The 60,948-nt window shown below is 34.0% G+C and overlaps 1 protein-coding gene across 1 annotated transcript; it reads right to left on the bottom strand.

Moving 5' to 3' along the window:
* Positions 1–6,959: 6,959 nt before the first annotated feature.
* Positions 6,960–41,588, bottom strand: Tsp42El (Tetraspanin 42El). The gene is made up of 5 exons (XM_075310928.1): positions 41,226–41,588; positions 7,918–8,076; positions 7,697–7,852; positions 7,415–7,612; positions 6,960–7,347 (listed from the first exon to the last, which is right to left on the bottom strand). Exons 1-5 carry the CDS (start codon positions 41,283–41,285, stop codon positions 7,276–7,278), a joined length of 645 nt encoding a protein of 214 aa, XP_075167043.1. The 5' UTR covers positions 41,286–41,588; the 3' UTR covers positions 6,960–7,275.
* Between the last annotated feature and the right edge of the window lie 19,360 nt (positions 41,589–60,948).

Here is a 60,948-nt window from a genome sequence, read left to right as displayed (position 1 = left end):
TACCGAAAGTGGTGAGTATCGGTCCATGTTTTGATATAGTCCCCATATAGATCGATCTCCCGATTTTATTTCTTGGGCTTCTTGAATCCGTAGTTTTTATCCAAATTGCCTGAAATTTAAAATCTAGAGGTATTTTTGGGACCATAAAGAAGGATGCCAAAAATGATGAGTATCGGTCCATGTTTTGATATAGCCCCCATATAAACCAATCTCCCGAGTTTACTTCTTGGGCTTCTAGAATCCGTAGTTTTTATCCAATTTGCCCCAAATTTGAAATCTAGAATTATTTTACGAAGAGGTGCACCGAAAATGGAGAGTATCGGTCAATGTTTTATTATAGCCCCCATATAGACCGATCTCCCGATTTTACTTTATTGTTATTGTTTGGAATTTTAGAAACCGTAGTTTTTATCCGATTATCCTGAAATTTGAAATCTAAAAATATTTAAGGATCGTAAAGAGGTGTGCCGAAAACGGTGAGTATCGGTCCATGTTTTAGTATAGCCCCCTTAAGACCGATCTATCGATTTAACTCCTTGGGTTTCTAGAAACCGTAGTTTTTATCCGATTTGCCTGAAATTGTATTTTAGACTCACAAAAACGTGTATCGGATTTAGTTTTTATCGGTCCATATGGTAAGGCCTCCATATAGACCAATTTCACATCTTGAGTGTATAGAAGGCGTACTGGTCATAAAACTTGCTTTAAACTGAATGTAAAATTTCCAGATTTTACTTTTCGTAATCATTTAAATAATGGAGGTGAAAATCTACTGATTTTAGATCTCCAATCAAGACGTTATTTCATCATTTTCTTGCACACTTACAAGAGATGTTAATGATTCCTCTAAAACTCAAACAAAAATGGTTCTTATAAATCCAAAATCTGATATAGTCCTCATAGGTAAAAACTTTAAATTTATCTTCGGGAAGTGTTCTAGTTGAACGGTTCTGCTTGGGAGAATATCTGTCATCAAACCCCGCTGAAATTTTAAAGGAAACTATAATATTTGATTCATGGTGGTGGGTATTTAAGATTCGGCCCGGCCGAACTTACTACTGTATAACTTGTTTACATTGTTATTGCCATATAGGAATAGTAAATATATTAGTTTTAGTTCGAATTGTTGGTAATTTGTAGTAAATTTACATATAATGAACATATTTTGAATATTTAGGACTAATGCAAATCCAATAAAAGTTAAACAAAAATTGGTCATAGTCGAGTTCGGGAGCGCGCATCCTAGCTTGGCAAAGAACCATATATAAAGTGCACATGCTAGATCGATATCGAAGAGATTGTGATCAACCAATTACCGTACCATTCCGTGACAACATAACGCTTCTGGACTACCTTTTAAGACGGCAGACAATTGTAAAGCGATAGAATTGACGTTGACATGCCACCAAAATTTTTTTTCCATTTGAACGCCTCCTTCGTCAGCCGAAAAAAAAAACTTCCAATCAAAGGTTGGAGGATCTGGGTAACTTTCCTTTAGTCTGTTTAATATGGACTCAGGAGCTTAAATCATCTTTGATACTACACGCACATAAAAACCATGTTTGGACATGGTTGCCGCATCCATTTAATGCTTATCTAGAGCATGTAATTGCCCCGAAAACCATGTATTTTGTCTTTGTAAAAATAGTTTTCGAAAGGAGAAAAATGTATGGTGGAATTAAGCATTTGAATGGTTCTCAAATACCGCAAACATGTTCCATCATTTAAATGATAGAATTTGAGACCATTAAATGGTCGGGAAAATCATGTACCTGACCATTCATTTTTTTATACCCTCCATCATACACGCTCACAAAAAATCGCTTCTGTAACATATACTCCCAAACATATTTTGCTTCAAGCATATACATTTTTGGGTATTGCCCAAACGTTTCTATGTTTGATCTCTTCCAATATATAATATGTTTGAAAGCAAATTGGTCTAAACAATATATGTTTGGGTAGTCAATTTCCAAACATTTTGTATTTTTGCATCCAAATTCAATAATGTTGTCTTCCAAAAAACAATATGTTATTATGTGAACATATAATATGTTTGGAAGCATTTTGCACCCAAAAATATTATGTGCTTAAAAAAAATTCTCCCAAACAATATTGTGCTCAAAATTTTATTTATTTATTTATATATTTACAATCATAATGAATTATGAAAATAAACAGGTGATATAGGTGCTAACAACATAGGTTTTCGACCTGAATGCTCAAAATTTTGTTTCTGCCTAATTGTATATTCCCTCACATCTTTCTCACTTCCACGAGATTTTTTAGTTCTTAGCAAACATTCTAGAAGAAATTATTCAATTTTATGATTTTTTTTATTTTAATTTTACCTTTTGCCGGACGGGGATTCGAACAGCGGACCACACAGTTTGTAAGGATCAAAGAAGTAGCTGATCAATTGCCCAAGGGAAAATAAAATGTTAATTTTGTAATAACAAGCAACAACCACCAACTTAATTCAATATCGCTCCCTGTTAAATAGCGCTCCAAGCTACTAAACACATATATGTTTATAGGCTATTTCTAAATTAATATATGTTTGCATCCAAGCATATTATATTTACAAACATTTTATGTCCCAAACATAATATGTTCTAACATATTAACATATATGTCCCAAACATGTTATGCTAGTTTATGAACATTATATGCTTGCACTCAAAAATATTGTGTTTAAAAATTTGTGTTCCAAACATATAATGTTTATAGCCAAACATATGAAAAACAGTCTTTTTCATACGTGTAGGATGGGGGTATATTAACTTTGTCATTCCGTTTGTAACACATCGAAATATTGCTCTAAGACCCCATAAAATATATATATATATATATATATTCTGGGTCGTGGTGAAATTCTGAGCATGTCCGTCTGTTGAAATCACGCTAACTTCCGAACGAAACAAGCTATCGACTTGAAACTTGGCACAAGTAGTTGCTATTGATGTAGGTCGGATTGTATTGCAAATGGGCTATATCGGTCCACTTTTACGCATAGCCCCCATATAAACGGACCCCCAAATTTGGCTTGCGATTGCTCTAAGAGAAGCAAATTTCATCCGATCTGGCTGAAATTTGGTACATGGTGTTAATATATGGTCTCTAAAAACCATGCAAAAATTGGTCCATATCCGTCCACTTTTACGTATAGCCCCCATATAAACGGACCCCTAAATTTGGCTTGCGATTGCTCTAAAAGAAGCAAATTTCATCCGATCAGGCTGAAATTTGGTACATGGTGTTAGTATATGGTCTCTAACAACCATGCAAAAATTGGTCTACATCGGTCCATAATTATATAAAGCCCCCATATAAACTGATCACCCGATTTGGTTTTCGGAGCCCCTAAGAGAAGCAAATTTCATCCGATCCGGTTGAAATTTGGTACGTGGTGTTACTATATGGTCTCTAACAACCATGCAAAAATTGGTCTACATCGGTCCATAATTATATATAGCCCCCATATATACCGATCCCCAGATTTGTCCTCCGGAGCCTCTTGGAGGAGTAAAATTCATCCGATCCGGTTGAAATTTGGAACATGGTGTTAGAATGTGGTCTCTAACAAACACGCAAGAATTGGTCCCTATCGGTCCATAATTATATATAGCCCCCATATAAATTGGCTTGCGATTGCTCTAAGAGAAGCAAATTTCATCCAATCCGGCTGAAATTTGGTACATGGTGTAGTATATGGTCTCTAACAACCATGCAAAAATTGGTCTACATCGGTCCATAATTATATATAGCCCCCATATAAACCGATCCCCCGATTTGGCTTCCGGAGCCTCTAAGAGACGCAAATTTCATCCGATCCGGTTGAAATGTGATACATGGTGTTTGTATATGATCTCTAACAACCATGCAAAAATTGGTCCACATCGGTCCATAATTATGTATAGCCCCCATATAAACCGATCCCCCGATTTGGCTTTCGGAGCCTCTAAGAGAAGCAAATTTCATCCAATCCGGCTGAAATTTGGTACATGGTGTTGGTATATGTTCTCTAATGACCATGCAAAAATTGGTCCACATCGACGCATAATTATATATAGCCCCCATATAAGCCGATCCCCAGATTTGAACTCCGGAACCTCTTAGAGGAGCAAAATTCATCCGATCCAGTTGAAATTTGGTACGTGGTGTTAGTATATGGTCTCTAACAACCATGCAAGAATTGGTCCATATCGGTCCACAATTATATATAGCCCCCATATAAACCGATCAAGATTTTATTTCTATAGAAAATTTTGTCAAAATTTTATTTCTATAGAAAATTTTGTCAAAATTTTATTTCTATAGAAAATTTTTTCCAAATTTTATTTCTATAGAAAATTTTGTCAAAATTTTACTTCTATAGAAAATGTTGTCAAAATTTTATTTTCGGAGGGTTCAAGTGTGGTTTTTGTTGGGTTTAATAAACTGCCTGAATTTATTCTGATAATTGGTTGATAGTTTTGCTGCAAGTAGAGGATGCTGATGAGGAATGTGGTAATTCCGAAACGTGCGTCCATCCAACCATCTTGCAGTCTATAGGGCTTTGCCCAAATAAATTTGACAAACATTCTTTTCCTCTGTTGGTTAAGCTACTCTTGTAGTTTAGTCAATGTATGGTTTTAAGCTGAAATAAAAAACAACAACAATGCTTAAAGAAAAAAACCAACAATAACAAAACAAAACAAATTCTGTCAAAATTTTATTTCTATAGAAACTTTAAACTGAATTAAATACGTATTTAATCGGCCTTTTTTAGTTTAATATATACCACGTATGGACTATGTGGTATATATTACGGTGTTAGGAAGTTTTAAGATACCTTGGCATCGGCTTCAGTAGAAGTTTCTACGCAATCAATGGTGGAGGGTACATAAGCTTCGGTCTGGCCGAACTTACGGCCGTATATACTTGTTTTAATTAAATTGCTAACTGGAAAAATTAATTGTTCAATTAAAATCGAGAAAATGGTTACCCATTTTCTTAACTAACTGTGTTGTTCTTAGTTTGTTTAAACAATTATTGTATCAATCAATTTTTTTATTAAAAATTAAAAAATTCAATAATTTTTTAACTGATTCAGTCTTCCGAGTTTGATTAAAGAATTAATCGTATCAATTAATTTTTTAATTGAAATGGGTTTCAGCTTCAATTAACTATTTAATTGGAAATATTTTGGTGATATTTCTTTCTGTGCGATGTGGACCATGGGCATATACTAACATCACGTACCAAATTCCAACCAGCTCTGATGAAATTTACTCCACCAAGAGATTCAGAGGACAAATATGGCGACCGGATTATACGGGGGCTATATATAATTAAAACAAGTAAGGAAAGTCTAAAGTCGGGCGGTGCCGACTATATTATACCCTGCACCACTTTGTAGATCTAAATTTTCGATACCATATCACATCCGTCAAATGTGTTGGGTGCTATATATAAAAGGTTTGTCCCAAATACATACATTTAAATATCACTCGATTTGGATTTGGAATTTGATAGACTTTTACAAAATCTATAGACTCAAAATTTAAGTTGGCTAATGCACAAGGGTGGAACACAAAGTTAGTAAAAAAAATATGGGAAACATTTAAATCTGAAGCAATTTTAAGGAAACTTCGCAAAAGTTTATTTATGATTTATCGCTCGATATATATGTATTAGAAGTTTAGGAAAATGAGAGTCATTTTTACAACTTTTCGACTAATCAGTGGCGATTTAATAAGGAAAATTTTGGTATTTTGAACATTTTTGTCGAAATCAGAAAAACATATATATGGGAGCTATATCTAAATCTGAACCGATGTCAACCAAATTTGGCACGCATAGCTACAATGCTAATTCTACTCCCTGTGCAAAATTTCAACTAAATCGGAGTTAAAAATTGGCTTCTGTGGTCATATGAGTGTAAATCTGGCGAAAGCTTTATATGGGAGATATATCTATATCTGAACCGATTTCAATCAAATTTGGCACGCATAGCTACAATGCTAATTCTACTCCCTGTGCAAAATTTCAACTAAATCGGAGCCAAAAATTGGCCTCAGTGATCACTTGAGTGTAAATCGGACGAAAGCTATATATGGGAGCTATATCTAAATCTGAACCGATTTCAACCAAATTTGACACGCATAGCTATAATGCTAATTCTACTCCCTGTGCAAAATTACAACAATCGGAGCAAAAAATTGGCCTCTGTGGGCAAATGAGTGTAAATCGGGCGAATACTATATATGGGAGCTATATCTAAATCTGAACCGATTTGGCTGATATTTTGCAAGTTTTTCGAGACTCATAATATATTCGAATGTACGAAATTTGAGGAAGATCAGTTGATATACACGCCAATTATGGCCAGATCGGTGAAATATATATATATGGCAGCAATATCTAAATCTGAACCGATTTTTTCCAAAATCAATAGGGATCAGCTTTGAGCCGAAACAGGACCCTATACCAAATTTTGGGACAATCGAGCTGTACTTTTCACACAAAAATACACCAACAGGCAGACAGACAGATGGACATCGCTAAATCGACTCAGAATTTAATTCTAAGACGATCGGTATACTAAACGATGGGTCTCAGACTTTTCCTTCTTGGCGTTACATACAAATGCACAAACTTATTATACCCTGTACCATAGTAGTGGTGAAGGGTATAAAAACTGATATGGACCAATTTTTGCATGGTTGTTCGGTAAATCAATAACAACTAACTGTGCTAAGTTTCAAGTGGATAGCGGACATCGTTAGATCGACTTTCACCACGAGCCAGAATATATTTACATTATGGGGTCTAAGACTAATATTTCGATATGAAATGACATAGTTAGTATACCCCTCAACCTATGGTGTAGGGTATAAAAAGGTTTGATATGCTTTAAGTATACTAACTTTCCAAAACATTCCTTCAGAGTTACTATACCAAAGATACAACTAGGATTTACAGACAGTTATTTTTTCTCAATATTTTACAATTTTGTTTAAACAATATATATTCGAATTACACTTACAAAAGTACATTGATATAATAATTAAATAATCTTAGAGTACTAATAAAAAAAAAACATAATAATAAAATACAAAATATGATGTTGCCTATCAATCTTATAGAATTGTAAGTAGTTTTTATTTCTCTTTTTGTTTTTGTTTTTTTAGGTACGCGTGACTTCAATATTTGCTCAGAGGTAGTGGCAAGTTTTGTTTTGTTCTTTGCTATAGATTTTTGGAAGAAATCGGTTGGTGGTAATACCGCTCTCTAATAATTGAAACGGCGTCTTTGGTTAGTATAATGAATGGCCAGTAGTAGGGACATGGCCAATACAACAATCTGTGGAAACAAATAGGAAATTCGATTAAAATATCGTTTTTGAGTAAGAAACCGCTCCGTTACTCACATTCAGGCCCAAGAGAACCCATTCGGATATTTGTGTCGTTAGGGATTCATTGGAGAAAGCCTGTTCTATTTTTGCCAAACATCCATCCATATAAATATTCAGAGGATTTATGCAATTGCTGTCCTTACAACAACTGGGTGGAGTTATACGACCCATAAGTAAATAATCATCAGGACCCTTGCGGCCACAGCATTCATACTGGAATGACAAATCGAAAAAGCGAGAGAGAGAGAGAGGGTTAGAAATATTTAAAGATTACAATTAACCGTATGTCATACATACCACAATTTGCTTTTGATCCATGGCTCCAGGACTTATCTTTTCCTTTTCCCATAATCCATTAACTTCTTCAATGGCATAATTTTTGAAGACATCTCGGGTGTTCATGCATATGAAGACAATTGTGAGAACCAAAATGACTATCAACATAACAGCATACTGGAAATTTGGAAAATTTTCTTTTTATTTCATTTGGATTTTATAAAATCTGGAATTGACTTTACCGTCCATAGGCTGCGTGCTGATTCCCTAACTGATCCAAAACATCCAAATAAGGCTGTCAGTAGTATGACACATCCCAATGCTATAAATCCTATGGCATAATGTTGGGGCATGGCATCCCATCCGAATCCAGCTAATAGGAGTAACAAAACTCCAAAGATCTGTAATTAAAAAAATGAAAACAATATTACATCTTTGTTCAATGCGATACGAATATGAAAAGGAACCGAATATTTTGCCAACAAACGAATATTCGCGGATGTGAAGTTACTGGAAAAGTTTCGTACATGCCGCTAAAGTTCTTTTAAAACAAATATTGGAAATTGCAGTACTTTATAAATATGCATTAATAATGGTTTACAATTCGAAGAAAAATATTTCATAACAAAATATGAATTGACGGCAATGGCCCCGTCAATTCAGGACACCACAACAATATAACAACTGTTGTCCATTGATGTTTGGGATAGTCCGAGAGTTCTTAAATGTTACACTCGTATCGAATGGTATAAGTTCTCAAAATTTTATTTTTATTTATTTTTTTATTTTGTTTCTTAAACTACCCAGCAAAAAAAAAAAATTGGAAGTTGTTCCACAAACATTTCTTTTAAAGCCCATCCCAGAATCCCCCATCGAGTTTTTCAACTTCCGATGCAGTCCTTTTGGACAAGTGCACAAACATTTCTTCTAAAGGGCATCTTGGGATCCCCCAATGCTTTTTTTCTACTTCCGATGCAGTCCTTGTGGACAAGTATTAGAAAGAACGCAATCAGGCTATTTTAAGTGCAAATTTTTGACAATTAAATTTTACAAAAAAATAGAAAACTAATAAAAAATAAAAACAATAGAAAATTAATAAAAAAGTAAAAAATAATAATAAAAAAATTAATTTCATCCCCGCTGGGATTTGAACCTGTGCCGTTTTGACTTTTTCGCTTCCTTGGAAGTTCTTTTGAGAAGGTTTTGCAAATTTTTAATTTTTTGTTGACTTTTAATGGAAAAAAATATATTTATACGAAAATATATGCCGAAAATATAAAATAAAAACGATGCATGACATAAAAAAAAATAATTTTTTAAAAAAATATTTGAAATTGCCGCTGGTGAGATTTGAACCTTCGTTTCTTATTTTTTCGTTCATACTAATAAAGAACATCTCGAGAAGCAATTAGAATGTTATTCCTTGGTGTCGTATTACGATCATATGACAAACATTTAAATTGAACTTCCGACGCTTTATGTTCAATGGCGTTAGTGGCTGAGTGTGCTAAGGCGTTCTGTTATGGTGCCAGCAAACCCAGGTTCAACCCCTGGTCGGAGCGAAAAAGTTTCAAATTGTAAAAATTAGATAATAAATAATTAGATAATAATAATAAAATAATTGTGTAATAAAACCAAAAACAATGGAAGATGAAGACGGGAAAATGGGCGACGTCATACCAAAAGTTGCATTTACGGTGTTCGATACATACACGTTCGTTCATTTTTAATTTGCAATATTTTTTGTTAAAAACTCACAAATGATGTTAAATTTTGTGTAAATAATAATGAGAAACTTTTGACCGATTGTTCTACGTCATTCCCTGATATAAATTTCTTTTTATTCTTAGTTTAATTTGTGGAACAAAAAATCATAAACGACACGTTTGCATCGAACGCCGTCAATGGTTTGATACCCTCTGCTGCCATTTTCCCATCTTCATCTTCCATTGTTTTTGAATAAAACATATGGATGAAAAAAAAGTGAAATTGGTTGAATTTTTTTTTTTCTTTTTAAATTTCTTCATTCAAATTAACTTCCAGGGCACAACTTCTAAAGCAATGCAAAGGATCCAAAAAGGGAGTACTTCCGTCCTATGACAAGCCCATGTAAAATTCATTGGAGATGATCCAAGTTTGCACTACTTCCGGATCATAGATTGGGGATCCAAACTACTTTTTTGGAAGCTTTTTTTTGCTGGGTAGTCTATTACATTGAGACTAACTAGTAGTTATTTTATGTTAAAATAATTATTCTAAGTCCTAAGATCAGAAGGTTTGTATCTATGAATCATCCTCCATGTTAATTCTTGCAGTAGTGTTGGAACCTCTGCACTTTTGTGACAGATCAGTCTTTTTTCGTGAGCTTCTCCTATTATCTGGATTTCTTCCCGTACAGTTTTTATGTTCTAATCTCTATGAAGATCTTTATTTATTATATACCATGGAGCGTTTACTATTTACCTCAGAACTTTGTTTTGAAATTGTTGGATCATATCAATGGTACTGTCCTTGGGGCAGCCCCACAGCTGTATCCCATAGGTCCACATGGGCTTTAAAATTTGTTTATATATCATAACCTTATTTTGGATTGACAGTGAAGAGTTTTTGCCAATAAGCCATTTCATCTCGCGATATTTCATTTCCAGTGCCTTTTTTTTGAGTTTGACATGTTCTTTCCACATCAACTTTTCATCATGCCGAGAAATTTCGCCGATTCAGCCTTTAGGACGTCGATGCTTTTACTATATATAGGTATATGAGTTATTTTGCTATGTGTAAAGTAGACGTGTACTGACTTTGTACTGTTTAATTTTAAACCCCATTTGTCCATCCATCCATCGATTTCTATAAGTGAACTCTGCAGTTTTCTTGTTGAAGTGTCGTTATTTACTGCTGTTGTCATTATTACCCTGTCGTCGGCGAAAGTACCTAATTTACATTCTCCACTTGACGGGATGGCATATGTATATAACAAATAAAGTACCGGGCCCAATATGCTGCCCTGTGAAAGCCCTGATTTGGTAGGGAAGATGGCAGAGTATTCTGATCCTTGTTTGACTCGGAAAAAGCGATCATATAGGTATGATTTTAATAATATACAGTAATTAATCGGCAATATATTTTTCAATTTTTGTATTAGTGAAGAGTGTACTACTCCATCAAATCCAAAAACACTGCAGAGCATATCTCTTTCTTCTCAAAAGCTTATTCTATAGAATAAAAAAATTTATGAGATTATATTCATTTTTAAGATCGCAATATTGGATTGAGTTTGGATTATATTTTTAAACATGATTTAATGAGAAATTATCTCGCTAATGATGATTTTTCTTTAGCTTTAGGGGAATTGCGAAATGTTTATACTATGTTAATTACAATCGCATCGTGAATGCTATAATGCTCTGCAGTTGAATTCAGAGGTGATTGAATGAATGAGTGCATCTCGAAAAAATCTAATGATGCCCCATGGTATTTGAATGACTAATTTCAAAGTAAAACGAGGGAAAGTCATTAGAACTTAATGATGCAATCGCAATGACATGCTTGCCGTATGATTTTCGTTTTATTTTTGTAATTTACTTCCATCCTCAAACCAAATGACCACTTTTACGCTTACAATGAAGATCCTATTAAATATAGCTTTAGCAGATATTTAAGAATAATTATGATTCTTGACAGGTTCGAATTGTATTTTTGAATTTTTTGACAATTAATTTTATGACAACAGTATTGAATGTAGTAAAAAAGGAAACGATTAAAAATGGTCTCTAGGAAAGAGAAAATAAATGTTATTATAAAATTTTTCTTCGAAAAAGAAAAACAGTATTTTTCTAGTCATGACACTTCAACAGCAAAGCATTTATAAATTTTGTTTTGGCGATTCCGTTCCGACTAAAAAGTTAATTGAATCTGAAAACTTTTTCAACTTTTTAAAAAGATTGAATTTTTTACTCTTTAATTGAAAAAGTAATTGATGCAATATTATTTTAATCAAACTACAAACACAAAGTCAGTTACGAAAGTGGGTAAATATTTTAAAACAAATAATTGAAAATCTTAACCGATGTCGATTGCAAAACTCATTGGAATTTGGATTGAAGTTTAACTAAATAATTAATTGAATCAATTAAAACACTGATTGTGTTTTCCAATCGACATAAATTAAATTTTCGATTGAATCAATTAAAAAAGTTGTTGATTTTTGCAATCAATATCAATTAAATTTTTAATTGAATCAATTAAAAAATTAATAGCAAATTTCAAAACAAATCAATTAATTTTTTAATCAAATATTTATTTCATGCCCAATTAAAACTGTGATTTAGGCTATCATTTTCGTGATTGAAGACATTTCAATTAAAAAATTAATTGGATCAATTAATTTCGTGATTGTATCATAGATTTTTTTATGTTCTCTAAGTGATTTCAGTGCAATGTGAAACTCCGTTTGGACTCGTCTTTAAAATGATGGCCTTGTAATTCAGCTAAAAATGGAATCGGGCAGCACTCAGTGACAACAGAAAAGTTTACCAGTTGTGGCATCACAACCTAGCAAAAAAAATTAGAAAGTTCTTCTAAAGTCACAACTTTAAAAGCACTTTCAAAAATGTCCTCCCAAATATGTTCTTTATTTTTACTACACTGGAAGTTCATTTAATTAAAATTTTTGTAACTCCCTTTTTTCATATTTGTAACTTTTTTATTTTAAATAAGTTAAAAAAAGAGTAAAGGTTGAATTACATACCATGGGTTAATCCGTGCGTTGATGGAAAGGTTGATTTTTTTCTGTTTGAAGCACTCTAACCGGGCTGTTGCCTTAAAGGAGAAAATTCAGTTCTTCAATCAACGAACGCATTATCGCATGTTATGTAAGTCAACCTTAAGAATTAATAAAACTGTACAAATTATTAACTTTTTTATCGAAAAAAAATATTAAAACCATTCTAGACAATTTGCGAATTTTTGAAAATATTTGAAGCCAAAAATTTCAGACAAGCGTCAGGATGCACTAAAAATCATAAACAATTAAAAAACCTATTTTATTGACAAATTATCACAAACTTTTTTAATTTACATGCAAAACACTGACACCTTAGGAAGTGATGCAAATTAAGTTCAACGGTTGTTGAATTGGTGGACATCCGTCATATGACAAGCCCATATTAAATTCATCGCTTCTGCGACAATTTACACCAATTCCGGGTCCAAGGAGAATATTATCACTACTTTTTTGGCGATGTTTTTTTTTTGGTTGGGAATGGACTGAAGTCTATGTGAGCCTGAAATAACGGGCCTCCTAACCTAACTTAGCCAATGATGGGCAACGGCTTTGTTGAGTCTGAGAATCATGTAGGGACGTTTCTATTGTCAATGAACCAGTGTTGGGCGTTATTCAATAAATTTTTATCTAAATAACAAATAATTTTTTATTCGTTATTTTTCATTTGGAATTTTTTGAAATCAAATTTCAACTGTTATCTGTTTATTTGTGTCACAAATAATTATTCGTCATTCGTTAGTTGTTATTTGTCATACAAATAATAATTTTTTGAATCGAAAAAAATAAATTGAATTTATTGAATTCTTCTGATAAAATAATCTTTTTCAGAGGAGTGATAATTGTCTTTATAACTAGGAATGGAACCGGAAGGTACAACATCCAAAAATAGTGATCCAAGTGAATCTGGTTTTTCAATTTTTGATGGAAAATTCTACAGAATTTTAGAAGACGAGTAAAGAATATCAGTGCTGTGTATGTGAAATGTGAGCCTGATTTTGTTAAGATAAAAGGAGAGAACAATTCAACATCAAACTTCATATCTCACCTTAAGAGGCGACATGGTAAGGATACGTTTGAAGAGTACCAGAGCTATAAACGCCTAAAACGTTCTCAAGCGAAGGAGGTAATGAGAAAAAAATTTTTCACATACGTGTATTATTTTAAACTTTCGAATAACAAATAAAAAGATAACAAATAAATTGAAGTTATTTGTTTTCACAATTAAACGTATAAAAAAATTATTTGTTATTCCAAATAAAAACTAAATAAATAAAGATCGCCTGAAAACCCGTTTGGAACAATTTTAATAAGTCAGGGTGCAACATTACTTTACGCATAACAATCATATGGGCCAACGTTTTATCTGCCGAATCGCTATAAACTCGACCAATTTCAGAAGCAACTGGTGGCTGTCGATGAAACGTGGATCACTTATAACAACGTCAAGTGAAAACGGTGTTGGTCGAAACGCTGTAAAACCTCGGAAAAGGTAAACATTCCAGGATGGATGGCCAGGAAGGTTTCGCTGTGTGTTTGGTGGAATTGAGAGGGAATTATTTTTGTAGTGGCCCTCATTACGGAACAACAATTAGACCATCTGAAAGAGACAATAGCCTAGAAGTGGCCAATAGGAGAGGTATTGTGTTCCATCAGAAAAACGCCAGGCCATACAGATCAATAATAACTCAATTGAAGCTTGATTGGTTAGAATTGATTAACTTCTGTTCCTCTCCGAACAGAATCCTCTTATTAACCTAACCTAAAATAAATTTCAAAAGTAACCTACAATTATTTTGTCTTAGTTAATTTTTAATTTTTTGTTAAGAATTTTTCCTCTGTCTAATGAAATTTTCTTTATTTCAAGCATGTCTCAAAAATGTTATAAACTAAACATTGGTATAAATTACATTGACCGTTCAACTAAGTTCAATGCTTACTAAAGCAGAAGAAAATTTTCGTACACTTCTCAAAAATAGAAAGAATGAAAAAATCTCAAAAAATGGAATACAATTTAATTCAATTTTCGCACGAGTTAGCTCTTTTTTCTCATAAAAAAAGTTCACTCTTTTTTCTGTGTAGTTGAAAGTATTTCTATATTTGGCTATCACTAGCCATCTTCTCTATTCACGCATGATATCATTGTTCAACAATGCAGTGTAATGCCTCAATGAAATACTTATTAGCTTAGATTTTAGTAAACTACTATCTATGGAACTTTACATTGAGGGTAGCTCATTACCAATTCCAGACGAGTCATATTGCAAATGTCAATGTGTTTGGCAAAAATGCCAAATGGCACAAAAAAAAAAATTACATAGGCTTTATGTTTTCAAAAAAAGGGGGCAGATCTCAATATGGAGACGATTAATTGCATTCCAATAACTTTTTATCAATAGAATTTTTTATTGCAACGAATGCCAATACATACGAATATCAATGTACTACTTTGAAAATAAAATCAATCGTATTTACTGGATAATATTGAAGACCATAAGTTAAAATAAGTAAAAATCAAGCGATACATAAGTATAGAAAATACAAATATGTATGTGTACATCAGAATGAATATGGTTATAGTTTCCCTGTAGGAATGTCTCGAACTCACTCAAAATCAAACTAATTTTTAACTAACTCATTTGAGGCGACTTTAAGCTAACTCATTATTGATGCAGTCTTGAGTCAGTTGAATTTTTCCCAAACTCACTTTTTCTCGATCAGCAATGAGTTATCTTTTTACTCACTCTAAGCTGATGCATATTTAAGTGAAGTAAAGTTATGGAAACAATTCAAATAAACAAACAAAAAATATGTATTGACTTCTATAACTGTCAATTTGGATTTGGCTTTTTATATTTGTTTCAATTTAGCTTTTATTTTCAGAGAACTTTTGTAATTTTTTGTCACGGTTAGCGGTAAGTAGCATAGAAATGCATAATTCAAACGCAATTTAATAATTAAACTTTCCTTATTTCCACTAGAACCCATCATTATCAGTGAAGGAATAAATGGAAACTTCGAATAAAAGTGTTAAATGGCTGTTTGAGGACGAAGATATTGGGAAATACACTTAAGCCTTTTGGACTTCCCTGACGAATGCCACTTCCATTCATTCCTCTGAGTTAAACGAGAAAATTAACACAACACTCAAACTCAAGACAAGATGAACTCAACTAATATTATCCGAATTTTTACTTACGTTATATTTTATTTATTGTAAAATAATTTTAAAAAAATCTGAATTGTTATTATTTTTTAATTAATTCAAAATAAAATGAATCAAAAAATAAAATAATAAAACAAAAACAAAATATTTTATTATCCACAAAGAGCTCACCATAAACTAATCAGTTAAGAGCTAACTCATAGTATGCTCATATATTATCAGCCTAGAGCTAACTCACTTTGAGCTAACTTTTGGTTAGCTGAAGCTTATGCAGGTTTGTGTGAGGACTGACTCGTTCCAATGACAACACGTGTTAAAACTGAATAGGATTTTACATAGGAAATGAGTTAGGATTTGAGTCACCTGTGACTCAGTTATGACTAACAATTTATTAACTTAAAGTCACCTCAATTTCCTACAGGGTTGTTTTAGAAATATACCAACACTAATATCGAAGTAGAGAAAAAAATGTTCGCATTAATATGTGGTTATCAAGTTGTAGCTATCTCACTAAAATTACTATAGAATCATAAAAATCCCTATATGGAACCCGGTTTCAAGAAATTCTTGTGTTAGGTTAGGTCAAAGTGCCAGCCGGATTAAGTTTCAGGACCACTTAGACTATTCAGTCCATTGTGATACCATATTAACTAAAACTACCTATTACATATGAACACTTCTAGTTTTAACCGCTGGACGTCCTTGTGTTGGATTTCAACATTTACGGGAGTCTGTTTCCGATAGGATGAGTTGTGTTTTACAAGATTGTTTTCTAATGAAAGTTAAAAATTGTACATACAATACAAACAATTTCCAAAAGTATTTAATTATTTTGAATAAAAAACAAACGTCTGATGATATTAAAGGACAATACGAAGGTAAATCTAAGTAAAATCAAAGGTTTGTTAAGTTGATATGACAAACATGTATATAGAGGCGAAAGTTCGGCCTGCCTGAGTCTTAAATCCCTCCACCATGAATCAAATATAATATACTGAAAAGAAAAAGATTTCGATTTGTTGTTGCAATAATGTAGTAACAAACCAAAAATCGAAAAAGAAGATTAAGGGATTGTAGCTATATGAGAAGATGATGCACATGGTGGTGAACAAATTGTTCAACTTGGGAGAAATGTTTCTCGTATGTAATTTTCATAGGAAATTAACACATAAGACCCCAATTGAATCATCTCACCCAGTCAGATCTTTCTACACTGAAAAAAAGCATACCCGGTTCCAAAGATTTTGTCTTTACTTTAAAAAATTTGGTATTGATTCCGAGCCAAAGAAGCGGAGAATACAAGTAAGGATACTTTTAAGACACAATTCTCTTTTAAAATCGGGTTTTGTGTACTTGCTTCTAGGAAGCAAATTTTAATTTTTCGCTTTTTCAGCTTTTTTTCTTCATATGCTATCAAAGTTCTTTAAAAACAAGTTAACGACGACTTTATTTTCCAAATTAAGACTCGACTTCTTGTAGAAATTATGTTCTGTTTCAAGTAAAAACGTCTTTAAAATAAACTTTTGAAAAACATGTCCTATATTTGAACGATTTTTTGCTTTGTAGTCAAGACGCACATTTAAAGACAATTTCATTAAATTTAAAGATTTTTTCTAAATTATTAAAGTCAATTTGACCTTAGCCCAAACATTTTTTCTTTCATGTTATGATATCCATTTTTAAATCAAATCAATTAATTATAAGGACAATACGACTTCATTGAAAAGTTTATCGTCCTTTGGTCAAGGAAAAAAACTTTATACTAGAGAAATGCGTCTTCTATGCTAAGCAAAATTTGCATTCGTATTTTAAAGACATGAAATCTTTGACCTCACGACAATATTATTTTCAGTGTAGAGACTACCGAAATGTGGATTGGCCGACACTGAAACATATGTATAGTCAGGCATGTAAGATGGGTATCTGGCATTTTCTTTGCAATACACACAAAGAAAAAAATGTTTGGAAAACGTTTTTCTTTTGTTAGAGTTTTTTGAATTTCTTCGAAAATTTTAAACTTTTGTCACCAAAAAAATTCGTTTGTTAAAAAATTATTTTTGAACCGAAAACACATTTCGTTTATATCAAACGCTATTCTTTTCTGACTTTAAGTCTTTAATAAGACACATTTTACATTTTCATAGTAAAAATTTAATATAGTAGTATGTAATGCAGAACATATTTTCGGCATCTACCGAACATATCTGGAATATATGTAAAAAAAAAAATTTCGGTGTTCGGTCGAAGCATCGTGGAATCGAACCCACGACCCTTGGTATGTAAGGCGGACGTACTAACCACGGTAACCAACTAAATGTATGTTTCTGTTAAATTAAATTTATTTAATCGGCTCGTGGACGCGGAAAACTATGCTATATAAATATAACTGGTTGACTGTTTGCGTTGCTTATGCGAAATTTTGGACATACGAACTAATATATTTCCTTTACACACAACTACTATATTTTCTTTGCACACAACTAAAAAGATTAGAAACAACCTTTGCATCACTTTTTATACATTAGGTTTTATCAGTGTTTGAACTTTGCTGAAAAAAACATAAAAAACCTGTGTGCCGGAGCACACATGAAGCTGGGCACTTTTTAAAAAGAGGGGACCGACATGACAGCACCGCTCACAAGTGCCAATGAAATGAGCAGTCCTTTTCAAAAACTCGCAGATCTGGCCTTTAAAATGAGAGTTGTTTTGAATACATAACTGAGATGCCACATTGTAAATTTTAAAAATTTTTCTAGGGAAACAATTGGAAATAAAAATATGCAAATGTATGGATACCAAAAGAAGTATATAAAGCAGTAAGTTCGGCCGGGCCGAATCTTAAATATCCACCACCATGAATCAAATATAATAATTTCCTTTTAAAAGTCTTCGTCGTAGCGAGTTACTCGACAATAACAGGTTGGCAGATAAGTCCCCGGTCTGACACATAGATGGCGTCGCTAGTATTAAATATTATATTATTACATATTATTTTTATATAGTACCAACCTTCAAATGATTAGTGTCAAAATTTGACGTCTGTAAGTCAATTAGTTGTGAGATAGAGAGAGTCTTTTGTGAAGCAACTTTTGTTATTGCGAAAAAAATGGAAAAAAGGAATTTCGTGTTTTGATAAAATACTGTTTTCTGAAGGGAAAAAATACGCTGGAAGCAAAAACTTGGCTTGATAATGAGTTTCCGGACTCTGCCCAGGGAAATCAATAATAATTCATTGGTATGCAAAATTCAAGCGTGGTGAAATGAGCACGTGAACGCAGTGGAAGCCCGAAAGAGGTGGTTACCGACGAAAACATAAAAAAATCCACAAAATGATTTTGAATGACCGTAAAATGAAGTTGATCGAGATAGCAAAAGCCTTAAAGATTTCAAAGGAACGTGTTGGTCATATCATTCATCAATATTTGGATATGCGGAAGCTCTGTGCAAAATGGGTGCCGCGCGAGCTCACATTTGACCAAAAACAACAACGTGTTGATGATTCTGAGCGGTGTTTGCAGCTGTTAACTCGTAATAAACCCGAGTTTTTCCATCGATATGTGACAATGGATGAAACATGACTCCATCACTAAACTCCTGAGTCCAATCGACAGTCGGCTGAGTGGACAGCGACCGGTGAACCGTCTCCGAAGCGTGGAAAGACTCAAAAGTCCACTAGCAAAGTAATGGCCTCTGTTTTTTTGGGATGCGCATGGAATCATTTTGATCGATTATCTTGAGAAGGGAAAACGCATCAACAGTGACTACTATATGGCGTTATTGCAGCGTTTGAAGGTCGAAATCGCGGACAAACGGCCCCATATGAAGAAGAAAACAGTGTTGTTCCACCAAGACAACGCACCGTGTCACAAGTCATTGAGAACGATGGCAAAAATTCATGAATTGGGCTTCGAATTGCTCCCCACCCACCGTATTCTCCAGATCTGGCCCCCCAGCGACTTTTTCTTGTTCTCAGACCTCAAAAGAATGCTCGCAGGGAAAAAATTTGGCTACAATGAAGAGGTGATCGCCGAAACTGAGGCCTATTTTGAGGCAAAAGCGAAGGAGTACTACCAAAATGGTATAAAAAATTGGAAGGTCGTTATAATCGTTGTATCACTCTTGAAGGGAACTATGTCGAATAATAAAAACGAATTTTGACAAAAAAATTGTGTTTTTCTTTGTTAGACCGGGGACTTATCAGCCAACCTGTTATATTGAATTTCAGTACGCTTCTCGAAGATAAATTTAAAGTTTCTACCATGAAGACTAGATCAGATTCTGGATCTATATAGCAACCCTTTTTGGTTAAGTTTAAGAGGAATCATAAACATCTCGTCCAAGTGTGCAAGAAAATTACGAATTAACGCCTTGATTTGAAATCTAAAATCTGTAGATTTTTAACCCCATTATTCAAATGGTTAGAAAGTAAAATCTGGAGATTCTACTTTCAATTTCAAGCACTTTTCATGATTAGTGTGTCGTTTATACCCTCAATAAGTGAAATCGGTCTATATGGAGGACTTACCAAATGGACCGATAAAAAACTAAATCCGATATACTTTTTTTGTGGGTCTAAATTCCAGTATATTTACAATTTTAGGTAAATCGGATAAAAACTACGGTCTCTCGAAAGCAAAGGAGTTAAATCGGGAGATTGGTCTTATGGGGGCTATGCCATAAATCTAGACGGATACGCAAAATAGTCTGCACATCTAATTGTAGTTTTCGAATCTAGACCCCAAATCGGAGGGCCGACTGTATCAAAAACTGTACCGATACACAATATATTCGTCACACCTATTAATGGTCCTAAAAATCTCTACATTTCCAATTTCAGGCAAATTGGATAAACACTACAGTTTCTTGGATCCAAAAAAATTTTTCTTGCAACATATTTATAGTCGTAAAATCCTCCAGATTTTCAATTTCAAGCAAATCGGACAATAACTACAGTTTCTAGAAGCCCAAAAGGTGAAATCGGGAGATCGGTCAATATGGGTGCTGCACTAAAACATGGACCGATACTCATTATTTCGGCGCACCTCTTTATGGTCCTAAAATACATCTAGATTTTTCATTTCAGGCATATTGAAAAAAAAAAACTACTATAAGCCCAAGAAGTAAAATCAAGAGATCGGTCTATATGGGGGATATACCAAAACATGGACCGATACCCGCCATTTCGGCACACTTATTTGTGGTTATTAAATACCTCTGGATTTCCAGTTTCAGGCATATTGGGTAAAAACTATGGATTCTAGAAGCCCAAGAAATAAAATCGGGAGATCGGTCTACATGGGGGCTATACCAAAACATAAACCGATGGGCACCATTTTCAGCACACCTCTTTATAGTACTAAAATACTTCTAGATTCCAATTTCAGACAAATTGGGTAAAAACTACGGATTCTGGAAGCCCAAGAAGTAAAATCGGGAGATCGGTCTATATGGGGGCTATACCAAAACCTGGATCGATATAGCCCATCTTTCAGCACGATTGCTTCATTATTGTAGACTTAGCGTGATTACAACAGACAAACGTTAAATTTACTGTTACAATACAAATTCCTTCGATAAACTGTCAGTAAATTATTGAGTATATGAGCATGAATGTAGAGCGTCCCGGAAGGCGGTAATCAGTCCAGTGTAGAACCAACTAAGACCCATTAAAAGAAAAAGGTTTAAACAACAATCAAGAATTTGTGGCATCTCATTAACTGAATCTCGATGTTGTTGAAATATGTGGTATTGACACTTACATATAAAATTTACAAAAGCTTTAAAAGAACGGAAATTACAGAAATTTTTGAAAATAAGCAATTTGCCGTATAAAAATGGATTATTCGCCGTGGACATATTTTCAAACCAATGAAGAGACTGGTGAAGCTTTTTGCAAAAAATGTAATCGACCAATGAAATCATTAAAACTGGCTTACTATCGTGTTTTAATATTAAAACGGTTATATACAAATTGTATACGAACAAAATTAAAAAATCAAACCAGAACTCACAACGTGGCACTTTATTCATAGGGCTCCGAGAGCAACAGCTAAAAAACTGAACAGCCCTTCTTTTAAAAAAGTGCTGAGCCGGAGCTTCGGAGCAATTTCGAACACTAGGTTTTATTTGCACTTACACACAAAATAATATTATAATTTTTGAACTTGCAATAAATAGTTGTTAAAGAAAATTTGTAAGTTCAACAAAACTTTTGTTGATATAACAAAATTAGTTGCTAATGCAACAAAATATTACTAAAATCGTATTTACAAATTACGTTGTTAGCTCGAATTTAAACATATAATTTTAATTGTATTGACAAGAAAATTTATCGATTTTTGTGTGTGTGTGTGTAAAGAAGCATGTTTTCAGTAAAGTACCCTAGGTAAATTAAACTATTCCTTGATTTTCTCGACATTTTATGGTCGTGAGCGGGATTATTTTCGTGGGCGTATTTTTCTAAAATTTGTTACTCACGCAAATTCACGGAGATATTACATTTGGTTGGTTAATCACACACACTGACGCCATTCCCATCAGCGTGACTCACGCGTGACTGATGAAAATTTTCTTGAGCCACGTCCTCACCTCTATAATATATATATTTTATATAGTCGAAAATCGATATTTCGATGTGTTTTAAACGAAACCCAGCATAAAAATGGAAGTTCTTCCAAGGCAATTCCAAAAATGTCCTCCCAAAGATGTTCTTTAGTTTAACTACACAGGAAGTTGTTTTAATTCAATTTTTTATAGTTCGCCTTTTTCATATTTTTAATGGATAATTTTAACTTTTTGTACCCACCACCATAGAATGGTGACGGGGGTATAATAAGATTGTCATTCCGTTTGTAACACATCGAAATATCGATTTCCGACTATATAAAGTATATATATTCTTGATCAGGGAGGAATTCTAAGACGATATAACGATGTCCGTCTGTCTGTTGTAATCACGCTACAGTCTTCACTAATGAAGCAATCGAGCTGAAATTTTGCACAAACTCCTCTTTTGTCTGCAGGCAGGTCAAGTTCGAAGATGGGCTATATCGGTCCAGGTTTTGATATAGTCCCCATATAAACCGACCTCCCGATTTGGGGTCTTGGGCTTATAGAAATCGTAGTTTTTATCCAATTTGCTTGAATTTGAAATCTAGAGGTATTTTATGACCATAAAGAGGTGTGCCAAAAATGGTGAGTATCGGTCCATGTTTTGGTATATCCCCCATATAGACCGATCTCCCGATTTTACTTCTTGGGCTTATAGAAACCGCAGTTTTTATTCAATTTACCTGAAATTGGAAATCTAGAGGTATTGTAGGACCACAAATACGTGTGCCAAAAATTGTGAGTATCGGTCCATATTTTGGTATAGCCCCCATATAGACCGATCTCCCGATTTTACTTCTTGGGTTATAGAAACCGCAGTTTTTATTCAATTTACCTGAAATTGGAAATCTAGCGGTATTGTAGGACCACAAATACGTGTGCCAAAAATTGTGAGTATCGGTCCATGTTTTGGTATGGTCCCCATATAAAACGACCTCCCTATTTGGGGTCTTGGGCTTATAGAAACCGTAGTTTTTATCCAATTTGTCTGAAATTGGAAATCTAGCGGTATTTTAGGACCATAAAGAGGTGTGCCGAAAATGGTGAGTATCGGTCCATATTTTGGTATAGCCCCCATATAGACCGATTTCCCGATTTTACTTCTTGGGCTTCTAGAATCCGAAGTTTTTATACTATTTGCCTGAAATAGGATATCTAGTGGTATTTTCGGGTCATAAAACGGTGATTATCGGTCCATATTTTAGTATAGCCCATAGCCATAAGAACGATCTCCCGATTTAACTCCTTGGGTTTCTAGAAACCGTAGTTTTTATCTGATTTGCCTGCAATTGTAAATAATCTGGTATTTTAGGCTCACAAAAACGTGTATCGGATTAAGTTTTTATCGGTCCATTTGGTAATGCCTACATATAGACCGACTTCACTTCTTGAGGGTGTAGAAAGCGCACTGATCATGAAAATTGCTTGAAATTCAATGTAAAATTTCCAGATTTTACTTCTACAGATTAAAGATTTCAAATCAAGACGTCATTTTATAATTTTCTTGCTCCCTTACAAGAGATGTTAATGATTCCTCTAAACCTCAAACAAAAATGGTTCTTATGAATCCAGAATCTGATATAGTCCTCATAGGTGAAATCTTTAAATTTATCTTCGGGAAGTGTTCTCAAGTCCTCAAGCCCTCCTGAAATTTCAAAGGAAACCCTAATATTTGGTTCATGGTGGTGGGTATTTAAGATTCGGCCCGGCCGAACTTAGTGCTGTTTATACTTGTTTTGTTTCAAATGGGTTAAAAACAGAGTAAGAATTAATAAAGGGTGATACGGTCAAAATTTGGTCAAGAAGTGATGCAAATTCAGTGCAACCGCTATCGAAATGGTGGACATCCGTCCTACGACAAGCCCATGTTAAATTCATCGCTTCTGCGTCAATTTTACACCACTTCCGGATATAAAAAGAACATTTTCACTACTTTTTTTGGCGACGCCTTTTTTGCTGGGAAGTTTCTATAGAAACAAAATTTTGACAAAATTTTCTAAAAAAGAATAAAATTTTCTAAAAAAAATAAAATTTTTATAAAAGTTTCTATGCACTGAAAAAACAGTGAACCCACCAGGAAGGTTACATTAGGTTAAAGTGGCAGCCCGATTAAGATTTAGGCTTCCCCACCACCCACCAGGAAGAAAACATTTAGTTATTTTTAGAAATTGTTTAATATTTTTAGAAAATTTTAACTAAACAGTATTACAAACGCTGACATCGCGCACACGCTCACAAAAAATCGCTTCTGTAACATATACTCCCAAACATATTTTGCTTCAAGCATATATATTTTTGGGTATTGCCCAAACATTTATATGTTTGATCTCTTCCAATATATAATATGTTTGAAAGCATATTGGTCTAAACAATATATGTTTGGGTAGTCTAAGTTCCAAACATTTTGTATTTTTGCATCCAAATTCAATAATGTTGTCTTCCAAAAAACAATATGTTATTATGTGAACATATAATATGTTTGGAAGCATTTTGCACCCAAAAATATTATATGCTTAAAAAAAATTCTCCCAAACAATATTGTGCTCAAAATTTTATTTATTTATTTATATATTTACAATCATAATAAATTATGAAAATAAACAGGTAATATAGGTGCTAACAACATAGGTTTTCGACCTGAATGCTCAAAATTTTGTTTCTGCCTAATTGTATATTCCCCCACATCTTTCTCACTTCCACGAGATTTTTTAGTTCTTAGCACCTTTTTCTGTAATACAAACATTGTAGAAGAAATTATTCAATTTTTATTTTTTTTATTTTAATTTTACCTTTTGCCGGACGGGGATTCGAACAGCGGACCACACAGTTTGTAAGGATCAAAGAAGTAGCTGATCAATTGCCCAAGGGAAAATAAAATGTTAATTTTGTAATAACAAGCAACAACCACCAACTTAATTCAATATCGCTCCCTGTTAAATAGCGCTCCAAGCTACTAAACACATATATGTTTATAGGCTATTTCTAAATTAATATATGTTTGCATCCAAGCATATTATATTTACAAACATTTTATGTCCCAAACATAATATGTTCTAACATATTAACATATATGTCCCAAACATGTTATGCTAGTTTATGAACATTATATGGTTGCATTCAAAAATATTGTGTTTAAAAATTTGTGTTCCAAACATATAATGTTTATAGCCAAACATATGAAAAACAGTCTTTTTCATCCGTGCATATATCGCAAAAATAAGTTAATATTTTTCGACAAATTCAAGAAAATTAGACATTATTAATTTTTTTTCACTTGTTGAAGAAAATGTTGTAGTTTGAAAGAAAAAATTGGAGTTAAAAATTGCAAGAATGTCTTTAGTGACATACGAAGTTCATGATGGGCACATTTGTTATAAAATTTACAAACTTAAAAAAATAAGGAACTATATTGTGAGAAGTACGAATTTAGTAAAACTTTTTACTTCATTTGTGTATAATTTTTCCCGTTTTTAGTCCATTTAACTAACGTAAAAAAACTAACGTGGAAAATTATTAGAGTAAAGGAAACTTTGTCCATATATAATAATTCCATGAACTAAAATAAAATTAAATCGGCTTTAGTGAAAAAGAGAGTTCACTTTTTTTGTGGGTGTAGTTTGAAATAAAATTTTTGACAAACTTTTCTATATACACCCATCACCATTCTATGGTGGTGGGTATAATTTGTTGGATGATTGAGTAAGATTTTTTGTCCCACACTGTGGTCTCTCAGTTGTTTTGGATATACTCGTATTATGAAAGTTTCATGAATTTTATGAACAAGTGCATGTAAGAGTGCATTCAATAATACATTTATGTTATGATGCTCGTAATTTGCAAAGCCTTCCTGAAAGAACTTCCATGAATATGAAAAATTCAAATGACATAGGTTCAAATCCCATTGAATTTTGTAATTTCAATTTCATTGTTTTTCCTATTTTTTTAATAGAGAGAAGAGAAAACTTCTCTTTTGACATTTTTACATAAAACTGTCAAATGCCATAATTTCTTGTCCAGAATAACTCATCGGAAATAATAGATAGAGGGTACCGGGATGAGCTTCAAAAATAAATGTTTGTGGAACAACTTCAATTTTTTTTGTTTGCTGGGTGATTAAATGCATCATATGCATCCTCAATCGTTTTATTCAATCAAATTTACGATTTCATCTTACTGTGATGTCAACCGCAACAAAGTGGCTTTCTCGATGAATACCTCACAAACTTTTATGCCACTCTTTGAAATCTATGCTCAATGTCATTACAAAATGATGGCAGATAAAAAAAAAACGAAGCATATGCACCCTTTCACAAAGTAGGCACTCAAAATTCAATTCAATTTCCTAAGCAACCATAAACTATAAATACGACGGCTATGGGTAAGGAGAGTGGGGGTACAATACCATTTTGTGCCAAATGCAACAATTTAACATTTTTCAAAATTTCCTATAGTTTTGGGAAATATGCGTCTCAAGTGTTTTATGAGTTCGGAAAGAAAAATCGTAAATGTATTTTTGGGCAATGTTTCCATATGCGCACGTCATCTCTGGGAATTTATTAATTTATTTTTTATTTCATAGACCATAGTGGGCACGCAGCACAAGACCCAAGCACCAATTGTAGGGTTAGACGTGTTTCGAAGATGGCAATTAGTGAACTACCAATGTTCGGTCATTGTACCCAGAGTCTTCATGATTGTGCGTCATCCGAGAGAGAGAGAGATGAACAATTTCTGTGATAGAATTCGGCCATAGATATAGAAATAAAAAATGTTCGTTATATTAATGAAATTGTTTCATTAGTTTATGAAAATTTGTTGATTTTAATTAAATTTTGCTGAATGTGAGTAAATGTTCCTTACTTGTATAATATGTTGCTTATTTTAATAACGTGAACTAAGAATAAGAAAAAAAGTTGCATACAAAAAATAGTACACGATTTTACTAAATCATAAAATAGTTAATATTTTTCTAAAATGGGAGAAGTTTGTTTAAATTGAGTTCATAAACTTCTCAAATGCCTAACCTTAACCTATACTAACCTAATCTATACTAACACTAAAAAAACAGTGAACCCTCTACGAAAGATATTTTAATTAATTTTAGAAAAAATTAGATAAATTTTAAAAAATTTTAACTAAACTGTTTTAGAAAGCAGATGTCACGCCGATTACACAAAAATAAGTAGATAAATTTCGACAAGTTTATTAAAATTTATTAGACAAAATTATATTTGAAGCAAAAAATTGGAGTTCAAAATTGCAAGAAGTTCAAGATGGAGGCATTATTACTAAAATTTACAAATTTTAAGAAATTCTGAACTACTCGTATTTTGTGGGAGATACAAATTTAGTTAATCTTTATACTTCATTTTTGTATATTTTTTCTTCTGTTACGCAAAAAAATTATTAAAGACATGAACAATTTCTTAAAACGTAATAATTACATGAACTAAAATATAATTAAATCGGCTTTAGTGAAATATAGGGTTCATTTTTTTGTGAATTTCTTTCCTTCAATTTGAAATTTTCTTAAAGAACTGAAAACATTTTTTTTAAATTTTCTTTAATTTGACAAAAATAATTAACTTAGTTTTAACAGTTCCAATTAGAAAACTACTTTAGTTAAAAATTTCTAAAATAAACTTAAATTTTTTTCATATCTTGACAAAACTTAGTCTTTTTAATATCGTTTTGTTACAAAATATCTTTCCTTCAAACACATTATCCTTAAAAACAAAATAAATAAATATGTATGTATTATACGACAATTCGAATGTTCTAGATATAAGGCTAAGCCACTTCTGTGCAATATCTTTAGAAAGATAAGAAAGAAATTTGAATAATCTTACTATTAAATAAATAATGAATGAATGTTACAAAATATGTTCTATAGTTACAAAAAAAAAAAATGAATTTTTATAGATTAATTTCTCTAAAATTGAAACTTGGAACATAGATCTCTTTTTATAGGTTAGTTACATTGCGATGAAACTACTTAGATGAGCTTTGAAATACACAGAAATTTCATGGCGCCAGAAAGGTTGCAAAATTCGACCAATTTTCGCACGGTTGTTGAGGCCATATGTTGAAATCACGTACCAACTTTTAACCGGATCGAAAAGTGGTCCGATATGGCCCATTTGCAATACCATCCGACCTACATCAATAACAAAAACTTGTATAAAGTTTCAAGTCGATAGATGGTTTCGTTCCGAAGTTAGCGTAGTCTTAACTGACGGATGAACATCGGTATCCATAAAAATTAACTTAAAATTTAATATACAATTACCATACCATACAAACTGTCAGTAAATTATTATAAATATGGGCAATATACTTTATGGGGTCTGAGACCAAAATTTCGATTTGTTACAAAAGGAATGGCAAAATTAATATGGTACACCCCCATTCTATGGTGGAGGGTATAAAAATAACTTTTTTTATATAGAGGTTAATTCAACCTTAATAGAAGGGCGAGCTTTTTGTAGAGAAGTTTGTTTGGTTTAATGAAAAACATTATAAATTTGTTTCTTTATTTTTTATACCCTCCACCATAGGATGGGGCTATATTAACTTTGTCATTCCGTTTGCATTGCTCTAAGACCCCATAAAGTATATATATTCTGGGTCGTGGTGAAATTCTGAGTCGATCTGAACACGTCCGTCCGTCTGTTGAAATCACGCTAACATCCGAAGTTGTTATTGATTTAGGTCGGATGGTATTGCAAATGGGCCATATCGGTCCACATTTACGTATAGCCCCCATATAAACGGACCCCCAAATTTGGCTTGCGATTGCCCTACGAGAAGCAAATTTCATCCGATCCGGGTGAAATTTGGTACATGGTGTTAGAATATGGTATCTAACAACCATGCATATCGGTCCACTTTTACGTATAGCCCCCATATAAACGGACCCCAAAATTTGGCTTGCGATCGCTCCAAGAGAAGCAAATTTCATCCGATCCGGCTGAAATTTGGTACATGGTGTTAGTATGTGGTCTTCAACAACCATGCAAAAATTGGTCCACATCGGTCCATAATTATATATAGCCCCCATATAAACCGATCCCCCGATTTGGCTTGCGGAGCCTCTAAGAAGAGAACCAAATTTCATCCGATCCGGCTGAAATTTGGTACATGGTGTTAGTATATGGTCTGTAACAACCATGCAAAAATTGGTCCACATCGGTCCATAATTATATATAGCCCCCATATAAACCGATCCCCCGATTTGGTTTGCGGAGCCTCTAAGAGAAGCAAATTTCATCCGATCCGGTTGAAATTTGCAACGTGGTGTTAGTATAAGGCCGCTAATATCCATGTCAAAATTGGTCCATATCGGTCTATAGTTATATATAGCCGATCCTCAATCACACAAAAATTGGTCCATATCGGTTCATATTCATGGTTGCCACTCGAGCCAAAAATAATCTACCAAAATTTTATTTTTATGGAAAACATTGTCAAAATGTTATTTCTATAGAAAATTTTGTCAAAATTTTATTTCTGTAGAAAATGCTGTCAAAATTTTATTTCTATAGACAATTTTGTAAAAATTTTATTTCTATAAAAAATGTTGTCAAAATTTTAGTTCTATAGAAAATTTTGTCAAAATGTTATTTCTACAGAAAATTTTTTCCAAATTTTATTTCTATAGAAAATTTTTGCCAAATTTTACTTCTATAGAAAATGTTGTCAAAACTTTATTGTGTCAAAATTTTATTTCTATAGAAACTTTAAACTTAATTATATACGTATTTAATCGGCCTTTTTTAGTTTAATATATACTACGTATGGACTACCTTGTAATTTAGAAGACGGTGTTAAGAAGTTTTAAGATACCTTGCCATCGGCAAGTGTTACCGCAACCCAAGTAATTCGATTGTGGATGACAGTCTTCAGTAGAAGTTTCTATGGTGGAGGGTACATAAGCTTCGGCCTGGCCGAACTTACGGCCGTATATACTTGTTATTGGGCTAATTTATCTTCAAAGAAAAGTTTTAAAACAAAATGTGGTTTACTTACACCGAAAAAAGTAAACTCTTTCATAGGAATAATGAACTACCTCGCACGAAAATTGAACTAAATTTTACTCCACATTTTGAGATTTCCACAAACCGTTGTTATGTATGTATTTGTATGTATTTTTGAACTTTTTGAACTACAATTCATGAAATTACATGCTCTCATAGAAGAAAAAATAACTAAAAGTAAAGAAGAACATCATTGGCGACAAATCATGACCATTTTAACTATACAGTAGTTCATTCTTACTATTTTTGGGAATCGTACGAAAATCTTCTTTTGCTCTAGTTCATATTGAATTTATATGACGGTCAATGAACTTTATATCCTCGTTTAGTTCACAAAATGTTGGAGACATACTTAAAAAAAAAAAACGAAAATTTCATTAAACTGCGGAAAATTTCGAAACAAGTAATAAAATTTAACTACTAGCAAATAATTTGTTCCCAATAAAAATAAGTAAAAGTTTGCGTTAGTTTAACTGCGGATTTTTTTCTGTGTATATTTTCCTTTAAACACGTAATATTTGTATATAAATTAAGGACAATTAAAGACATTATTTAAAAATCAAACTTTAAAAATTGAAACCAAATTTTAATTTTATCCACATTTACATCATAATTTTTCCTTTTGTGGCTTAAGGTTGAATTACACACCATGAGTTAAACCGTGCGTTGATGGAAGGGTTGATTTTTTCTGTCTACGGCATTCTATTCGAGCTATTGATTGCAAAGAGAAATTTCAACTCTTCAATCATCGGACGCATTGTACGGATTGAACGCATGGTATGTAATTCTACCTTTACATTTTAGTCTGAGTAAGAAAACATTCATAGCCATATGAAGAGATGAGGGGAGGTATTCTATCAGCTCTACTTTAAAATGGTGCTACAAAATATTATTTTGCTCTAATTAAAAAATATGTATAAAAAAATGTCTCCCACGCAGATGATGTGGGACTAGCAGTCCAATGGAATTTCACACACACTTAACCGGAAAAAATCGAAAGTTCTTCCCAAGTCACTACTTTTGTACGTTACATCCAAAAATGCTCTTGTACGAGTATAGGCGACAAATTTAAACCCAGCAAAAAAAAATTGGAAGTTCTTCCAAAGGCACAACTTTAAAAGCACTTCCAGAAGATGCACTCCCAATGATGTTCTTTATTTTAACTACCCAGGAAGTTATTTTAATTCAATTTTTTATAACTTGGTTTTTTCATACTTTTAATGGGTAATTTTAACTTTTGTTGTTTCAAGTATGTTAAAAACAGAGTAAGAATTTATAAAATGGTACAAATTATTTAAATTTTGTGGAAAAAAAATGCTAAATCCAATCTGAAAAAATTGTGAATTTTTGAAAATATTTGAGGTCAAACGTTTCCGAAAAGCCTTAGAATCCATTAAAAAAATTATAAAAAATTAAAAAAATTTGTTTATTTGACAAAATATTACAGAATTTTTAAATTTACATCCAAGATATTGAATTCGGACCACACCTAAAGAAGTGATGTAAATTCAATGCAACGGCTGTTGAAATGGAGGACTTCCGTCCTATGACAAGCCCATGTTAAATTCATCGCTTCTGCGTCAATTTTGCACCACTTCTGGATCCAAAAAGAACATTTCCATTACTTTTTTGGCGACGCTTTTCTTTGCTGGGAAGTGCTGAATATAAAACGCAATAAGGCCAAATAAAATAGTGTCGAAAGAAAGATAAAAGAAAAGTTGGAGAAATGTGCCGATCTCTTTCTTGGCAAACATAGAATTTGGAATAAAATATGCGCAATATAAAGGTTTACATTGAGATAAAAATAGAAAAAATACAATTAAGTTTTTTCTTAATTTTTGTTTTAAGAAAGTCCGATCATGAAAATTTCAATACTCCATGTTTAAAACTTTTTAATCAAAAGTATACAATCGTAATTTCTGGATATCTTAATACCCGAGAAACAACTTCCGTTCTATAGCCACTGTAAAACCTGACCTAAAACAATCTCAATGATGGTCTATCCCCTACAGGGTTGTTTATGGATTGTGTTAATTAAACTATGAACTTAACCATTTCAATTACGTGAAGGAAACATAAAAATGACAGTGACACACCCTTCACAGATCATGTGGAACCAAAACCACGCAATTCAGTGGTTGTTATGATAGGCTGTCTAATAAAGTATGACATATTGTCGTCATGATTGGAGACTATCAGACTGGCTATCACCAAACATTCCATATTCATATTCAATTTAATTAAAACAATTAGACAAGACTACATTGATTTATCGCTAGAATGGTAACAATTCAATTAAATGGAACACACGTAACTGTGACTTGTAAAGTGTCAGATGTGATATCTTTTAGTTAGATTTCTGTTCTGAATATCACGCTATAGTACAGCACTGTGGTTACAATTTCGGTATGCCCTTAGTAGATTTTTTTTTTAATTTGGTAGATTATTTTTAACTCGTGCGACAACGGTGTCCATAATTCGATATAATTACCATATAAAATTATATCTATCTTGAGTTAAAAAGAAAGCAACTTTCATCCTTAAAATCGATTTCTCAATTTATTGAAAACCTTCAAATGCCTGTCAAATCGAATTGTCAAATCGAATTGAAGAAAAAGCCAAATTTAGTTCTTATATGTTTAAAATTGACCAAACTGTCAAAAGTTGTCTTTTCAGAAATCGCAATAGCCGATTTGAAGTCGGCTTCTCCAAATTTTGGATAAATCGGCCCTTTGATTTTCATGACAATTAATAGTGTAGATTGTAAGATCTGCTGATTTACGTATATCCCCAAAAAGATGAGAAATTACGTGGATTCAAAGATTTTAGCCTCTCATGTTCATGTTGACCAGAGGGTGTTGCAGAACATTATCAACAAAGCAGCCGGTCACTTCATACGCGCTGGTGGAATCGTCCAGATGAGGCCCAACTTTACTGTAGAACTTACGGCGAGACTCGCAAAAGAGCGTGATGAACGCCGTCGTGCTAACTCTGCTGATCCTAGAATCAGGCAAATGAATTTGGAGATTAGTATTATAGTCGACGAGTACAAGCGGAGCATATGGTCAGAGCACCTGAAGCAATATAACCTACACACAGGAATAGGTAACCCCTCTACACGGGATGATGGAACCTCAGTAACTTGTGGGGACGCGATGGTGACTGACCCGAAGAGATGCGTTAATATGTTCAACCGACAATTTCTCGAGCATCCCGAAAGTGATAGAGCGAAAATGAGAGCCATTCGTCTTATTCGTGGTCTCCGAGCCAACGATACACCACAATTTACAGCCGGAGATACCAATAGCAATGCGAAAACAGCCAAGGCGATGGACCCCAACAGCATTCCAATGCTAATGCTGAAGCATCTGGGAATGCTGACATTTTAGTATTTGACCAGACTCCTCAATTTGTTCTGGGAATCACTCACTATACCCGATGTCTCGAAAATTGGTAGGATGATTCCACTACCGACGCCAGGCGAAGACTCGTGTAGGCTCAATCGTACAGACCGATTTCCCTTCTCTCGCCAGTATACAAGAAACTTGAGGCACTACTCCAGCCTTGTGGAGGATTCTCCCGCAGCCAACCCTTAAAATGGATTCGGTAAAGTACATAGCACGACGACTGCTTTGCATGCCATTTCAGCATACATAAATAGAGGACTCAATTAGCCGAAGCCGTGTCATAGGACAGTTCTCGTGGTGCTTAAGCTATCGAAGGTATTCGATATAGGTTACCATGCGAGACTATTCGAGGATCATCATTCTCAATCATCTGTGACCCCGTGGAGTGAAACAGAGAGTTCCCCAAGGTGAGGTGCCTCTCTGAGGGCGTTGAGATTGTGAAATATGGGGATGACTGTACAATCATGGTTAACAATTAAAAGTCTACCTTTCTGATCTTACATTTTCTTTAAAACTAGAAATTTGAGGATATCTACCACCAAAATATTGAGACTTCACCAGGCAGGTCTGAACAGAATTCAATGGGTGTACTGTAGTTGGAAGGTTCTCGGAGTCCGAACATCGTCCATAGCACATGATGAAAAGAGACCTCACACGACTGACAAGGGTAGCTTTAGCCCAACTAAGATCAGGCAAGTGCAGCCGCCTCAACTCCTAAAGTTTGAAGTAGCAGCCAGATTTATTACAGGTTCGCTTGGACTATTCAGTCTATTGTGGAATTCCTAACTGTCAGTGATTGATGGCAGCGTAACAGACGTTCTGTACCCACCGTGGTGCAATGGTTAGCATGCCCGCCTTGCATACACAGGGTCGTGGGTTCAAACTCAGTTTCGACCAAACACCAAAAAGTTTTTCATTTCTGAGGGTTTCAAAGCTTCTCTAAGTGGTTTCACTGCAATGTGGAACGTCGTTCGGACTCGGCTATAAAAAGGAGGTCCCTTGTCATTGAGCTTAACATAGAATCACAATAGACTGAATAGTCTAATTGAGCCTGAAATATCGTCTCGAGAACACTAGCATATCTAGTTTTTAGCATTTAAGTTTAAATGTGGCCATATTTGTTTGGTGTCGTTACAGCCCTTGCAATTCTCCCATCGAACATTTACCATCATAACAGCCTTCTCACGCAGCATGAGCTTGCAGGTAGCCAGGGGCATACCAACAGATTCTAGTTCCCCTGGAATATGTAAGGTAGTCCCTAGCCTTGCCAACTCATCAGCTTCGCAGTTCCCCGGTATGTTCCTATGGTCAGACACCCATATTAGGTGAATATTGTACTGCTCAGCCATCTCATTGAGAGATTTGCGGCAGTCGATGGCCATTTTCGAGTTGAGGAACACAGAGTCCAAGGATTTTATTGCAGGTTGACTGTCTGAGTATATATTAAGGCCAACTTTTTTTGGAACATTACTTCTCAGCCAATTCGCCACCTCTCTTATTGCTAATATTTCAGCCTGCAAAACACTACAGTGATTAGGTAATCTTTTCGCTATTCGAAGTTCCAGATCATTAGAATATACTCCGAAACCCAATTGTCCATCCAATTTGGAGCCATCAGTGTAGAAATCTAAATATTCTTTATTCCCCGGGGTCTGTGTGCACCACGCCTCAATGTTGGGGATTAGAGTCTCAAACTTTTTGTCGAAAAGTGGACTCGCCAAAGTGTAATCCACTACTTTAGGCACATCTGGCATTATTTTGAGGACGGAACTGTGACCGTAACTTTTTTTCAGTTAACATTCGAGTATGAATTAAATCATGATTTTTTTCGTGAACGTGAGTTTGCTTAAATTTTATTCACGCACATTCACGAACCGATTTTATTTCTCATGCACGCTCCCGCACTACATTTATTCATTTCAGTCCCATTCACGAGAATTGATTTGGATTTTGTTTACGACTCACGTGATTGACGCGTGAATCATGCGTGTCACGAGCAAACCTCTACTTTGTATCATTACCAATTTCATTCTAACCTGAGATTTTAACAATATCCGAAAACTTTGTTTTGAAATTTCTTCAAATTATCAAATAATTATATTTAGTCGTTATATATTTTTTTAACTGATCCCACTGTGCAGTGTAGGGCATAAATACAAACGTCATTTAATTATAGCAAATCCTTTTACTTTGCTATATCCGAGACACTGTAAGATTTTGGCTATGAATTTTGTATTCCAAAGGAAGGGGGCAAGTCTGACAATCAATCTATTTTGTCAGCTGATGTACTCTAGATACTCATACTCGCATGCTATTCTTCTAAGCACGATTATGATATAATAGAGCAAATGCTATGACTTAACACGCACAGCATGCTAGTGGTGGACTAGCTCAATGGCTAAGCAACGTACAGAGTCTAGAACTAGCTTTAGATGATATCATCCACCAAGGTAACCAACAAGATTTGCTTAAAACAGAAGCTAACACAATAACACTGGGAACATTTGATATCCAACTGTGGGTAGTGACGACAACGGCTACATCATCGACACCATCGTCATCATTAGCATTAACAACATCATTCATCATCATTATCAGAAGCCCTAGAAGGCAAGCACAAACAAAAAAAAAAAAATGTGCTCTAAAGACCTTTTCTAAACCACAAAACGGGAGAGAGATAGAAAGTTCAGTGAAGTACATTTGCAAATTCCAAACAAAACCAAATTCGAAAATAACGCTAGGCGGCCTTTTCATTATGCAGTCCGGGAGAGATGGGCGAAGGAATTGATGTATTCGAACCAATGCGTATTGGGTTACTTGATAGGAGGACGCACACAGAGAACACATTTTGTGGTAAAATAACAGCAATCTTGGCAAAATGGTAGTTAATACCTCCAGCACTGCTAATGATTTCCTTGAGAGCCATGGATCAAAGGAAAATGTACATTCGGGCAGCTTAGTGGGATCGTCCTAAATTAGGTTTAACCAAAATGATTTACTCGACATATAGAATCTTGACAAACTCAGGGAGTAAAATCGATAGATTTTTCTATATATTGGTTAAAAATTTATCTATTTGAAATATCCTATATTTCAATATACACTAATAGAAAAAGTTACGTTCCAAAATCGTGAACGGACGGTAACAAAAGGAAAGAGAAACGTTCACGAAAAATCTAAACGGAAAGTTCACGGTTTCGTTCACGATTTCATGAACGGCTTTCTTTCTTCTTCTTCTTCTTTGGACATGAAAAGTCTTAAATCATTCGTTAGAAGTTCTTATGGCAACTCCGTCGGTGGTGCAATGTGCTTAGGCGATTGTTAACGCGTATAGATCAGACAATCAAGGTTCGGTCACAGTCGTAATCACTATGTTTGTTGTTTTGACAACGCATTGCGTCATTTCATCGTTGTCAGATTGACACAGTCTGTTCTCCATTTGACACCACATGTGTGTTGATTCTCTTTTATGAACGGATCGTTCTGAAATGAGCACGCCGTTCATGATTTTTTCTATATGTATGAAATATAAACCGGAAAATTTTATGTTCGGCGTACACTGACACAATCACGTATTAAATTGATCCAATTAATTTTGTAGTTTCAATTCATTTAATTATGATGGTATCAATCAAAGAATTAATTGGAAATAAAAATAAATACAATTAAAAAATGAATAGATTTCTTCGGAATTTTCAATTAACTTTTTACTTGGTTCATTTAAAAATTTGATTGATTTTAGTTGAAAAATCAATTAATTGATTTATTTATTGTAATAACGTTTATAGTTATAAATACTATTTTTCACATAATTTTCTTGCAATTTTACATGAGTTTATACTTTCTTAAGAATTTCCCCATTATAATTATAGTTAGTTTTGGTTAGGTTAGGTATAGTGGCAGCCAGATATTTCAGGTTCACTAAGACTATTCAGTTCATGGTGATATCAAAGTGGTGAACTTCTCCCTTATCACTGAGTACTACCCGATCCTATGTTAAGCTCAATGACAAGGGAACTCTTTTCTATAGCCGAGTGCAAACGACGTTCAACATTGCGGTGAAACCACTTAGAGAAGCTTTGAAACACTCAGAAATGTCACCAGCATTACTGAGAGGGGATAATCCATCACTAAAAAGTTTTTTGATGATTGGTTGAAACTGGGTTTGAATCCACGGCCCTGTGTATGCTATGTTAACCATTTCACCACGGTGGCTCCCTATAATTACAGCTGGATTTTTCTTTAGATTTGAGGGAACATTTAATGAACCTTATTATTTCCAAATAAAATGTTCAATTATATTTTTAACTGCAAATATGTATTTTGTTTAATTGTTTTTTAATATTTTAATTATTAACGTTATTGTAACTGTTCAGTTTTTAATTGATAACGTTTCCAATTTCAATCAAATTTTAAATTGAAAAAAAGTTGCTATATTTTTTCTGTGTGTATTTAACTTCATTCATATTAGATGAAAGTTACAACTATTGTATGATCAATAATTACAATTTGGTTATATGGTGGCTACATTGAAAGATCAATATTTTCTCGTAAACATTTACTGTTAAAATATGTGATAGTCATGTGAAAATGAGACTCCAAAAAACGAGTTCTTGTTTTTGGAAGCAAAAGAGCAGTTAGATGCTGTGTTTCGTCTCTTTTTTTTGGGCTACCGGCAGAAATCAATTGGGCCAGGTTCCCTGCAAACTGCCACTACGTATGATGCATTAACAAAAATCCTTAATCCTTTTTTCTCAAGCCGTGCAACAATCGCAACTGTGAGACCGAGAGAATTTCTAAATATTCAACGATGTATAGATCGGCTGGTACACATCATAGACAAAGTCGAAACAGGAGACATCACACGGAGAATATTCCCTTACGACAGCGAAGACTGGCTAATCGACCGGTATAAAGATGTCCCCAGTTTTCTGAAATGTGATTCACATCCACAACCTAAAACCAGTCGAGAATGAATGGAACAAACACGACCCCCTTTAGCTAAAATTAATAAACAATCGTAATATTAACGATTCGTGTTTGTTGAATAACATCCGTTAATGCAACGAAAATTTAAATTAATACAATGAACATTTACATTAATACAACAAAACCAATCGTTGATTTAACGAATTTCTACTGTGGTTCAATATTGGTTTGACTGCAGAAACAATAGCATTGTTCGATTGTTCACCACTAAGGTGAATTCAACAAATAGTTTCAAAAATAAATTTCGTGTTCTTGCATTACTGCAGTAACAAAACGAAATAAAAACAAGTATATAACGCACTAAGTAAGGCCGGGCCGAATCTTAAATACCCACCACCATGAACCAATTATTAGGGTTTCCTTTGAAATTTCAGGAGGGCTTGAGGACACTTCCCGAAGATAAATTTAAAGATTTCACTATATCAGATTCTGGATTTATAAAAACCATTTTTGTTTGAGTTTTAGAGGAATCATTAACATCTCTTGTAAGTGTGCAAGAAAATTATAAAATAACGTCTTGATTTGAAATCTTAAATCTGTAGAAGTAAAATCTGGAAATTTTACATTGAGTTCCAAGCAATTTTCATGATCGGTGCGCCTTCTACACCCTCAAGAAGTGAAGTCGGTCTATATGGAGGCATTACCAAATGGACCGATAAAAACTTAATCCGATACACGTTTTTGTGAGCCTAAAATACCAGAATATTTACAATTTCAGGCAAATCAGATAAAAACTACGGTTTCTAGAAACCAAAGGAGTTTAATCGGGAGATCGTTCTCACGGGGGCTATACTAAAATATGGACCGATACTCACTGTTCTCGGCACACCTCTTTATGACCCGAAAATACCTCTAGATTTCCAATTTCAGGCAAATAGGATAAAAAACTTCGGATTCTATAAGCCCAAGACCCCAAATCGGGAGGTCGTTTTATATGGGGACCATACCAAAACATGGACCGATACCCACAATTTTTGGCACACGTATTTGTGGTCCTACAGTACCACTAGATTTCCAATTTCAGGTAAATTGAATAAAAACTGCGGTTTCTATAAGCCCAAGACCCCAAATCGGGAGGTCGTTTTATATGGGGACCATACCAAAACATGGACCGATACTCACAATTTTTGGCACACGTATTTGTGGTCATAAAATACCTCTAGATTTCAAATTTCAGGCAAATTGGATAAAAACTTCGATTTCTATAAGCCCAAGACCCCAAATCGGGAGGTCGGTTTATATGGGGACTATATCAAAACCTGGACCGATATAGCCCATTTTCGAACTTGACCTGCCTGCAGACAAAAGACGAGTTTGTACAAAATTTCAGCACGATTGCTTCGTTATTGAAGACTGTAGCGTGATTACAACAGACAGACAGACGGACATCATTATATCGTCTTAGAATTTCTCCCTGATCAAGAATATATATACTTTATATATTCGGAAATCGATATTTCGATGTGTTACAAACGGAATGACAAACTTATTATACCCCCGTCACCATTCTATGGTGGTGGATATAATAAGATTAAGGGACTTGTAGTTATATGAAAATATGATGTACAGTGGGAGTAAAGATGATTCAATTTGTAAGAGCAAAATTCCTAGATGTTTTCTCCATAAGGAGTTAGCATAAAAGGTCCAAAATTGAGTTATCTATCCCAGCCAGATATATAATGTACATATTTCGCCCGCACCGAAATATGTACAGTTTAGGCATGTATAGATTTGTATCTAGCGTTTCCTTTTCAATGACTCCATTAATCAAGTTCTTTAATCTAATTTGGTCCATAAAAGCTCGAATAATAAAATTAAATATCATGATTGACGATCAATATCTAAATACTCACAGCTCTTGTTTTGTCAAGCTTAACTTTCAACTTATGACATGTGTGTACATTTTTCAACGTTAAAGGGTAAGAATGGATTTTATGGTACTCTCTTTGATAAAATTAGCAGAAATGTCCGCGAACGCCTTCCAGTACCAATTTCCCATCAACTAATTTACATCTTTTAACCCACTCCTAATTTACAATTTGAAATGAATTGCGCATATGATTTGTTTATGACTAAAAAGCAGCTGGTAATTATGTGCTACGTCTTGCAATTTTTCAGAAAAAAAAGTCCAGCAAAAATTGGAGCTTCTCCATTTCTCAGTAAAAAGTTGTGATAATTATCAAAAATTACAGCGCACGCGCACGGAGCTATTGTGCTTGCACCTGCACCACTGCAACTGATCACATTTTATGTGATCACGTTTTCCGTTTCCGGTGGCCACTGTTTCGACGAAAAACTTATTTATTAACTCATAAAATTAACATTTGAATACTCGCGTATTCTAAATCCCAAGTCCACCTAAGACGGACTTAGCACTTATATAGATCGTAACGTCACATGCTGTTCGCTATTATCATCCGAAGTAATGGGTATTAGCCCTCTAAATCCAAATATGTTTTCAACTTTATTTCACAGACACCCAAATATTTTTCTATGTGTAATTATGTAAATTATTACTAGATAGGTATGTCGTTGGGCCTAATGGTAACAACAAATCACTTACAGCCCACAGCGTGTTGAATATTAAAAGGACGCATTTGATGGTTCTTGTAGCACAACCCATAGTGATGGTGATGATTCCCTTTGGCTGTTGGTCGGCGGCTTTTTTATGTCAAGTAAAGGGTTACTTGTTGTTGTTGTTTTTTGTGGTATATTTATTTGGGGAGTTTTAGTTTTCACTCAAGTAATTTCAAAATAATTATACAAAATTTAACACGCACAATTACAAACAAATCACATCTAACGGCGCGTAAAATATTCGAAAAGTACAAAGACGACAACGTTGTGAATATCACGACGTAACGAAATGTAATACTAATGGAAAAATAGACAACTGTCAAGGGCCACGGCCACGAGTGAACTAAACAACAAAACATAAACACTGTTCATATTTGCATTTACTGCGAAAAGACTCGCACTGACACACACACACACCCATGCAAACAGTGAAGCAGTCAACCAGACAAACAGTCAAACCAAATCAAAGTGGAAAAGGAAATAAACAAAAACAGAATCAACAGAGACGAAAGCTCTAAACGATGAAGCACATTGGGATATGTTTAGTGTCTACTCTAAACAATAGTCAGTCTCATTATTGTTTGGAGTACATACACACATATCTAAGATGCAGAAGAGAATAGGGATAACTGTTCTCATATTATAATGAGTCCAGTTACTGCCAGAGATGGTTCATGTAGCAATTTTTTGGGTTTTCTACTGTCAAAAAGTTGTAAACGTCGAAAACGTCATATACCTGTATAAAAGGTAAAAAACGTAGTAAATGTCAAAAACGCCTACAGGACCCTTAGATTTGATTTAAAAAAACTATTTTTAGTATCCTAAGCCATGAAAACGTCATATTGAAGTATTTTAGATTTTTTATAATAATATTTTGAAATTTTTATTCAAACGAAATTTGCACGATTCGCTGGCATAAACATTTGAATGCAACTCGTTTTCATTGTTGTGTCACAGATATAGGTACAACGTGTGGGCATGCAAAATACCAACCACGCATATTTAATTTTATTAATAATCAATCTCAAATCAAGTAAGACATAAATGGTTCTAATAAACCTACTGTATAAAAAAATATATTTTTGACAAAAACTAAGTATTTTACGAAGGTTAGCATTTTCTTTTTTATAATGAAAAGTCATTCATAAATACAAAAATTAAAAAAAAAGTAAACGGTTCTAAAAAAGCATTCAATAGAAATTCGTATATTGTCAAAAACTAAGTATTTTACGAAGGTTTACGACGTTTTTGACGTATGGTAAAATACGTCGTAAATGTATGTCAAATACCTTACAGTTTACGACAGACCATCTCTGGTTACTGCAGACTACACACTAAGTGCAGGTGGTTTAATAATGATTATTTTTATTATTTTTTTGTCGTGCCTATAGTTTTACCGATTTGCTAATTTTAGACAAATAACCATCGTGTACCATTTGCTTTTCGCTGCACCAAGAAAAAAGTGCCTTCGGAACTAAAGGAAACAATTAAGGAAAGTCTAAAGTCGGGCGGGGCCGACTATATTATACCCTGCACCACTTTGTAGATATAAATTTTCGATACCATATCGCATCCGTCAAATGTGTTGGGGGCTATATATAAAGGTTTGTCCCAAATACATACATTTAAATATCACTCGATCTGGACAGAATTTGATAGACTTCTACAAAATCTATAGACTCAAAATTTAAGTCGGCTAATGGACTAGGGTGGAACACAATGTTAGTAAAAAATATGGGAAACATTTAAATCTTAAGCTATTTTAAGGAAACTTCGCAAAAGTTTATTTATGATTTATCGCTCGATATATATGTATTAGAAGTTTAGGAAATTTCGACTAAGCAGTGGCGATTTTATAAGGAAAATGTTGGTATTTTGACCATTTTTGTCGAAATCAGAAAAACATATATATGGGAGCTATATCTAAATCTGAACCGATTTCAACCAAATTTACTCTATGTGCAAAATTTCTACTAAATCGGAGTTAAAAATTGGCCTCTGTGGTCATATGAGTGTAAATCGGGCGAAAGCTATATATGGGAGCTATATCTAAATCTGAACCGATTTCAACCAAATTTGGCTCGCATAGCAACAATGCTAATTCTACTCCCTGTGCAAAATTTCAACTAAATCGGAGTTAAAAATTGGCCTCTGTGGTCATATGAGTGTAAATCGGGCGAAAGCTAAATATGGGAGATATATCTAAATCTAAACCGATTTCAACCAAATTTGGCACGCATAGCTACAATGTTAATTCTACTCCCGGTGCAAAATTTCAACTAAATCGGACCAAAAAATTGGCCTCTGTGGTCATATGAGTGTAAATCACCCGAAAGCTATATATTGGAGCTATATCTAAATCTGAACCGATTGCAACCAAATTGTGCACGCATAGCTACAATGCTAATTCTACTCCCTGTGCAAAATTTCAACCAAATAGGGGTAAAACTCTGGCTTCTGGGACCGTATTAGTCCATATCGGGCGAAAGATATATATGGGAGCTATGTCTAAATCTGAACCGATTTCAATAAAATTTGGCACACTTGACTATAGTACTAATTGTTCTTCTTGTGAAAAATTTTAAGTAAATTAGGGTAAAACTCTGCTTCTGGGGCCATATAAGTCCATATCGGGCGAAATATATATATATATATGGGAGCTATATCTAAATCTGAACCGATTTCTTCCAAAATCAATAGGGATCTATTCTGAGCCAAAACACATACTTGTGCCAAATTTGAAGTCGATTGGACTAAACCTGCGACCTAGACTTTGATTACAAACATGTGTTCACGGAGAGACGGACATCGCTATATCGACTCAAGAGCCCACCCTGAGCATTTTTGCCAAAGACACCATGTGTCTATCTCGTCTCCTTCTGGGTGTTGCAAACATATGCACTAACTTATAATACCCTGTTCCACAGTGTGGAGCAGGGTATAAAAATGTTCACCATTTTAGTTTAGCCAATTTATTTCCATTAAGTTAAATTTTTGTTTAAAATAATAAAATTTACTTGCTTCAGTAAAAAACCCTAAACTTAAAGCAGTTAGGAATAGTTCATTAACTAGAATAAGGCATGGAATTTTACTAATACTGTTTTCTTCGCTGGGTATAAGAATTTACTACTGAACAAGAAAATTGTATTCACTGATAACAAAGCATTCGTAAAAATAAACAAAATATGAACTAAAACCAAGTTTCCTCAAATTTAGTAAAATTTCTTATAAAATGATAATTCATTCTTATTATACATACGAATAACACTTGACATAGAAAAATATTTTAGTTCATTCGTACTAAGAAGTATTCAATCCTTTCAAAACTTAAGGAGACACACTTGTTAGAATATAGGAAATTTTCCTATATTTCTTTTATCTACCTGTAATCGATAACTGTCATCGATGTAATCGGTATGTTTGCGCGTGGGTTGTTTTTTTAGTTGGAATCGCGTTGTTATGGTATACGGAGGGATTGTTAACAAATAATATAGTAAATTATTATTAACGTAGATTCTTTTGCAATATGTGTTTTCACCAACTTTGATAGCGCCCTTTCTTACGAACGACTTTTCAGCTTTGAAAAACGGTTATAATACAATTTTACATAATTGGATATACTATTAGAATAAGTTTTCCGAAAATTTCAAAAGGATGTTCGTTATTGCATATTTCTATTTTACATTTTTATTATGAAACCAGATTTGGTTTTAGAAAAATAAATAGTGACCAAAATGTAAAGAAAATTACATCATTGCATTAACATTTAATATTTGAATAACTTTTAGTTTGGTTGCCGTACCTTTATTCCCAAGGTCCTAACAACCAAATGTGAAGTAGTATACACTCAAGCACATTCGTAGACATTTTTATGTCGATAACGAAAATTTCAATCAAATTTCTTCGTATCATTTTGCTTTAAAATTGAAGCAAACTGTTACGAAAGAGTCACGAAAATCAATGAAAAAACCTTTTTTTTAGGATTTTAATTATAATGTTTGCTTAAAAGTTCTCCCCATTTGTTATTAGCATCTAATACACAATAATGCCCATTTTAATAAATCTCAGTCCACTGTGCATAAAGCCCAACAAAAGCAGCCACCACATTGACAAAAACACTCGTAATGAGCGGTATTTCGTTTAGATGCTCAGAGCGTGGTTCTAAGACACGATTTGACTGACGACTCTCATCAAACAAATCTGAAAACACCACCACCAAGTGTTTGCGGTTGTTATTATTATTATTATTGAAAATCATTGTTGGTGTGGTTGTTGTTATTGTTGCTTTACTGGTAGTTGTTGTGCCATGAAGTAATGGGACAACAACAATACCATAAAGATACTAACAACGCCAACACATGCTTCGACAGATCGATCGTTTTGATCAGTGTTGCCAACTCCCCAAGGCCAAAAAGCACCAAAAATATATTATAAATTCTAACATACCACCTTCCACCACAAAATCGAAAATGAAATGCTCTACTAAAAAAAAAAAAAAAACCTTCCGACGATTATAGAACTTTTGTGCATTGACTTTTAAAAAGTTAGAGACTTTGTGAAAATTTGCTTTTGGTTATAATAAAATTTGCAGCAAATTATAATAAAATTTGCAGCAAATATGCATAATTTTATGCCTTTTTTTACTGATATAGTTTTCACCTTAGCGGCAAAACTCGAATTTAGTACTCACCATTATGAACCGCTATTCAAGTATACACTTTGATCAGTTTTAATGCTTTCGTCCAATTCATTTTGATCAGTGATGTTTTTCAACTTTCAAAATATTAATATATGGAAGGAGTCTATTGCTTATTTTAGTTGTGCGTGCTTTTGTGAATTTAATACGAACGTTTTTAATGACATCTTTACCAAATTAAAAAATTCGACACTCACCGCTCGACTTTCCTACAGAATACCCTAAATAACAATATTAATTAAAAAACAAGTATATACGGCCGTAAGTTCGGCCAGGCCGAATCTTATGTACCCTCCACCATGGATTGCGTAGGAACTTCTACTAAAGGCTGTCATCCACAATCGAATTACTTGGGTTGCGATAACACTTGCCGATTGCAAGGTATCGTAAAACTTTTTAACACTGTCTTCTAAATTGTAAGTTAGCCCATACGGGGTATATATTAAACAAAAAAAGGCCGATTAAATACGTATATAATATAGTTTGACAAAATTTTCTATAGAAATGAAAACTTGACAAAATTTTCTATAGAAATAAAATTTTGACAAAATTTTCTATAGAAATAAAAACTTGACAAAATTTTCTATAGAAATAAAATGTTGACAAAATTTTCTATGGAAGTAAAATGTTGACAAAATTTTGTATAGAAATAAAATGTTGACAAAATTTTCTACAGAAATAAATTTTTTACAAAATTTTCTATAAAAATAAAATTTTGACAAACATTTCTATAGAAATAAACGTTTGACAAAACTTTCTATAGAAATGAAATTTTGACACAAATTTCTATAGTAATAAAATTTGACAAAATTTTCTATGGAAATAAAGTTTTGGTAGATTATTTTTGGCGATATGGACCAATTTTTGTGTAATAAGTCATCGGCTATATCTAACTAAAGACCGATATTGACCAATTTTTACATGGCTGTTAGAGGCCATATATTGACAAAATGTACCAAATTTCAACCGCATCGGATGACTTTTGCTATATATAATTATGGACCGATATGGACCAATTTTTGCATGGTTGTTAGATACCATATACTAACACCATGTACCAAATTTCAACTGGATCGGATGAATTTCGCTCCTCCAAGAGGCTCCTGAGGTCAAATCTGGGGATCGGTTTATATGGGAGCTATATATAATTATGGACCGATATGGACCAATTTTTGCATGGTTGTTAGAGACTATATACTAACACCACGTACTAAATTCCAATTGGATCGGATGAATTTTGCTCCTCCAAGAGGCTCCGGAGTTCAAATCTGGGGATCGGTTTATATGGGAGCTATATATAATTATGGACCGATATGGACCAATTTTAGCATGGTTGTTAGAGGCCGTATACTAACATCGGGTACCAAATTTCAACCGGATCGGATGAATTTTGCTGCTCCGGGAGGCTCCCCAAGCCAAATTTGGGGATCGGTTTATACGGGGGCTATACGTAAACGTGGTCCGATATGGCCGATTTTCAATACCATCCGACCTACATCAATAACAACTACTTGTGCCAAGTTTCAAGTCGATAGCTTATTTCGTTCGGAAGTTAGCGTGATTTCCACAGACGGACGGACAGCCGGACAGCCGGACAGACGGACAGATGGACGGACGGACGGACATGCTTAGATCGACTCAGAATTTCACCACGACCCAGAATATATATACTTTATGGGGTCTTAGAGCAATATTTCGATGTGTTACAAACGGAATGACAAAGTTAATATACCCCCATCCTATGGTGGAGGGTATAATAATCAATACCATCTTCATAACAATCAAATTCTATATTTGGCAATAAATTTGAGTTTCTTCGGCTCTTGAAAGTCTAATCAACATTTTTGTATCAATTAAACTTAATACTGTTCATAATAAAAAAGCACCAAAAGCACTAAATGAAAATGCCAGAAAGCACCAAGTTGGTGCTTTTTTTGAAAAGGCACCAAAAAGGCAATTTGGTGCTTTTTAGAAATCAAAAAGCACTAAATTTGGTGCTAAAAGCACCAAATTGGCAACACTGGTTTTGATCGACCTCAACGATAATCTCACATGGGGGGAGTTATTAGAGCGTTTACAAATACAAAATTGAGCACAAAAGCAGCAGCAATTACACCAACAATAAACACACACTCACACACACATGTGTGCTGTATATGGTTTCCAATTTGAATAGGAATTTGGAGTTCTATTTCGGAATTTATTGGTGGATCGACAAGAACATAACTTGTTCTGGACATAAAACTATAAAAATTTGAATATACAATAGCACAGCCAAATTTCCGGAAACCAATAAAGACGACGACGACGATGATGATGATGATGTTGCTGATCATTAAGAGAACATCTAAAAAACAATACAAAAAATTTGTAAAATTTATTGTAAAATTTTTAAATTTATGTAAGTTCGATTGTTCATGGCCGTTGCTGTATCATTAACACCGGAGGGGCACTTGGGCTATACCAATGGGGCGTATACATTTGGACCTTAGGGCGAATACTTTTCGCTTTGCCGAATCTATGACATCACCGAGATAACGGAATTCGATCTTGTTGGGGCTGCCAATCAAGTGATAATGAATTATCTGTGAAGTGATTTTAGTTTTGTTTATTTTCTTTAGTTAGTGCTGTAAGACATTCAATGTAACATGGTGGTGGGTGGCCAAGCCACGACCTAAACTAACATAAACGAAATATTCGAGAACTTTACATAGTTCCAATTACACTGTGTGCACATGAAAACCCCATAAATTCGAAATCAAATGTTGTGTCGATTTAGCAATGCCGAAACAATTAATTCGTTACCTTCGAAACGGAATAGAATATCACGAACTACGTGTGAGATATTGCTGCCCGTCACTAAAATTTCGTTTGGTGGTTTCGCATATATTGGGCCACTATTGATGTTACGTACTTTTTGAGAGTGCGTAAAGTAAAAATGTTAAAAAATTTGGTAGTTCTTATTAAATATATGCAGGGAAGGAATATGATCTGCTCCTAGAGCAAATTGTTATTTTGGATGGGGAGTAAACAATATTTTTGCCGAAAAATGTTGTTGTCTCGCCAAATATAGAATTGTTGTTAGAATCAGATACGTAATGTCCGAAATAAGTTTCTTTCATTTCCATACAATTTTTAATGTTACAAAAAACCCACTAAATCATACCATGTTTCTATTCGACCCTAGTTTTGCATGATTATTGGAGCGATATATTAACGACACGCACCTAATTTCAACCGGATCGGAAATTTACTCTCACAAGAGGATCTGGAAGTCAAATATACGGATCGGGTTATATGTATATTATGGGGGATGTATCTAAAAGTGGTCCGCCCATTTACAACACTATCTGACCTAAGTCAATAACAGCTACTTATCTATGGCTTGGTTTGTTCGGATGTTAGCGTGATTTCAACAAACAGACGGACATCGCTAGATCGAGTCAGACTTTCGCCACGATCTAGAATGGTGTCTGAGACCAATATTTCGATGTGTTACAAACAAGATTTCGAACAACATTTTTACATTTCCATAACACCATAACAAAAATCAGTAATGATAGGCTAATGAAAAAGCCATTATATCCTTTCATGTACTATAGTGCGCTAATGTACTTCGTACAACATGTCTTGAGAATCTAGATCATAATGGATGAAAAACGTTATTCTTTTCCAGGATGTAAAAACAATTTCATAAAGGCTATCTCAAAAAACAATCTTTTCTGGTTAATTGCATTTTACCTCACATTTTTCTCACTTCCATCAGGTTTTTTCTTAGCGCCTTTTTCTGTAATACAAACAATGTAGAATCAATTATTCGATTTTATAATTTTTTTAAATTTTACCTTTCGCCTGGACGGAGAATCGAACCGCGGACCATGCAATTTGTAAGCCATCACATTATCCACTGAGCTACGTAGCTATTATTGTCATCAATAGATAATTATCCATATAAGTTTTATTTATATAGCATAGCTTGTGGCGCCCACGAGCCGAATAAACAAACTTTTTTTAACAGAAACAAACATTTAGTTGGGCACCGTGGAGCAGTGGTTGCTACGTCCGCCTTGCATGCCAAGGGTCGTAGGTTCGAACCGTGCTTCGACCGAACTTTTTTTCATGTGTTCGGAAAATTCCGAAAAGATGTTCAACATTACATACTACTATATTAAATTTTTACTATGAACTGCAAAATGTGTCTTATTAAAGACTTAAAGTTAGAAAAGAACAGTGCTTGATATAAACGAAATGGACTGTGTTGTTGTTGGTTCAAAAATATTTTTTTATTGAAAAAATAAAAATTTTGTAACAAATGAATTTTTTGGTGATAAAAGTTTAAAATTTTCGAAGAAATTCAAAAAACTCTAACAAAAGAAAAACATTTTCGGTACACGTTTTCCAAACGTTTTTTGTTCTTTGCGTGTACGAGGGCGGTTCGGAAACTTCTTAGCCTATCAATGAAAAAGAATAGTTAGTTTTTCAAACATATTTTTATTTTTCAATATAATCTCCTGAAACTTCAATACACTTAGTCCAACGCTTTTCTAGCAATTCTATCCCTTGATTAAAATAGTTTTCCTCAAGGTCTTCAAACTAGTGGTTTACAACTGTAATTGCATCTTCATTTGAGGTAAAACCCTTGCCAGCAAGGATTTTTTTTTTAGATTTGGGAACAAGTAAAAGTCGCTGGGAGCTAAATCAGGAGAATAAGCAACTCGTATTTTAATTCGTGCTTTTTAGCCATTGTTAAAACACTCTTGTGTGCTGGTGCGTTGTCTTCATGAAAAATTATATTTTGTGTTGTAAGCCAGGACGTTTTTCTCGAATTTGTACATTTAATTGATCCAAAAGGTTGCAATAGTACTCTGAATTTATTGTTTTACCCTTTTGCAGATAATCAATCAATAAAATACTTTCGAAGTCCCAAAAAACCGTTGCCATAACCTTACCAGCCGATTGAATTGCCTTTGCCTTCTCTGGGGCACTTCCTTCAGCTTCAGTCCATTGTTTGGATTGTTCTTTTGTCTCTGGAATATAGTGGTGGATCCATGTCTCATCAACAGTTATGAAACGACGCTTAAAATCCATTTTATTTCGCTTAAAACGATCCAAACAAGCTTGAGAAATGTTCATTCTTATGCGTTTTTGATCGACTGTTAACAAATGCGGCATCCATCTTTCAGAAAGCTTTTTCATCTGTAGTTCTTCATGCAAAATTAAATGGACTCGATCATTTGAGATGCCCATGATATTAGCAATTTCACGCACTTTAATTCATCGATCATTTAATACCATATCATGCACTTTGGCTACAATTTCTGTTGTTGTTGCTGTTTTTGGACGTCCACTACGTGATTCACCTTCAATGCTTGTACGACCACGTTTAAATTCAGCAACCCAATTTTTTACTGTTGCATATGAAGGAGCATTTTCACCTAACACATTCACCATATCATTATGAATTTATTGTCTCGATAAACCTTTTTTATGTAAATATTTAATGACAGCACGCATTTCTAATTTTTCCATTGTAAACAAATTGCGAATGCATCTTTTTTGAACACCTGTCTCTATATGAAGGAGTTGCCAGATCGAAACAAAATTTAACATGTGTTCATAACAGAGATGAAAGTTTCCAAAACACTTAACTTTTTTCTGTTTATACCGCGCTTTTTGTGCCAGGCTAAGAAGTCTCCGAACTGCCCTTGTATTTACACTACATCTGGATCACAGGTTTGTGATGAAACCATTTTTAATCTATATTTTATATGTTACAGCAATACCTGAAGATGAGTACTAAGTTGAGCTTAGCGGGTAAAATAAAAAAATCAGTACGAAAAGTATACAATTATACGTCTTCAAAGCAAGTTTATTTATAAAGTTTATATTCTTTAAAATGGATTATTAAAGAAAAGTAATCGTGAACAATTTAGATTTTAGCTGCTAGAATCGAACTTAATACCCACCTTACATACAAAATGGTATATTGGCAAATGTAAATTATGTCTAATTTTATAATATTTTTTATTTCAAATATGTTCTGAGAATAATTTCACAAATGTCCCATTAGACCATGGATATGATTCCAATAATGTACCTACTGGATGGATTTTTCAATGTGATAAGTTTTTCTATAAACGTTATTTTGTCCGTTTTTAATAAAACCAAAATTTCAATTTATTAAAAATAATTATTTTCACTTGCAGGTAGACAGGTTTTCTAATGGTAATTTTTTGGAATATTCTTACCGTTTAGTGCTAACTAAGCTGATATCCTTATTGGCTCTAGGAAATACTCTTGAAAACCGTAAGTTAAAAATCAATATGTACGATAGAATTTGATAATATTTTTCTTATATTTTGTATAACAAAAATTAATTGAAATAAAATGAAAATTTTAAAACAAACTAACGATAAAGTCATGCTGTATTTCCCGAGCGATATAACAAATTAAAGGTACTCCCTTCACTGGTGATATTTTCGTTTAGTCTTAATGAAAATACTCATTTACTGATGGTAGATGTAAGACTATACGGCTTTATCTGAGGAGCGAAATTTTATACAGAAAGACTCAATAGACTTTAAAAGCAAATGCAAACGATCAAATCAATTTCATCCCTTTCAAAGTAGGACATTTTTCTGTGTTCACACTTATGGGAAAAATATAGCTAATTAATACAAGTATATAAAGCATTAAGTTCGGCCAGGCCGAATCTTAACCCTTTCACTACCGATGTACACTTAGAAGGACATTCCAAAAAGATACCAAATTCTATTTTCCCACTTAGTTTAGATTTATTTCTCGATATTATTTTAAAGTGTAGGCTTTAATCTAAATAAGCTATAAATATTTTCCATATTGGTGAGAACTAAAATACATTTTTATAGACTTATTTAACAATAAACGAAAAATATGAAAGTTTGAGACAATTTTTCTACTGTATGTTTCTAGTAAATGGACATTTATACAAAAACTATAGCTGATACTTTTTCGAGTTCTTTTTTGTGTTTTTTCTCACACTTTGAAAGATATTATAGGCCAAATATCGTTCCTTCTCGTAGGGCCATTTGGTCACAATCCAAGAATCAAGTTTTCAGAACAAGCTCATGTAGCTCTTGAAGTTATTGAGGTAGGATCTCAAAATGACAAATTTTGTTTTACATGCTGTTAGTACTAGTAAAAACAGAAGAAAAATTAAGGTTTCTAACATTAGGTTTATTTCGGTAGTGAAAGGGTTAAATATCCACCACCATGAATCAAATATAATAGTTTCCTTTGAAAACCCTTCGTCGTAGCGGGTTACTTGACAATATATTGAATTTCAGGGCGGTTTGATGACAGATATTCTCCTAAGCAGACCAGTTCAACCAGTACGCTTCTCGAAGATCAATTTAAAGATTCTACCCATGAAGACTAGATCAGATTCTGGATTTATAACAACCCTTTTTGGTCAGGTTTAAGAGGAATCATAAACATCTCGTCTAAGTGTGCAAGAAAATGATGAATTAACGCCTTGATTTTAAACCTAAAATCTTCTAATCAAATGATTAGAAGAAGTAAAATCTGGACATTTTACTATCAATTTCAAGTAATTTTCATGATCAATGTGTCTTCTATACCCTTGGTCTATACGGAGGCCTTACCAAATGGACCGATCAAAAACTAAATCCGATACACTTTTTGTAGGTCTAAATTCCAGTATATTTACAGTTTCAGGCAAATCGGATAAAAATTACGGTCTCTAGAAACCCAAGGAGTTAAATCGGGAGATCGGTCTTATGGGGGCTATGCCAAAATCTGGGCCCCAAATCGGAGGGCCCGCTCAAAACTGTACCAATACACACCTATTAGTGGTCCTAAAAACCTCTAGATTTCCAATTTTAGGCAAATTGGATAAACACTTCGGTTTCTTGAATCCCAAAAAAAATAATATATTTTCCTGCCACTTATTTATAGTCCTAAAAAACCTCCGGATTTTCAATTTCAAGCAAATTGGACAAAAACTACGGTTTCTAGAAGCCCAAAACGTGAAATCGGGAGATCGGTCTATATGGATGCTACACTAAAATATGGACCGATACTCATTATTTTGGCGGACCTCTTTTTGATCCTAAAATACCTCTAGATTTCTCATTTCAGGCAAATTGGATAAAAAGTATGGTGTCCACAAGTCCAAGAAGTAAAATCAAGAGATCGGTCAATATGGGGGATATACCAAAACATGGACCGATACCCGCCATTTTCGGCACACGTATTTGTGGTTATAAAATACCTCTAGATTTTCAGTTTGAGGCATATTGGGTAAAGACTACGGATTCTAGAAGCCCAAGAAGTAAAATCGGGAGATCGGTCTATATAGGGGTTATACCAAAACATGGAGCGACAGGCACCATTTTCAGCACACCCATTCGTGGTTCTAAACTACCTCCACATTTCAAATTTCAGCTAAATCGGATTGATAGTACGGTTTCTGGAAGCCCAAGAAGTAAAATCGGGAGATCGGTCTATATGGGGGCTATACCAAAACATAGACCGATACTCACCATTTTCGGCACACCTCTTTATGGTCCTAAAATACTTCTAGATTTCAAATTTCAGACAAATCACATAGAAAATACGGTTTCTATAATCCCAAGACCCCAAATCGGGAGGTCGGTTTAATGGGGACTATATGAAAACCTGAACCGATATAGCCCATCTTTCAGCGCGATTGTTTTATTATTGTACACTGTAGCGTGATTACAACAGACAGCCAGCCAGACAGATAGACGGACATGATTATATCGTCTTAGAATTTCTCCCTGTATATACTCGTAGTCGAAAATCGATATTTCGATGTGTTACAAACGGAATGACAAACTTATTGTACCCCCATCACCATTCTATGGTGGTTGGTATAAAAATAAAAGTAATGAACATAAATATTTAATATACTAGATTTAACATCTAAAATAAAACTATAAATTCCTAATCGAATTCGAATTAATAAAAAATAATTTAGCCTATGACGGACATTATGATTCATTGTTCATTCATTTCGTTTCTATTACAAAATCGTGCAATCATTCTATTAAAAGTTAGTGCCTCATTACAGAGAATAGAGAACCGATTAATTAATGTTCAATAGTGACGGTGAATAATGGAAAATAAGCCATTACCTCACTTAAATAAAATATAATTTGCCAATTAGAATTCTCAAATGGAAACAATTCGCGATTACCTCATTTTGGATGATCTACATGAGTAACAAACAAGTGCATGCTCCCAGACCAAGAAAGAAAGTAAGCACGTATCTGTCGGATTGGGCTATGGTATTTAAGATGCTTTACCCAAAAATTACTAGTCTTTACACTAATGATTTTTGTATTCATTCCGAGCCAAAGAAGCGGAGAATTGAAGTAAAGATACTTTTAAGACACAATTGTCTTTTAAATTTGAGTTTTGCGTACTTCTGGGATATAATTTTAGTTTATTCGTGTTTTAAATTTTTTTTCTTCGCATGCTATTAAAGTCATTTAAAAACGTGTTACCGACAACTTCAACTTTCAAATTCGGATACGACTTTCAGTAGAATTTATTCTTTGTTTCAAGTAAAAACGTCTTTAACATAAAGTATTGAAAACTTGTACTATTTTTGAATGCTTGTAGATACAAAAGTAAATTAACGATATCATTAGTTTTAGTTAGATTTTTAAAACCTTAGTCAAACGAAATGTTCTTTCATGTTAAGATACCAATTTTTAAGTCGAATCACTTAACTACTCGTATAAGAACGAAATGATTTCATGAAAAAGTTTTCGGGTTTTGGACAAGGAAAGAACTTTACATAAGAGAAATCCGTCTTCTATGCTAAGCAAAATCGCATTCGTATTTTAAGGACATGGAATCTTTGGCCTTACGACAATATTTTTCTTTTTCCAGTGCACATACTAAAACTAGTCAATTAAGTGATTCAACTTAAAAACGGATATCTAAAAATGAAAGAAAATATTGTTTGATTCAGGTCAACTTGTCCTTAATAATTGTGAAAAATTCTTCAAAATTAATGAAATTGTCTTTAAATTTGTAGCCTCTTTGCATCTTGACAACAAAACAAAAAAGCGTTTAAAAATTTAAATTTAAAATACAATTCTGTCTCTCGGAATCAATATCAATACATTAGTGTAAAGTCAAATTAGGCATACTTTTGTTCAGTGCATCAACCTACACTTTTATATGTTGTAATTAAACTTGTGGTTTTACATATCTTTAGATTTTTTCGTTATCTATCTTAGTATCTTTCTTTTATTATACCCTTCATCACTACTGTGGTACAGGGTATAATAAGTTTGTGCATTTGTATGTAACGCCAAGAAATAATTGTCATAGACCCATCTTTTAGTATACCGATCGGCTTAGAATTAAATTCTGAGTCGGTCAAATTTGACATAACGCCTTTCTTCGGGTAGAAGACAATCGCTATTGATTTTGGAAAAAATCGGTTCAGATTTAGATATAGCTGCCGTATATAGTTATCACCGATTTGATCATAATTCACGTATTTATGAACCGACGTTCTTCAAATTTTGTACATCTGAATGTTTTGTCAGCAGAGATGGTCTGTATCAAACTTTTTTAGGTTTGCGACTGTCGCAAAGTTGTAAACGTCGTAAACGTCACAAATGTAGAAAAAGTAACAAAAGTCGCAAACTGAAAATACTTTAGTCGCGTCAGCTAGGCAGCGAATTCGATGATATCCAAGACGATGGATATCATCGAATTCGACGATGGTATGTGCGAAGAAGTTTCAATTCTTAGGAATGTTCACAATTTTCGGTTTTAGTCCACACATTTTCCCTATTGCCTTTTGCACGAGTACAGGGTAACCGTGGATTTTCTCGTCCTTTCTTAGCTTTAAGTTCAGTCTCCTGTCCAATATAACCCCAAGGTATTTTGAACACTCACCAACGGGAATTTCGATACCACCTAAGAAAATAGGCTTGACCATGGGAAAACTTTCACAAATTTCTGCAAAAACTCACAGCGAATGCTGTCAAACTAAATTAAAAAATGGAAATTAAAAAGGATTTCTTCTATTCAAAATTTGGTTTTCTAAAGTAGGTTTACGACTTTTGCGACATACGTATTATACCGTCGCAAATGTATGTCGCAAAAGTCACAGTTTGTGACAGGCCAACCCTGTTTGTCAGTCCCGTAAAAACTGCCAAATATCAGCTAAATCGGTTCAGATTTATATATAGCTCCCAAATATATCTTTCGTCCGATTTGGACTTATATGGCCCCAAAAGCGAGAGCTTTGCCCTGATTTGCTTAAAATTTTGCACAACGAGTACGTTTAATGGTATTGTTAATTGTGCCAAATTTAGTTGAAATCGGTTCCATATATAGTTATCACCGATTTGATCATAATTCACGTATTTATGAACCGACGTTCTTCAAATTTTGTACATCTGAATGTTTTGTCAGTCCCGTAAAAACTGCCAAATATCAGCTAAATCGGTTCAGATTTATATATAGCTCCCCTATATATCTTTCGTCCGATTTTGACTTATATGGCTTCAAAAGCCAGAGTTTTGCCCTGATTTGATTAAAATGTTGTACAAGGAGTATGTTTAATAGCATCGTTAATTGTGCCAAATTTAGTTGAAATCGGTTCAGATTTAGATATAGCTCTCATATATATCTTTCGACCGATTTGGACTTATATGGCCCCAAAAGCCAGAGTTTTGCCCTGAGTTGCTTGAAATTTTGCACAAGGAGTGCGTTTTATAGTATCGTTAATTGTGCAAAATTTAGTTGATGGCGGTTCAGATTTAGATATAGCTCCCATATATATCATTCACCCGATTTGGTCTAATATGCCTACAGAGGCAAAAGTGCTACTCTGATTTACGTGAAATTTTGCAGGGGGAGTAGAATTGAACTTGAAACTTTGCACAGGCAGTAGAATTAAGGTTCTGCATATGCGTGTTTATTTTGGTTGAAATCGGTTCAGATTTTGATATAGTTCCCATATATGTCTTTCGCCCGTTTTTCCGTCATATGACCACAGAGGTCAAAGTTGTTATCCGATTTACGTGAAATTTTGCACAGGGAGTAGATTCAACATAGTTACTATGCATGTGCAATTTGATTGCAATCGGTTCATTTTTCGATATAGATTCCATATATATGTTTTTCCTATTTAGGGAAAACTGGTCGAAAGACCTACATTTTCCTTATCAAATCGACACTGCTAAGTCGAAAACTTATCAAAATGACTCAAATTTTCCTATTACTCTATTACACATCTATCGACCGATACATCATAAATACACTTTTGCGAGGTTGCCTCAAAATTGGTTCATATTTAAATGTTTCCCCTATTTATACCCTGCGCCACACTGTGGAACAGGGTATTATAAGTTAGTGCATATGTTTGCAACACCCAGAAGGAGACGAGATAGACACATGGTGCCTTTGGCAATAATGCTCAGAGTGGGCCCCTGAGTCGATATAACCATGTCCGTCTGTCCGTCCGTCCGTCTATCTGTGAACACATTTTTGTGATCAAAGTCTAGGTCGCAATTTAAGTCCGATCGCCTTCAAATTTGGTACATGTTCCTAATTTGGGTCAGAACAGAACCCTATTGATTTTGGAAGAAATCGGTTCGGATTTAGATATAGCTCCCATATATATCTTTCGCCCGATATGCACTAATATGGACCCAGCAGCCAGAGTTTTATACCGATTTGCTTGAAATTTTGTACAAATATAACACTTAGCCGTATAGTCAAGTGTGCAAAATTTGACTGAAATCGGTTCAGATTTAGATATAGCTCCCATATATATCTTTCGCCCGATATGGACTTATATGGCCCCAGAAGCCAGATATTCGGCCGAATTTGGTTGAAATTTTGCACAGGGCTTAGATTTAGCATCGATTCAGATTTAGATACAACTCCCATATATATATTTCGCCCGATATGGGCTAATATGGTTCTAATACCCAGAGTTTTGGCCCAATTTGGTTGTAATTTTGCACAGGGAGTAGATTTAGCATTGTAGCTATGCGTGCTAAATTTGATTGAAATCGGTTCAGATTTATATATAACTCCCATATATAGTTTTCGCCCGATTTACACTCATATGACCACAGAGGCCAAATTTTTACTCCGATTTAGTTGAAATTTTGCACAGGGAGTAGAATTTACATTGTAGCTATGCGTGCCAAATTTGGTTGAAATCGGTTCAGATTTGGATATATCTCCCATTTATAGCTTTCGCCCGATTTACACTCATATGAACACAGAGGCCAATTTTTAACTCCGATTTAGTTGAAATTTCGCATAGGGAGTAGAATTAGCATCCGTGCCAAATTTGGTTGAAATCGGTTCAGATTTAGATATAACTCCCATATATATGTTTTTCTGATTTCTACAAAAATGGTCAAAATACCAACATTTTCCTTGTAAAATCGCCACTGCTTAGTCGAAATTTCTTAAACTTCTAATACATATATATCGAGCGATAAATCATAAATAAACTTTTGCGAAGTTTCCTTAAAATTACTTCAGATTTAAATGTTTCCCCTATTTTTTTAATAACATTGTGTTCCACCATAGTGCATTAGCCGACTTAAATTTTGAGTCTATGGATTTTGATGAAGTCTACCAAATTCTGTTCAGATCGAGTGATATTTAAATGTATGTATTTGGGACAAACCTTTATATATAGCCCCCAACACATTTGACGGATGTGGTATGGTATCGAAAATTTAGATCTACAAAGTGGTGCAGGGTATAATATAGTCGGCCCCGCCCGACTTTAGACTTTCCTTACTTGTTTTTTTCCTCTATTTTCTCTCACTCCTTGCGATGTTTAGGAACATATGTATGTGTTTATTTATACACTAGTTTGGCACCGGCGGAGCACACCAACAAAATTTGAGCATAGACTAATTAAATATAGACCCAGACTTTGATAATTCACCATCCCAATAAACACAAACGTTTGAAAAATGCTAAATTTCAAAAATTTTTCAAACATTTTTTAAAAGGATTAGTGTAATATACAAGTTGAGAAATTGTTGAGAAAATCGCGTTCTCAACAAAAAACAGACAATACCCTCAACAGTAAATTTCAACACATTAGCAATAACAGGTTGGCTGATAAGTCCCCGATCTGATACATAGATGGCGTCGCTAGTATTAAATGCTCGCTAGTATTAAAATATTATTTTTATATAGTACCAACCTTCAAATGATTCGTGTCAAAATTTGACGTCTGTAAGTAAGTCAATTAGTTTGTGAGATAGAGCGTCTTTTGTGAAGCAACTTTTGTTATTGTGAAAAAAAGGAATTTCGTGTTTTGATAAAATACTGTCTTCTGAAGGGAAAAATACGGTGGAAGCAAAAACTTGGCTTGATAATGAGTTTCCGGACTCTGCCCCAGGGAAATCAACAATAATTGATTAGTATGCAAAATTCAAGCATGGTGAAATGAGCACGGAGGACGGTGAACGCAGTGGACGCCCGAAAGAGGTGGTTACTGACGAAAACATCAAAAAAATCCACAAAATGATTTTGAATGACCGTAAAATGAAGTTGATCAAGATAGCAGAGGCCTTAAAGATATCAAAGGAACGTGTTGGTCATAACATTCATCAATATTTGTATATGCGGAAGCTCTGTGCAAAATGGGTGCCGCGCGAGCTTGACCATTTGATTCTGAGCGGTGTTTGCAGCTGTTAACTCGTAATACACCCGAGTTTTTCCGTCGATATGTGACAATGGATGAAACATGGCTTCATCACTACAATCCTGAGTCCAATCGACAGTCGGCTGAGTGGACAGCGACCGGTGAACCGTCTCCGAAGCGTGGAAAGACTCAAGAGTCCGCTGGCAAAGTAATGGCCTCTGTTTTTTTTATCGATTATCTTGAGGAGGGAAACACCATCAACAGTGGCTATTATATGGCGTTACTGGAGAGTTTGAAGGTCGAAATCGCGGCAAAACGGCCCCATATGAAGAA

The sequence above is a fragment of the Haematobia irritans genome, chromosome 5 (genome assembly GCF_050003625.1).
Source record: "Haematobia irritans isolate KBUSLIRL chromosome 5, ASM5000362v1, whole genome shotgun sequence".
In the NCBI taxonomy this organism is placed as follows: Eukaryota; Metazoa; Arthropoda; class Insecta; order Diptera; family Muscidae; genus Haematobia; species Haematobia irritans.
The sequence above is the reverse complement of the archived record's forward strand: the minus strand, read 5'-3'. Positions and strand labels throughout refer to the sequence as shown.

Bases quoted from the DNA above. Each gene is read 5' to 3' on its own strand.
- Tsp42El (XM_075310928.1), bottom strand. From the start codon at position 41,285: ATGGGTTGTGCTACAAGAACCATCAAATGCGTCCTTTTAATATTCAAC. The intron at 7,853-7,917 runs GTAAAGTCAATT...CCAAATTTCCAG, and splicing joins CAGCACGCAGCCTATGGACG to TATGCTGTTATGTTGATAGT. The intron at 7,613-7,696 runs GTATGTATGACA...TTGTCATTCCAG, and splicing joins TGGATCAAAAGCAAATTGTG to TATGAATGCTGTGGCCGCAA.